At 41.3% G+C, this 72,089-nt stretch overlaps 1 protein-coding gene across 1 annotated transcript; it reads left to right on the forward strand.

Annotated features, from left to right (window-relative positions):
* The first annotated feature begins 987 nt into the window (after nt 1-987).
* CATSPERB (catsper channel auxiliary subunit beta) lies at nt 988-60,435 on the forward strand. The gene is made up of 27 exons (XM_074997481.1): nt 988-1,072; nt 4,247-4,344; nt 5,686-5,838; nt 7,130-7,190; nt 8,513-8,608; nt 10,176-10,325; nt 14,777-14,869; nt 15,806-15,924; nt 18,616-18,648; nt 19,258-19,324; nt 23,423-23,469; nt 24,054-24,206; nt 25,076-25,228; nt 25,855-25,999; nt 27,069-27,220; nt 30,012-30,166; nt 32,796-32,989; nt 35,411-35,770; nt 39,777-39,916; nt 40,619-40,816; nt 44,252-44,362; nt 48,811-48,921; nt 51,742-51,880; nt 54,019-54,119; nt 54,878-54,952; nt 59,827-60,068; nt 60,400-60,435. Exons 1-26 carry the CDS (start codon nt 988-990, stop codon nt 60,040-60,042), a joined length of 3,405 nt encoding a protein of 1,134 aa, XP_074853582.1. The 3' UTR covers nt 60,043-60,068; nt 60,400-60,435.
* The last annotated feature ends 11,654 nt before the right edge of the window (nt 60,436-72,089 follow it).

Below are 72,089 nucleotides of genomic sequence, written 5' to 3' on the forward strand. Positions count from 1 at the left end.
TAATTAAGACATTAATTAAGACAAGCCCATTGACAAGTGTGTGAAAGGGGTGAAATGCAGAGCCCCAGGGCAGCAGGGTTTCTGCACTATAGCTCCTACTGACAAGGATTTCTGAGAGCGCTATGCCTGGTGCTCACAGAAGCATGGAGCAGTAGAGCTGCCACTCAAAGTCTGAAGGGACAGTTGAAAAGGCCAACTGCCATCTCTCAGAACTCTGAAGCTTGTCCCGGATTAAAGAACTGCTGATTGGCTGCTGCAGGAGATAGGCGTGATAGCACAGCCAATCCAATGGGGAAGCAATGGTGAAGAGAGCAGTGTGTCACTGGGGGAGGAAAGGAGTGGGTGTATTTTGCTCCCTGTATTAGAGCTGCACTCCAAGGAAGTGCAGTGTCTAGAATACACAAAAAACAAGAATCACACAAGCCAAAGCCAAATGGTGACAGCATAAAGAAGAAAGATAAGACAAGAAGAGAATTATCAAGAGTTGAGAATCACGATCATTAAGTGTTGTGTATTTACATAACACCTTCTATTCCAGGGTCAAAGTGGTTTATAAATATTAGTTCTCACAATGCCCCTGTGAGTTCCCAGTCTACAGATGGGAAAACTGCGGCACAGAGAAGTTAAGTGATTTGGCCACTTTCACACAGTCAGTCAGTGGCAAAAGTTAAAAACAGACTCTTAACTACCAGCTACCACTGCCTATTCTGCAGCAGTCTCTACGAGGGAGAACTGCACTGTGAAACATTGCAGGATTGGCAGTGTGAACCAAATTCTAAGGAAAAGTATGGCACAGAGAAGCGAGTTGCTCAAGGTCAAACAAAAAGCCAGTGGTAGAGCAGGGAGTAAAAGCCAAAAGTCCTGCAAGCCTCTAACATAATTTTTGGTAAAATGGCCTCAATTTATATAGAACTGATAGAATGAAATTGTTTCATAACTTCTTAGATTGTGAAATGAGGAGAGTTTTTTATTGTTTTGTTCAAACAGATGGAGTCACTGGTTTTATATATAGCAGTTGGAGCAATTTTGAAGATGCCTAATCTGTCCTCAGGAATCACTTACAACCTGGAAGGCAAGTTGTAAAATAGTTCTATCAGATATGTTACTGAATGGTAGGCAGCGTACATCGTATGTCATTATGGACTTGCATTTAGAGATGCAAAATGATAATACTGAAACACTCAGCATCATAGGCAATGTGGGGGTGTGCACAGGGGCCACACGCAGCTTCCCATGTGTTGCCCCAACCCCACCATTCACTGTCAGTGCTTCACCACTTCTTGTGTATGTGGGGACCTTCCCCAGAATGGCACAGCCTGGCAGCAGCACCAGCTAGAAAGCACACACTGCTTTCTGGCTGTGCCACTCTGGGAGAGGGAGGGGACAGAGTATGGGTAGGACCACAGACTGTGGAGCTTGCCTCCCCAAGCAGCACCTTCACCTACTGCCCATGAGTTTGTAAAAACTTTGTAGTAAGGGCAAGGGCAACATTAAATATTACAGAAGGCATGATGTAGCCCATCTCCGTTTTACATTTCTTCATCAAAAATAGCAAGAAATCCTTTGGCTCCTTATATACTAACAGATTTTTTTTTTGAGCATAAGCTTTCGTGGGCAAAGACCCACTTCGTCAGATGCCTCTGACAAAGCTGGTCTTTGTCCACAACAGTTTATGCTCCAAAAAAATCTGTTAGTCTATAAGGTGCCACAGGACTTCTCATTGTTTTTGCAGATACAGACTAACACAGCTACCCCCTGACACGTTTTCTTCATCAACATCTCTAAGCTGATTTTATGTTTTAAATATACTCTGAAGCCTTCATAAAGTAATCATTACAAATTCCTACATATTTAAACTCACTAGAACAAAGACATTATTTTAAATTAGCTAGTCAGAGCAGTTTAGTGTGTTCACAACCAACTTAATTGTTTTTTGAAACAGGGAACGCTAATTTATTTTGTCTGGTTTTCATACTAAAACATCTTTATGAAATGGAACTATATATGTTTATGTTTCCAACTATTTTAGGCACATCAAAGGGTTTTGTATCTTAGAAAAATACTGATTTTGGTAGAGGGTTGTCTTAAAGCTAATTCATCAAATAGTATGAAGTAAAAAAAGAAACTCGTTTGTCCAGCTATTTGGAAGAAATGGAATGTTGTCCTTTTAAGGGGATGAAAGGAGAGTAGATGTGGATAGAAAGGACAGGAAAACTTTGGGAGCAATTGTTTGTACCATAGTAATTAAAATGGAAATGTGTATTTTAGGTAAGAGTGGCCTTCTGAAAAATGTATTTAAAAAAAAGCTGTATGTCTGATGATCCAAGCTTCTAAGACTAAGGCTGAATACTCAGATTGTGTATCTAAATATCTATGCAAGAATATTTTAGAGAAGTGATTTTTATAATCTTCAGCAACAAACTAATGAAATATTTAAAGCAAATTTTAAACTTTGGTTCTGTAGACCATAGTAATGCACAACTGTTTTTGTCAGTAAACAGGGTTTGTACATGCCTGCTAAATGGTTTCATGACTATTAAAATGACTCTTTTCCAGGGTCAGTATTATATAATAGGTCTGGCAAGCTGGAAGGTTTTTCACTTTAACTTAACAGATCCACTTTGGGGCAAAAGTCATCAGTCCGCAAGCTGCAACATCCTGCTGTGGGAGCCTTCAGAATAGGGATAGGAAGAGAGAGAAGGTTGAATGCTAAGTCTAGTCTTTAGCACTGTTCTATAAAGTCATCAATGGATGATAACCCAGCCTCATTACAAAATATGTAACTATGCACAACACTAGTTAGAGAGAGATTCTAAATTACAGCTGCTTGGTTGGGTTTTGAGTATTTCCTTGATCATTATGACAGAAAAGTCTTTGAAGAAAGATGCTTCTGGCAGTGTCATTTGAAAGTAGTCAGACGTAGGTTCAGTCCAGTTGCATCTGGGTATTGCATTCAAAATCAATAACCTACCTTGCATGCTCACACACTCACCATGTAACCAAGGGTGACAGAATAGAGCCCAATGTGAAGGTCTGTTACAGGTAAAAATTTGCAGATTTAATTTACTGTGTTCATCATTCAGATAACCTTGGAGTGGGGAAGTGTAGGAATACCAGACAAAAAGAATGCTGTAGAACTTTTTCTCTAATTCATACAAGAAAATCATTCAGCACTGTGGAATCAGTCAGGAGCTAGAGCCTTAGATTGCATTTAATAAAAGTTACCATATTTCCCTGTGCAGCATACAGGACATTTGATAAAATTTGCTCATATTCAAACAAGTTCAGTGGCAGTCAGTCAGAACTATGCAATACAAATGTTCAGATTATTAACAGCTAGTTGACTGAGCCCCCGTTAAAAAGAAATACTGTGTAGCTGGAGTTGTCTTATTTATCTTCTTATCTTTAAGGTTTGCCAAGGGAGAGGTGACACACATGCATGCCTGTATACCCTCATAGGGGTGGGGCTGATTAGGCTGACTCAACCCTCCCTGCCCAATGCTCTGCATCTTCAATGCCTGGTGTTATGGTGGATCACCGTCTAAATACAAGCCAACAATGTAATATTGTAAAAAAGTTAATATAAGTCATGGATGTACTAACAAGACTCTTGTATGCAGATGAGAGAAGTAATTACACTTAGCACTGATGAATTCTCAACTGGAGTATTGTGTCCAATTCTGGGCATCACTCTTTGGAAAATATATGGATATATTGGAGAAAGTCCATAGGAGAGCAACAAAAATGGTTAAAGGTCTAGGAAACATTGAAAAAAATGAGTTTGTTTAATCTGGGGAAGAGAAGACTGAGGGGGAACTCAATAACCGTCTTCAAGTAAGAAGTTGTTATAAAGAGGAGGGTGAGAATTTTTTCTCCTTAATCACTGAGGACAGGACAAATAATGGGCCAAAGAAGATTTACATTAAACATTGGGGAACATACACTTTACAGGGAGCTCGTGGAATTTCCATCATTAGAGGTTTTTCAACACAGGATGGACAGATACCTGTGGATTAGATCACTTATAGAGGTCCCTTCCAGTTATACATCTTTAGAATTCCATGATCCGGTTCTCCTGACAGATGGCTGTAATGCTTTTTTAAAATAATGCACTTGCTAATTTTCTTTATTCCTAGTACAAGTTAATACACTACTTTTTTTCTTTGCAAAATTGATAGATAGATAATAATAGACATTTCTACAAAGCATAATTCAAACATTATGGTATATTTTTTGACTCTCTCAGTGAAGGAGAATTCAAGTTTCTCTTGCTATACTGAACCATTAGATGAAGTGAGTACAAAGCCCAAAGTCATTAAATTGTACCTTGGTTTGCAAAATTTGGTAAGTTGCCAATTAAACTTTATATTCATGATTGTTGAATGTGTAAAGACAAAAGTACTATACAGCACTGTGGTTTACTGTTTAATTATAATTAGAGACTGTGAATTAATTCCTCTTTAGAGTTGAAACTGTTACCGTATGTGTAGACTTGTCATGTATAATAAGCACATCACTAAAAGAGAAATAATTCTTATTAACTTGAACAATGACCTCAAGGTAACAAATTAGATTTGAAAGTTGACCTACAGCGTTGAAGAGTGTGGTGATCTGATCTCATTCAGAAAGGTAATTTTTCCCAAGATTTGCTATTAATTACTCATTTAGCTTAACATCTCAGATAATAATACTAATAATAATAACTAATAATAGATGTATTTAACAATGTACTAGAATTACCGTAGCCTAGGAGAACTATTCCTTTTCTATGGCTGTATATACTATTGGTACAGAAGGAAAGTTTGGTAATGAACATGATACTAAAAATGGCACATTGGTATATTGCATATAAAATGGAATATATTTGAAGTTAGTCTCACATTTCATAGGCAAATATGCATTTTTCTACTGTTGCAGCTGCAAAGGCTGCTTAACTGAAGAACTCCAATCTGTTCTGTCTCATGCATCAACCACACGCTTTCCAGATTTCACTCTTACAGGTGGAACTTGATGTTTAAACTCAAGCCTGTACTTTCTAGATGTATAATTGTGCACTGTAATCATTTGCAACTGTAGGCTTTGCACATAATCACTTGTAAGTTTGATCATTTATTTGCACAACCCAGATGACCTTAATTGTTCCCAGCTTGCACGCACAAATTTGTTTTCTTTTGCAGTTTGTACATAAAATCATAGCTGTGGAAGGTAAAATTTACATATAAAAGTGATGATGCTTTCATGCACATATTTATAAGCCACATTTTTTGAAAATTAAAGTTGCCAGGATATAGGGTTTTGTATTTAATAAATTGCATTGTAATTATGTCTACAGACAGAATCAGATCTCTTTGATTGACCCTGTCCTGCTAAATATTAATAGTGATTGTCCTCCAGTGCAAGTGGTAGGGGCTGTGCCTTTGGCACAAGAGGACATTATTTTTATGCCCACTATCTCCTTGAAATTCAGCCTGGCTGGAATATGCATTATAGTAATAACTGGGAAGCCCTATTTCACCATGGATTTGTTATAGTATGTGTGCAGGGCAAATTGACATGTGCAATCAATTTCAACTAATTAATCCAACATCTATCTTGGACTGTAGAGTGTTTGATCATTTTGATAAAAGCAGCATATAGGGGAATAAAAGTGCTAAACGTCTGTGTGTTTTTTTCCTGTCCTCAAAGAAAATCAGCTGTCACTTGTATAATGTAAATCAGGAGGATACTTTGAAAAACAGAAAAAAACTTCTACTGCTATATACCTCACTAGGGCTTGCTCCCAGTGTTCAGATATTCAACAGTACCTATTCTGGGATCTTCTACTTCAGAATGAAACTGGTAACATTTTTTTCAATGCATGTTTAATAAACAGTAATTTGGCAAGCACAGAACAACATAAAATGACATTTTTTAGCCAGTTCCTCTCATTTAACCCTGTTTCTTTCCCACCAGGCATTTGGAATACCTTTGCATTCCTGTCAGAATTAGAGACAAATACAGAAAAACTGCACTTAAATTAGCATGGTCCAATTTAACCCCATCATGCCTGATTTTTTAAATAAAGTTCAGGAATGAAACAGGGAGAAGTGGTGGTAGCAGCTAAGGGAGAGTGGTAACTTCAGCTATTTCTGAGATATGAGATGTGAATTTGGAGAAGGACTGAAATATGAGAGGCAGGTGGAGAGAGAGGGCACCAGACAGGGAGGCATGGGCAAAGGCAGGGCAGGCAGACTTGCCAAGTCCCTGGGAAAGATATGGGTGGCAGCACTGCAGCCCCCAGAAAGAGTGGCGCTTGGGTAGAAGAGAGGGGGCTGGGCCTAGCATCCCACAGCCAGCCCTTCAGTGCCAGCCAGGGATCGCTGATGATTTAAAGGGCCTGGGGCTCCAGCTGCCACAATAGTGGTGGCAGTGTCTGGAGCCCCCAAGCCCTTCTAAATTGCTGGTAGAAGTTAAAACGTTAAACCCAGTGCAAACAGAAATTCAGGTTCCAAAGTCCCACCTACGTCCCCACACTTTATTCAGCTTTGAAGGTGTTGCTGAACTGGTGGGTTACAACTCAAAATACATATGACAAAATCTTCCCTCTTCCATTTTGGGGAAATCATTTAATGAGAGAGAGTCTGAAATTTCAGCAGTGTTGAATCAGACCTGAATGCTAGTCCTGTTTCTGGTACCTGTTCTAGCTATTCACAGACTGAGGCCTTACCTACACATGCAAGTTCTACCACTATACTGTAACTGTACTAATATATGTGAAGGAGAATGTGAGGCCTTTATGGCCTCCTGCTGGGGGCCTGTGGTTCTACTTCACTCTGCCCCAGGAACGAAGCAGCTAAAGTGAGTCCTCCAGGACTGTCTACAAAAGCCATAGGGAAGCAGACAATCAGAATCCAGCAGGCTAAATTAAAAGGAACTGCTGGGTTTAGCTGGACAGTGTGGATTGTAATGAATATGTACCATAAAAGAGAGAATCTGACATCAGCTTGTCTGATTGTACTGCTTCCATTTCATGACAGATGATTTAACCCAAAGTTTTTATGCCCTTTGAAAATAATGTGGGAAAAGAGAAAAATGTTTGATTTAGAATCAAAGTGAAATAAAATATTCCATTGATATTTTTTAATAAAAGGGAGAGAATCAGTCTACCTGGACTATTGATATTCCCAGAAGAAATATTACATATAATACAGGTAATAATATATTTTATTTACATATCTATCATTATCAACATGATAGTATTCCCTCATCTTTAACTGAAGTTTTCCTCTTCTTAATTTCATCTCATTACTTGGTTTACCGCTTTGTACTACCCTAAATATTTTCATTCTTCCACCTGTACCTCAGAAGATCATGTTCTTATACAGTAATCTCTTACCTGTTCTGTTAACAGTTTGCCTTCTTAATTTTTCCTTGCAAATTAAATTTTATTTTTGTCACCTGAATTTAATTTATTAATATCTTTTTGATGTTGAGGAATGCAGTTCTGGATGAATTTCCATGACAGCTGAAGGTGTTCATCACTTAATAAATCATCCCAGACTTATTTAGATACCTAATTTTAGGCATCTATGTTTGAATAGATATAACCTTTGAATAGAATAACCTTTGCCAGTGAATATCTTCTCCCTTCTTGAGATTTCATGTGTTTGTAGTCAAGATTATAATGATGTATTGCATTGGAAATTCTTGTTTGTTTTCCACTATCACCTGTTTCTTATGGACTTACTGTTTTCCTTGTTCATTCTCTGCCTTGTATATCTGTCATTCATGGTGGTTTTCCTCCCATGTGTTTGTTCTCCCTTTTCCAATCTGAATCTTTTTATGCTCTCTCCTTTCTAACATACCTAGGTATTTCTCTGTTGTCACTGGCATTCACAGTTCCTCCTACAGTAATATAACCTGTTAATTTCATTATTTGGCTAACTCCCACCTCTACCTGTTTAATAAAGATATTAAATACATGTCAGACTAGATATCCCCACAATTCTGGACACTAATATTAGCAGTTTCCTAGGTCCAGCAGCAATTTCTTTGCACTCTGAGCAGCAGTGTTGGTATCCAAGACAATGCAGATGAATATTTTAATTGTGTCAGTCAGACACTGTATATTTTTATGTTTATAAAAATTCAAATTTACTATATCTTATATATTCACTGTATTAGGCCACCTTGTTATGCAAAATTTTGAGAAATGAAGCCGCACAATGAATGGTCTTTGGGACGAATCCTGATGCACTTTACTCAATTTTTATTCAGTGCTTAGCTAAGAGATCTTCCCATTGACTTCAATGAGAGTTTTGGCTGAATGATGGCTTCAGAATTGTTTGGTTCTTTTATACACAGTAACATTAAGGGACATTACTCATTTTGGGTGGATTCAAGTATTTACAAAACCACTGTATAAAGGCGGACTAAGGGATGGAAAAAGAACCTTCTGTGTGAATTATTTTTCTGTTTTGTTCTTATAAGGCTCTAAATACTGTCAATTTGTACTCACTTCATGTTCGATCAGATATTGCTCCAATAGAGGAATGGTTTGTAAGATTCACCATGCACCATGGACTAAACATGTTCAATACTGAAGGAACGTTACTGGATGTTCTGAGAGGTAAGAATAATTTAGAAAAAGAATCATTTATAAGTTTAACACAAAATCCTGTTAAAATGGAGTTAAGGGTCATATTAATCCACATTAATGTTACACTTGAATCAAAATATTTTAATCTATGGTAATATACTTCGAAAACACGTAAATAACCTTAACTCTGCCCAGTGGTAACACAATTGGGGGAAAATTTGAAAAATTTGTTAAAATCTATCTGTACTAGTCTTGGGCTACAAATGTAAAATTCACATCAATATACTTATTGTACAATATCACTAGAGGACAGAGATGATCTAAAAAGGTCTGTCTGTGGAAACATGTAGCAAAATGATCAGTGCACTTTCAGTTAATTTTATAAAAAACTACGTAAGTTACCAATTCCTTGATCAAAGCAGTTGTATAGTAACAGGGTTATTATTGGACGAGCTGCAACACTGCTAAGTTTGTTCATACTTCTCATGAAAAAAACTCATGTTTTGAGTTGCTTATTACTTTGTGAGACTTCAGGTGTTTGGGTGGAAAATTTCCATGCCTGGGGTCTGCCTCATGCTGACTTTTTTTCAGCCAATAGAGTGGACTGGGTCTGAAAAGAGATTAGAACTGGGTATGAAAAAATATTATGTGCCCATACAATTAAAGACTAATTTGTACTACATATAAACTATGGGGCTGAAAAAAGGTTGTATAGGCAATCTTAATTATGGAATTTCCCAACTCTTGAGTGATTGACTTTGCAACCTCAAAAATCTTTTAAAAGAAGTCTTTTGTGAGCATAATTTTATTTTTAGCAGCAGGATGTGCAGTCTCCATTACACTGCATGCAAATGCTTTTGGCTTGTTATGCAGTTACTTCCTTAATCTGAGGGTTGGTCTACACCTAAAAGTTAGGATGAGCATGCGCTTAGAGGTATGAATATGAATTCCTCCATCAACTTGGCTGCTGCCTCTCAAGGGACTGGATTTACTATAGTGAGGCGAAAAATACCTTCTGTCACTCTAAATGCTTGTACTACAGCTGAAGTGCCAGAACCATGCCATTGTTAGGGCTTGTTTACACTTAATGGGAGATCAATGCTCTGGAAATCAATCTCCTGAGGGTTGATTTAGTGGGTCTAATAGATGTGCTAAACTGACCGCTCGTCACTCTCCTATTGACCCTGATATTCCACAGGATCATGAGGAGTAAGGGAAGTCAATGGGAGAGTTTCTTCTCTTGACCTCCCACTGTGACGACACTGAAGAAATTTGGCTTAAAGTATGATATTCACATAGGTGGAGTTTTGTATCTTAAGTCAACTTTCTCCTAAAGAGTAGACATGCCCTTAGTGTCTGTAATGTAGACAAGCCCTTACATACACACTTGTCCATGTACACATTCTTTCCTTATTGCACTCCAAATGTGAAGCCACTTCAGATTCATTTTTTTACTTGATGTACTTGGCCTCATATAACTTCTTATATATGTGTGTTCTTTTTATCAGTGCAATATAATGGTGATAAGGATGATTAAATAAACATGCTATGTATTCATGCTTTATAATTTAAACATCTAGACTTTTTTGTTCTGCAGAGCCTCTTCTTCAATGGCATCTTGGCAAACCAATGCATTCTTCTCAAATTAATGCTCTAATACCTAATGTAATAAATATCACAGTATCAAAATGCCCCTGTGCTAATGATGTGGCAGTAATTGCTCTCATATGTAATGATACAGTGCATGGTAAGTTGTTTGAATATATTCACCATAAATCATAGACCACTGCAAGGCAATGTACATTGACTCAGACAGTTTGTATTATTCACACATTCTCCTGGGTTCTGAAATAAATGGACCCTCTTGTATTACCTTATGTAAATATCTGCATCCTCACTTCCAAAATTAGAGAGGTTAGTGACAGTGTCTGTCTCAGCACATAATCAGAGCCAAAACGTGGAAAAAGAAACATTCAGAAAAATACTATATTTCCATTATGCAAATGAATTGTACATTCTCATTCTAGCTGAGTTTAGAGTGCATCCCTTCACAAAGGTATGGCAGAAAAAGAAGAGGTCCAGAAAAAAAGGCAACTGAAATTTTCTGAGATATTCTAAGATTTAAAGGCCAGCATTGTTTAGAGGAGAATGAAGGAAAGAGGAAATAAGACTGTCAACTGACAATGAATGGTATAGAAAAGTCTCAATTGGACACTTCTGTTTTGCTCACTCACAGAATGAGGGCTCACCAATGGGCTTTTTTATGCAGCATATAAATAACTCGAGGATCTCAATGCCTCAGATTCCCAGCTGTTGAAATAATTTGAGGCGCTGAGGAATTGTGTAACTTGATCACAATTGCATAGCAAGTTGATGTTAGATTTGGAAATAAAACTCAAGTTGTTCCCTGTCCAATGCCTTGTGTAATGCATCATGCATGCAGACACATGTTAATTATCATTTGGGTTCAGGGAAATAATTCCCAGTTGGATAGTATTACGCTCTTTGTTGAATTATGAAGGTTTACAAGCTTCCTTTGAAGAAGCCAGCAATGAAACCCTGATGCAGATAAGGAACTTGGCAGGATGGGCCACTGGTTGGTGATATTATGGACTTCTATTACTTGATGTCTTATTGGTCCTGTGCAATTTGTTCATATTTAGACAACCAGTATGGTGAAACTGGATTTAATATCTCAGATTGACTAGGACTGAGCTGTGAATAAAAGTAAACACTGCCATCTAACGGCAGACATAGGAAATGCTGACCAGTGAGAACCAGCACAAACTTGCTTAACCTAAACTTAAGAAACAAAAACCAAAAAAAAAACCCATAGAATTATTCAATAACTTACTAATGTTTAGCTATAGATGCTGGAAAAAGCAGCAAATCTTATAGGTAATCTTGTGTGTCACCCCATCTTGGGAAGAACTGCCAAACCAAATGGCAGAGATCAGCAAAATGATTTTGTTGGTTTATTATTTCCTTAGCAACATTGATATCAAAGGTGCTTTATGGACATGTAAAATGATAAATTACTAGGCCCAAAGATTATAGAATCCAAATGAACAATATACAGGCAGGACAGGAGGGAAGGGAAATGACATAAAAGCAAAATAATTGAGCAATTTTTAAAATGCATCTTAGCAGGCTTCTTGCAATGAGTGTTCTGAGCCTGGTGAGTCATTTCTGAGCCTGCATGGTCTGAGCCTTTCTACTCACCTGTGACTCCTAAATGTCCAGCCAATCCACAAGCAAAGGTCTGACTAGGATGGTGATAGCAAGGCAGGTACTGCAATGTTCCTAGGAGAGATTCAAACACTATCCAGCTGATTAGCAAAGTATCCATAGCCAGAAACATACATTCCTACTGGTGGTGCCCATCCATGCATCTCTTGGTGCACATAACATTTATTCTGCACGTGAATGGAAAAACATTAGAGGTAACATCGAAGTATAGAGGCTGCTAATGAAAGTAGTCACTCCATTCCGCTCAACATCACTACCTTGTTGGGGGTACTACCAGTTGCCTGATAGTTCTGACAGAGTGCTCCTGCTTGGGCATCCTGATGCTTCTTAACAAGCCCAGGGTATGTTTCTTTGTATTACATATGGGCTTGAATCCTGAAGTTTACTCACTTTCTACTCAAATCAAACTTTTGGCATGCATAAGAGTTTGACCGAGTAGGGACTTCAAGACTGAGTCCATTGTGCTCAAACCATAAATCAGAGTAGACAAAAGGATTATGAAGAGAGGTATGAGAACGGGAGGAGTGAAAGCCTTGCTGAAAGAAGTGCATTTTGATTAGGGATTTGGAGAACAATGATTCTGCAAGGCATACTATATCAGGAAATCTGTTTCAGACATTGAGGAAAACATGGAAACAGATAGCACCCACAAGTATTAGCAGATGAGAGATGGTTCTTTGATGGCTTATCTACATATATATTCCACTGTTGATTCTTTTGGTCGGCAGTGTCCGTTAGGGCTGCACTTGCTCCCTATGACTACGTATACACTAGCACAAATCTTCTAAATGGCCATACAAATGGTCCTTTTGAATATTACTAATGAGGCACTGAAATGTATATTCAGTGACTCTTCAGCATGCTGCCAGCTGCAGCTCTTCGAAATTGCCACATTTCGCTCCTGCACGGCCCGTCCAGACCGGGGCTCCTTTTCGAAAGGACCCTGCCAACTTCAAAATCATGATAATGGCCAAATCAAAAAATACTAATGAGGTGCTGGAATGAATATTCAGCACCTCATCAGCATGCTTCCGGCCGCGGTGCTTTGAAAACACCGCTTTCGAATGCTTGCAGCTCAGCACAGCTACAAGGGGGTCCTTTTCTATACGACCCTGCACATTTCAAAATCCCCTTATTCCTCTCCACTGAGAGGAATAAGGGGATTTCAAAATGTGTGGGGTCCTTTAGAAAAGGACCCCCTTGTAGCCGAGCCTCGTGTGTTTGAAAGCAGCACTTTCAAAGTGCCATGGCCAGCAGCATGCTAATGATGTGCTGAATATTCATTTCAGCACCTCATTAGTATTCTTCGATTTGGCCATGAGCATCTGTGCACAACTTGCTCTGTCGACAGAGAACTGCCAGACTGCACTGCCCTCTGGTGATGGAAAGTGTAATGGCAGCTCTGCAAATGGCTGCCCAGCAACCAGAAGCCCTGTCTCTCGACAGAAGTGTCTACACTGCACCTCTGTTGACAGAAGCATTATGCCTCAAATTTTCGAGGGATAACACTGTCTAGAGAAGTGCAGAATTCTGTCGAGCCTCTGTCACCAGAACACTTTAGGCGTGTACGCGCTCCCTGCATTATGTTGACAGAAGGCGCCTTCTGTCCACAAAACTCTCTAGTGTAGATACAACCGTGGAGAGCAGGAAAACACCATCAACAAAAATGCCATGTTCTGTTGATTTAGTGTCAACAGCATGCTTTGGTAATGTGGACGCTGCAGGGGTTTTGTCAACAAAACAGGAGCTTTAAACAAAACTCTCTAGTGTAGGCATAGACTCAGAGACAATCAAATCTCATAGCCATGATCAAAAATACCACAACATTTCAGAGCAAGATTATCTACTGTAATGCCATTAAAGCCAGTGTTTTGAAGTTTTGCACATTAATTTTCAAAGTTTTAGGTAGCAAAAATACTGAATCTTTTTGCCATTTGTTCATCATTAATTTCAGTGAAATCCTAATATCAGAGCTTGGAATAACAGGCTGAAACACCTGATACGAATTCCCATTGAAATGTCTATTGTAACTCTTCTGAGCTATCATTTCAAACACTGCCAGTGGTCAAAGTCAGCTGAGGAAAAACCTGATCTCATAAAAGTGAACAGTAAAATTGGCTTCTAAGGGACCTGGCATTTCAATTATTCGTGACAAACTCAATATGTACATCTTTCACTCTTGTTAGATACATGCTTCCTTCTTCCCTCTTTATCTCTGTGCTGAATGACTACTCTCATTCCATTCAAATCTCTCCCGAACCTTTCAATAATAACCCTCCAAAGAAAGATGTGCTTAGTTAAAATCGGGGAAGAAATCTGTACCACTGTAAGGCCCGGACCTTCAGGTGCATTGAGCAGACAACATTCAATCACACTTCAGTCTATGTTTCTAAAAAAAAAAATCTGTAAATCCTTAAGTGAGTTTCAGTCTCCATTTCAAATAAAATGTGGGTCTCCTTTATGATTTCTTATAAAAACTATGGCATACAGACTGATTTCAAAAGTCAATGTCTGACAGTTTCAACTTAGCTTCATTTTTGATTTCGGAGTTTAAGACCCTAAAGTCAAATAAAAATCTAAAAAAAATGGATCAAAACTAAAGATAATATTGTGATGAGTCTCTGCAAGCCAGAACAGAGTTTCTCTCATGCAGTAATGGTGGAACCAGATCCTAGCATCCTTACTCAGATCTCCTTCACCTAAAAGTTACATTGAAGCTTCTGTGTTAAAGTTATCAAAAGAAGACAGCATTTCCAGCCCTGCAGTCAAGTCTTTGCAGTCAGTGGGTGTTTTTTTCCAGAGTGAAGGGTATAGGATTTGGCCTCATTTGATCATATCAGAAGATATTTTTACAAAACAAGTCTGACATTCACTGCGAGAAATCTGCTTTGCAATTGTTCTTTTTTCCCTTCATCGCTACATCAATCCTGATTTTTTTTTTATTTGTAGGAATTTATTTAGGAGTTACGAATTCTGGATTTATATCTCGAGATACAGCGTGGTTCAATACAACGGAAAGCCTGTGTAGTCTCCTAGATGATGGTAACTCCTTCTAGTCAATAATTTAACAAGCACGATTTTCTTCGTAGCCTGAGTGCTACATTTGTTGCATTGTCACCTGACAGATTCAACTCTGCATGTGGAGTTGTGTTGCCAGAGCTGCACTGGGGAATGTCCTATCCATATTTGCTTCCCTTGAGATCATGAGAGATCATCCTGAATTATGTCAAAATATAGCTTGTGTGTGGAATTTTCAATAATAAACCCCCATACTTAAATAATAATAAAACAAAAAAATATATATCCATTGGGAGCATGCATAGAGAAGGAAGGGTTGCTTAGATCAGTGGCAAGTAGTAGGACCTGATTTGAAACAGTCTTGGTTCCTTGGTTGACAACACTTTCAAGCCATAGATGAGAACATGTAAATATCTTAAGTAGTACTTTGGACCTTCTCAGACAGAAGGCCATTAGAATTGCTACAGAGGTCCTTAGTAGCTAACTGGAGTGGGCCATCTCTCTGTTCTTTGTTAAATGAGTGTTGGGAGAGTGCCAAGTTGAACTAGAGGAAGCTGCTAAAGGGTCCATGCTATCACTGGAAGGCAAAAGGAATAATTAGTTTGTATGCAAAAGAAAGATACATGGGTATTTTGAAGCTATTCTGAAGCAGCGAAATCACAGCCCTAATGCCACACTCCCTATCTCTTTGGCCTTATTTTCAGGTTTGAGCTGGCAAACTACATGTTGTTAATGTTAAACTCTAACCCCTACATAACACTAAATGTGCCTTATTATTTATGTGCTGAATCCAGAAAGAAACAAAATACTTGTAATGATGCCCACAAATGTTCTGGTTAGCTAAGTGATTCTTTGGTTTGTGCATAGACTACAGTCATGGCAGATGTATGAACAAAATAAATAAATAAACAAATGAAGCAGTGATTATTCATGATGGTTTTTTTTCTCCTTTTGCATAAGACTGTGCTGGCCTTTCACTTGTGAATATGATCTTAACAAATAATCGTTTAGTTATCCTCACTACGTTGGGCCTTTTTATCAGTCAAGATCTACGTTATCCAACTAGAAGAATTTTAAAAGTGAGTTTGCTTATAAATTAAGTAACTTCTTAAACTATATTTGCAAAACTTAAATAAAAATTTGAACAATTGTGAACAGCTATTTATGGAGAAGTTCTCAAGAAATGTAATAAGGGAGCTTTCACTTGTGTGATGAGGGGTATTATCTTTTTCTCAGCCTTTTAACATGAGATTAGGAATAAAAAAATATGCAGGATTGTTAACATTCAGAATAAGGAAATAAAACTGTCCCAAACCATTAGTCTATATATTAAATGTTGTTTTATTGTAAAAACACAGCATGCTTACTCTTGCTCCTTTTAAATATTAGATCAATAAAATTGTATACTAGAAGAGATCTTTTGGGTCATCTAATTTAAACTAGTCATACAGGGAGTTCCCTTACTCTACTAGTCTGAAGCCAGTGGTCCCTACTGGCTAACTGGAGTGGGCCACCTCCTTATCCTTTGTTAGATGAGTGCTGGGTGAGTGCTGAGCTGAGCTAGAAAACTGCTAAAGAGCCTTAATTCCACACGCCCTATCCCTTTGACCTTATTTTCAGACTTGCCAGCTTGTATGTTCTGAAATCACATATGGATGGGTTGCCCCAACTTGCTTTGCCACCATAGCAAAATAATTGGATTCTCTTTTCCAAATCACAGGCTGCACCACACACATTGTGGCAAGGGCAATTCATTTGACTAGCTCTAGTGATACATGGAGGGTTGATTGATCACTTACAATATACTTCTGCAAGATATTGAGCCTTCTGGCCTTCATCTGGCAAAATATTTAAGCATGTGAATACTTCCCCTGAAATCATTTAATCATCTTTTTAGGCCTCTACACATCCCACAAGCAACTTGTTTCATTATATATACAAGGACCAAATTCTGAAATCCTCTGTTTTTAACTCCACATTGTAATGCTTTCTCAGAGTGCCCAGGTCTGAGACTCACCTTGTTTTCCCTCCATCCCCACCTCAGTGGGACACATGTTTGTGCTAAATTGGTTGTCTGTTCCTGGACATCATGAGTCTGTTAACTACTCATAAAATGTCCTTAGAGCTCCACCAACCCTTTCTTTGCCTGAAGGTACAAAAAGTAGATCCTTGCTTCCAAAGCCTTCTAAAAACTGTCCCCGAGGGAACCATGTACACATCAGCTTATTTTATTCAACTGAGACTTTGCTTGAAACCGCGCTGAGATATATTCATATTGAAAATGAGAGTAATTCACAAATAACAAAGTCAAAGAGTCAAAAAGAGCAAGAATATTGGAAACAGAACTAAAAGATGCTTTTTGGAGCCTCAACTTAATTTTAACAGGCTAAAATCATTGTCTGAAGTAGGTTCGTACCAAAAACAACTTCCCCGTATTGCCATCTCATATGGTAGGAATTTACATTACATGAATGTAAATTACACTGCCCTTTTTGCTCCCTCCGTGACAGATAACAAGTTGTTGTCTCTTTTCAACAGATAAAGTCCAGTAAACCATTGAATTGTATTCCTTCATGTACATCCCCAGATAAAACACTTCTCCCCACGTTGTTCATTTTCCTATATGCTTCTTAATGTTCATTTCACAGGTCTCTGACCTGGAAAGAACATATAGGCTATGTCTACACGTGCAGCCAACATCGAAATAGTCTATTTCGATGAATAACGTCTACACGTCCTCCAGGGCCAGCAACGTCGATGTTCAACTTCGACGTTGTTCAGCCCAACATCGAAATAGGCGCAGCAAGGGAACGTCTACACGTCAAAGTAGCACACATCGAAATAGGGATGCCAGGCACAGCTGCAGACAGGGTCACAGGGCGGACTCAACAGCAAGCCGCTCCCTTAAAGGGCCCCTCCCAGACACAGTTGCACTAAACAACACAAGATACACAGAGCTGACAACTGGTTGCAGACCCTGTGCCTGCAGCATAGATCCCCAGCTGCCGCAGAAGCAGCCAGAAGCCCTGGGCTAAGGGCTGCTGCCCACGGTGACCATAGAGCCCCGCAGGGGCTGGAGAGAGAGCATCTCTCAACCCCCCAGCTGATGGCCGCCATGGAGGACCCAGCAATTTCGACGTTGCGGGACGCGGATCGTCTACACGGTCCCTACTTCGAGGTTGAACGTCGAAGTAGGGCGCTATTCCTATCTCCTCATGAGGTTAGCGACTTCGACGTCTCGCCGCCTAACGTCGAAGTTAACTTCGAAATAGCGCCCGACGTGTGTAGACGCGACGGGCGCTATTTCGAAGTTGGTGCCGCTACTTCGAAGTAGCGTGCACGTGTAGACGCAGCTATAGTTGACAATGTGTTTGCCTCACCAAGCTTAATTTACATCAGAGATAAAGATAGGTGAGTAGGCATGCTTTGTTTTGCTGAAAAGACATTTGTCAAAGTTTTCTTATTAAAGACTTAAAATATATTTTCGGTATGTATATTAATCCTTTTACAGTGTCGGTACTGCATCACTGGCTAGTACCATAAGCAGCGATATTTAGGGGTATACTTGCTTAATGTTATAGTTTGTATATAGCCATCCCCTATTGATTATTTTATTAAAAACTATGCTAAAAGAATAATATTAAGATTGCAAAGTCAAGCATTCAAATTCAATAAATGCCAAAATGAAGACTGTGTATGTGACATTAATTTCATCCCTCATGCGCATACTAAAATTACTAAGTTTTTTCTTTCTTTCTTTTTTTCCCTAGTTCACCAAACCAAGCTTCTGTGGCTTTGAAAGGGTGAGAGCCTTTGGAAAATCAATTTTCTTAACATTGTTTCTTTTTCCAGGTTCATAATATAAGATCACTTCATACCAGTGAATGAATATTTTAAAAAAACACAAAATACTTGAAATACTTTAAAACATCATAATTATTTAACAGTTCACAAAAATATTTTAAGTCAGGCGAGGCTATAAAGAATAATATTGCAACTGATTGAAACAGCAAAGGGAATTGTAGGCACTCAGGCATGCAAAACTTACTTTCTCAGATTTGAACTTGTGTGTAGATGCTGAGTAGAATTTGCATGGGATTTTTTTACTGATTACACCTTATCAAGGTTTTGGTTTGCCATATTTGAAAAATTACATCTGCAATAGTTTTGTGTTGAGTTCTGCTGAGTCCTGACTTGGAGATTCATGAAGTGGCTGTATTCTCAAACTCCTCTTTATCCGTTAAAATGTGATTACTCCTATTTATATTATTGATCAATCCCAACCATCCTTCACACTCCAATGTATTGGCAGGAGTCTTTAATACAAACTAACACATTAGTCAGGTACTAAAAAATTGCTTCACAAAGGGATTCAATTATTTTAATTGTGCATTTCCCTCTGTTTCTCATAGGATGATTATTTTAGCGCCAATATATGGTATAATGTTCAATGTCTAGCTAACAAAGAGAGCTATGAAGGTGAGCAATTCAGATGTGAAAATGTTTCAATCTATGAAACATGGAGAAAGAAAAGGAAGAAACAGTAAAGCACAATTATGAACTGAGTTGTGTTCAGGGTAAGCAGTTAACCAGGGGTTTTTCACGGTGACCTAAGGGAGGTAGGCACTGATATACCTCTGAATTTCCGGAATTTGGGCACAAAACCCCCTTAGGATCTTCTGAAAAATTCCAGCCTTAACTATAAAGTATCTTTAATTTTGGGGTTGATCCTCCTATCATTCTCCCACAACATATGCACCCATGAAAAATGGGGGGCGTGGGGTGGGGGGAACAGCAGAAGAGCTGCAGTTCTTCTTTGAGTGATGTACTTTTGGGTGCTCCACTTTAGAGGTGCATGCACATTTGCACTGACAGCAATTTTTAATAGCTGTAGCAGTATGTATTGTACCCACATATCCTTGTGCCCTTTATCAAGGCTCCGTAAGGCTGTACGGGCAAACTGTCCTCAGGCCTGGTCTATGCTTACCTTTGCCATCCATCTACTTTAGTTACACAAATTGCATAGTTGATGTTTACATAGCTACTGGGGTGTCTTCACATGGTATGGTCCGTGGGGGCTGCTCTCCCAGCAATGCTGACTGTGCTTCGCATCACTGTGGAGCACCAGCATCAACGGGAGAACATTCCAAGATCAATTTATTACATCTCCAATTACATGATAAATCAACGCCCCATCAGACCAAGTTGTGGCATGGGGAAGACAAATTCCCTTAATTCCTTTTCCACTGTAGCAAGAGATGGAGATTAGAGTGTGCCTGCTTCTTGTTTACCTGTCATCCCCTTTATCTTTGTTTTAGCTTATAGTTAGTTGTGGTCGGTTTAGTACCTAATAGTTGGAATGCTTATTCCCCTTTTTCTCTTTTCAGAATATTTAAGTGTACAAACACAAGGCAAATAAAAGCAGGGTAGGAGAGGAAAACAAGGCAGCTGCCCTGGCGGTGGGGGCAGTGATTTGGCTACTGCAGCTCCTACCCCAGTGGAAGGCCAAGTCCTGGGCTCTTCAAACCATTGCAGGAGCCTGCCCCTTCTGCCCAAGACCCTGCCTTTTCTGGGGGCCAAAGAGGTACTCCCCCTTGGAGCAGGCCTGGCCCGTTCCCCTCTCTATCCCTACCCTGTCTCCTTTCCCCCGCCCAGATCAACCAGGCTGGGGATTACCTGGGGCAGGGTGGTGATGGTGGCAGCAGAAAGGAATCACGTCCCCCTTGGCCTGCCTCCATGGGGATGGGTGAAGCTTTCACTTAGGGAAGCAGTAGCTCACTTGCAGAAGCCCCATCTTCTGCTCTTCCCAGGCCTTGTCCCCTTCCCACAGCCTCTCTCATCTCTTCCCTCCCCTTTTCCGAGCACCCTTTTCTCTGCTCACTGCATACTTGTCCCCTTCCAGCCAAATCCCTCTACCCAAGCAAATTATTTTTACAGTTTCTCAACAAAATGCAGCACATTTTTTGCCATTTACCAGATATGTAGAAAGTACCTTATTGAGGGAATAAGAAAGGTCAGTCACAGGTTTTTATATATGCTAGCAGGGCCCACCCCTTTGCATCAAAGGGGCAGGGGCAACCTTTGCCTGCAACAGGAGTGGGGCCAGGGGGGACTGGTGTCTGGGGCAGGGGTGACTGCCTGTGTGAGGCAGTGCCAGGAGGCCCTGCATCAGTGACCAGCAAGATCCTGGCTTGATAAGGCTGCCAGTCAGGTCCCCACAGCGTGCTGGCAGCAGGGGGATCTCTCTGGAAGCGGGGGTAGCTGGCACTGAGCGTAGGGGCAGGTGAGACATACCTGCAGCTGCTCCATGGGCACAGGCTGAGAATGGTGGAAGATGAGATTGTGCACAGCCAAGTTTTATGCCAGCTCTGAGTGTCTGCATGCTTGCTGGACCCCGCCCTGGCTGTGAACCGGCCACCTCCAGCCTCCTGCTCTGCTAGTGGCCCACTGCAGCCAGAACTTGAGGTCCCTATTCCCAGCTGGTGGGAGGGGTGAGTCTGGATGAAACATGGTGCCTGGGCAGCTAATCTGCTCTGGAAGGAGCCTGTGGTGAAGCAGGGAACAGCGCTTCTCTGGCTGCTGAACACCGGACACCTTACAGGAGACTGGTGGGAGTTCTAGGGGGTATGCACTCCCCTCCCACCGTGTTCCCACCAACACTGCTCAATAGGATGCCCCCACCTGCCTCTCTGTCTGGCCTTCCCTGCACCCCCTACTCCCTGCGTGACCCTCCCTGGCCCCACTTCTCCTATTTCAGGCACCAATCACCCCTGCCCCTTCTCCTGCCATAGGCACCAGTCTTCCCTGGCCCCCTCATGCTGCAGGCACTGGGGCTCCGGGGAATGTTCACACGGACTACAGTAGGCTGTGGGAGGATACGGGCTGTCGGCAAGCTGGGGGTGAGGAGAGGTGTAGCGGGAAGAGGAGAAATGGGGAGGGGCTGCAGTCGTGGGAGCCAGGAACTACAGTGGGACATGCAAGAAGACAGACTCTGGGCCAGGTGACAGGGAGGGACTGGGGACAGGCCAAGGTAGCACAGAGGTAGGGGGAATATCCACGCTGGGGAATATCCACACTGACTGCGGTGAGACGTGCGAGGAGACGGGCGGAGGGGGATGACTGGAAGGGGCTGGGGACGAAGCACAGAGATGTAGCAGGAAGAGGGAAAGCGGAGGGGCTGCAGTTGGTGAGGCAGGGAATGTTCACACTGACTATAGTGGGATGGACAGACAGACGGATGGAGGCCTCCCTTTTTGTAATAGTGTAGATTCCGATAGCTGACATGCAGGTGTAACCCACCCACCTAAAGGTGTGGTTCATTGTCCCATGTGGTGGTAGTTAGACCACTTACAGATAGAAAGAATGAGGGTCCTCTAGAGCCTTAGCTGGGAACCAGCTGGCTTTTAGCACAAACTGTAGAAGCTCATACAAGCACTAAAAGCCAGCTGTTATAGCCTCCATCACCCTCACTACACAGCATAAATAGCAGCCTGCTCTGATTCACTCAGCTGTGCCCTCCCAGCCTGCTGAATCCCACTTCTCTGTGAGCAGCGGGGAGTGGAGGCCACTTCCTGCTGCCACAGAGAAGTGGGGCTCAATGGGCCAGGAAAGCACAGTGCAGCAGAGCGAGTGTGGAAGTGAGGGCTGAGGGGAAGTGACCTGTTGCTGCTGTCACTGCTGCAACCTGCCCCAGGTAATCCTCCCCGCTCCCATCAAAAAGATGGCTGCCACAGCCACTGTGGGGCCCTCAGAAGTGAGGGGCCTGGGACAACTTCCCCACCTCATCCTATGGATGGGATGGCTTTTCCTGGTGTAAGGGAAGCTTAGCCGGGGAAGATTCTAGCTTTGCAAAAGAGAACTTTTCACTTTTATATTTATATCCTTTTCTCATTATCATTGACTAAAATTGTTTCATACCTAAAAATATTGATTTCTTGATTTTATTGCTCTATTTTTCATATTCATCAATTTTCAAGAATCTTCCTGAGATGAGCGACTGCCACTTAAAAACTCCCTGTTAATCCATGGGTGGCAAGCCCAACTCCTTACCTTACTTCTAGGAGTTCCCTCAACCAAAGATGTTACTGTATTTCGCTCATACTTTGAAAAGTACTTTCAAATAGTGGAGGGGGACATAATGTAACTTAACTAAACTTTGATGGATGGAGAATCAGGCGGTTATGGTACATCTGCAGATAATCCAGGGAAGGGTTTCTATACTATTGGATGAGGTTTGTCACATATTGGAGGTGATAGTTCTCTTTCTAACCTACTTAAACCCAAATCAGCTGACAAGGATTCTCCCTCTGTATGCGGAACAGTGTGTGTGCAAAAAAGTTGTGTAGATATAGAGATATGCTATATGACCTTATGTAAGGCTTTATTTTTAAAAGTGCTGATTATGTTGGGTACTTAGCAATGCTGAAGAACTGGCCCTAATGCTGGGAAATCTGTCCTAGCAAGATGAAACCATATTTGCTGTTTTATAAAACTGTATTACAGCTATTTCATGCTGACTTCTATGCTTTAGAAACACACATATTGACTTGTAGCTAATACCATTTTTTTCCCCCCTAGTGGATTACATTAGCCTCTCATTCAACAAAGATAAGACATTAAGCCAGGTAAGGTTACGTAATCAACCAGGTTGCTCGATTGTGACTGTGGTACAAATGCAACCTTATTCCCATTTATGTAGTCTAGACTTCCATTGGAACACACTGGCAGCCCCAGCACCACTGTGCATCCCACTGAAGTAGTTAAGCTCCATGTGGACACAAAGGGCTGTCTTTATGGATCTAATTGCAGATTACAGGGCTTAAAGTTGCAATTGTTTACTTGAGCCTCTTCCTTAGAACTCCAGGAAAATTCTCATTAACTTCTGGTTACTGGCTAGTCCCCATTTGTCCCTATCATAAATCCAGCACAGAGGCTGACTTGGTTCCAGGTGGTTGTTGGTTTCTTCACAAAAGAAAAAATCCAAGACCAGAGTAAGACTGAATTTGCTGGAGGGATTGCTGGGAAGACTTATGCCGTGTATTAGTCTTGGATACATCGACATTGATGTCAGTGGAGCACAGCCAGTTTACATTAGCTGAGCACGTGGTCCTCCATTCTGGTCAAAAACCAGGCTTATGATACACTACATACAAACCCATTGAAACTTTAACCATGTGGATTTTCTAACTACATGTTTCCTTCCTTTTAGGTATCTACCTGTTTCTATAGCCATGATCCATATACAGAATGGTACAGTTGCTTGCCCCGTAGATTTCCTGGTGTAACAACACTCTCTAGACGAGTAGTGTCATTTCTTATTGACTATCAGCAGAACACTGGAGTAGGTCTTATAACTGTTCAGGTACAGTATGGAATCACCTCCATAATTTCTGCCACTTGGAACATCTGAACTTTAATTTATGCTTTAAATTGCCCATCCTTCCATGCTATTCTATTGTTCTGTCCATGACATTAGTTTATGGAGAAAAGATGTCAAACAGTATCAGTGAGAATAAGAGGAGGGAAACTGAAACTTAGGAGATCTGAGTTCTATCCTTATCTCATTCACTGGTTTTCTTTTTAGGCAAGTCATTTAGCTTCCTGTGCATTAGTTTCCCATCTGTAAAATCAGGATAATAAAAGAAGTCCAGAGCAAGGCTTGTGTTGGATAGAAATGGTGCATTGGCTTGGTGTTGGACTTCTGCACACGGTTGAACTTCACCTTTGTGTTTGCAGGCACTTTTTGAAATCTTTGAATGGAATGTTCTACAGAAGTGAAAAATAGTATTGATATATTTTGCCTTTACTTCTGAATGTAAAACAGGTGCTTCCTGAACTAAAAAGGTTATCCATGCAAATGGCTTTTCATAAGCAACTGTGTTTGGAGGAGGAAAATCAAACATTTAATTGCAGTTCCTGGGATGTCTAATAGCACAGTTGGAATTCAGACAGTTCTCCTGGCTCCTAGTCCACTATTTTATTCACAACCCTTTTTCTCCCTATTCAGAACTTAAGTTTAATCTTTTCTAAATGCCTCCAAAATTCCTGGTTACACGATAATATGCAGGTTTCTCTTTCTGCATTCCGTGTGTTACTGTCACCTGCCAGACATAAATTCACAACTTAAATGTGCTGTGATTGTTTCTTTAATGATATTTTGTATTCAGGTAATCTAATAACTCTACGAGTGACTCTGTCTATAGTTAATAATGAGTTTTTTATTCTCTTTAGAATAAAGCAATGGTCTCAGTGTACAAGATAACAGACCACAAATTGAGCAAGCAAACAAAATTTCCCATATTCTGGTTTTCAGACCCTAACTTTGTGCCTTTTGGAATGTTTTTTCACCCAGGAAGTCACTTTCTCTATGTTTATGGAAGCCAGGTGTGTATCTAGGGAATACTTACGGAAGTGAACTAAGATGTTAATGATTTTTTTTTTTTGAATGAAAGGTACTGCTCTATTATCATTGGAAAATATTTTATAAAACTCCTCTCAACTCTATGAGAACCAAGATCAAAATGAGAAACCGTTGCGTTTTCAAACTGTGGGAAGAGCTAATTTTCTCTGGGCCTGATTCTGCAGCCATTGCTCCCACTAAACAGAGTCTGTGAATGGTCTCATTTAAATCAAGTGTAACTTTATGGAGTGAGGTACTTCTGAGCTTAAGTATAGATAGGCCTTTACTTTGAGTGTGGTGGTGGTGAATACTCAAGAAGTGAGTTGTAGTTTTTTAAGAACAAATTTTAGTTACAGGGAGAACTTGTATTGCCGGCTAGGGGTTATATTCTGGAAAAAAACATTAAGTTGTAGACTTTGGGATAGTTTGGTGTTTTTGTAACACTTATGTACGTAGGCAATAAAATGTATTACATTTTTAAAACTGTGAGGCCGGGGTGTTTATTTCCAGCAAATATCAGTTTGAAAAAGATTATGTCTATATAATACTCAGTGAGCAAATTGTGAAAGCAGACAAAAGTTCCATGGTCACAATTGTTTCTTTTCCATAGGTCTGGTTTTCTGATGATGGAGGCAACAGTTTTATGTTGTTAATCAGTCTGGAGAATGAAATAATTATAAAAACAAATATGTGTGTTTATAGTCAATCAATTGTGTTTGTGACAAACAAGAAAACCATCCTCTTTACTAAGGCAGGTGAGGAATTCAGAGTTCTGCAATGATCAGGAATTGACCCAGGACAGCTGCTTTGCTAACCACGCTCCATTAAAAACAATTACAGACAGTTCTTTATTACCATTATTTTATAGTACATTTGCTGAAGGGTTATAAGAAGTCTGTTAAACTGATAAAAAAATAATGCATTCAGTATACCTTCTGTTAACTTCTGAATGTACTGTCATTAGGCTGGAAAAACTCTTTGTATTGTGGTAGTAAGCAATAACATACACATCTAAACTGCAAATCAAATAATGTCATTGGGCTGAGCATCTATAATTATGTGACCCACTCATTATAACTTAAGTCAGTGCAAGTTTTGTCATTGACTTCACAGATTGCAGGGCTGAGCCTTGAGCTTTTGAGACTTCAGTGTGCTTGTAAGCATGGACCCCTCAACCCACGTGAAGCCTCTTTTTTGATAAAAAACACAAAGGCCAACTACAGTGCTCGGAGCAGGACTGGGACCTTAAATACAGGTTGAACCTCTCTAGTCTGGCATGCTCAGGATCTGACTGGTGCCAAACCAGAGAATTTACTGAACCGCAGGTCAATATTTTCTACCTACCTACTTCCACTGCTTACTGGGCTCTTAGAAGACATTTAAGGATAAATTGGAGCTAAATAACAGCAGCCAAGACTGACAGTCAGGACTTATGGCTGGAAACTAACTTTATAGGGTCATGGAAGACTTGGCCACACCCATTATAAGTAGATATCTGGCTAACTAAAATCATGCTGGACTATGGATGTCACTGGACCAGACAGTGCCCGATGAGAGAGGTTCAAACTGTAGTATGTCTTAGGAGAGAACCATTCGGTTACATTTGTTTGTGAATTTGTTCTAAACAGGTTTTAATTTTTTAACTTACTATAAGCTTATTTATTCAGAGATTTCTTTTAAAAAGAGGCCTCATCCTGAGTCATCACAGCTCCCTGATAAGCCATCAGTACCCTATTACAGTAAATGTAAACTCACTATGTTACCAAGTTTCATTTGTGCACATGACCTATTTTCAATGTATTGTCCTGTGGTCTTTCTCTGTAGGTTTAGAAAGATATACCAGGCTTACAACATCAGCATACCAAGTTTTCAATTTGTACTATGACCACTTGGGGTCTTTAAACATAATTTCTTTGAATGAATCATTCTCTGATAGTCTGGAAATAAGTCTGCTTGATGTTCTCACCCTAATACAGGTTAGTTGCATAACAAAATTATCAGACTGTTGTGGAATACTTTTAAAACATCATCTCTCTCTCCAGGCCCAAAGTTCAAGGAAACTCGGTTTTGTACCAGGAGGTGGGTGGAATCCAACCTCAGCCTTTGTATTACCTGCAAGGCGGCTATACTGCCCCCCGTTTGCATATTTCTAGTCCATGACCTGTAATAAGTTACAGACCGTTCTTCACTTTTATGCTGAGTGCAGTTAAGTGTGGCTCCAGTAGTCCATCTCTCCGTTTCACCTCAAGCAACATTGTCCTGCCATCCCATTTGGGTTCAGCACAGGTTTGCACAGGCCTTTCCCCACAAGCCAATAGTGCAATGCTGTAGTTGAATGGGGCAGAGAGCTTTGACTGTGCCATTGACACACAAGTGGATTTCTGCTTACATGGAAGACAGCTGAATCACTCAGTGCTATTCACATACATAGTTAGGGCCCTACCAAGTTAATTGGCATGAAAAAGGTGTCACAGGTGATTTGGTCTTGCCTTGTGAAATAGTCTTTTGTGTGCATTTACCTTGTACTGTACAGATTTCATGCAGACCAGCATTTCTGAAACAGTAGTGCTGACAGCTGCCATGGGCACTAGGGCAAGGCACCCCAGAAGGGGAGTGGCTAAGTTCAGTCAGTCCCCAGGTCAGCCCATACTGTAGTGCTGACTGACCCCCCCGCACCCCTACCCCACATCTACACACAGCCAGAGTAGCACTGCTGTGATTTTAAAGGAGCTTGGAGCTCTGGCCGCTACTGCTGCCAAGCAGCAGTTATGGCCAGAGCTCTAAGCCCCTTTGAAATGCTGCGTTTTGAAATGAAACTGCCTCCTTTGCTCCCTCATTGGCTGGCTTGTTCTCAAATTAGGGGTCCTGAGCCAAAAAGGGGTCTGTAGGGGATGCAGGGTTATTTTAGGGGTAGACACAGTATTTCTACCCTTACTTCTGCATGGCCTTCAGAGCTGGGTGGCTGGTTAGTGGCAGCTGATGACTGAAAGCCCAGCTCTGCAAGTAGCAGCACAAAACTGAAGGTCACATGGTATGATGTTGCCACCCTTACTTTTGCACTGCTGCTGGTTGTGGCTCTGCCTTCAGAGCTTCAACCAGCAGTCATTTCCATAGGCACAGAAAGCAGGGGTGTGGGGTTGCTGCAGCACCACCAGGTTTTGGGCATCTCAGGCACATGCCCCTGCTACCCAGGTTTCTGTGCCCCTGCCACCCAAGGTTCTGGCCAACAACTCTGCTGTTGCAGCCTGTTGTCTCTGCTTCTAGCCTTGGGTCCCACTTGGCTGCTGTCCCCACTCACAGGGGCTCAGCCACTGGCCACAGGTCCTGTTTGGCTGCCATCCCCACCAGCCCTGAATGCTGCTCAGCTGCTGACCCAACCACTGGGCCCAGGGTCCCACTCAGCCACCAGGCCTGGGGTCCAGGCTACCAGCCTTACATACTGGCCCCAGTTTCACATGATGGTGATGGGCACACACAGAGGTAAGGGGTACAACATCTGTTCATTGATTCCCGGTGGCCCAGCTGAAACAGCAGCACAAACATAAATGTAGCAATACTGAAACCCTCCCCCTGCCACCACCACAAACACACAATATCCTTGAAACCAGTGTTCCCTGTAAGCCGTGCTCTTGTGCAGCAACTCAGGAGAGATTCAAAGGCTGCCCAGCTGATTAGCAGAGAGCCCACAGCTAGGTTTTATGTTTCTACTGGTGGTGCACTTTCCCACTTGCCTCATGCATATAAACATTTATTCTGACCATGGATGAAAAAGATTAGAGGGAACTGTTGCTTGAGACACACCCTACGCCCCAACCCTTTGTGGGTCAAGATCCTTACAATTACAACAGTGAAAGGTGAAATCATGAAAGTTATCATTTTAAGAATCCTGTTGCTGTGAAACTGACCAAAATGGAACAGGAATTTGGTAGGGCCGTATGTATACTGAGTGCTGGTAAATTTTAATTTATTTCTATATGATATCATATTTCTCAATGCTGTGCAGACTTTGCATTCACAAGGTAACATTTTAATTAAGTGAGCAGAGCAATTCCCATACCTATGGCAAGACAGAATAATGTATGGAATAATGCCAGAAGAAGAGACAGGTTAAGAACTAAGAGGAAAACAAATGTCCTTTCACAGTAATAAAGAGAGAGGCAAGATGCAGAAATAAGCAGAGGAAGATGGAATGGAGTTCACACACTCATAGGTGAAATCTGATCAATCAGTCTATGGGTCTGAGTGGCACTGCAACCTAAACATTTTCAATTACAAATACTTCAGAAAATTTGACCCTGTCTCATAGAGGATGATAATGATGAACTAAGAAGTTGTCCTAATGCCTGTTAACACAAATGGCAATGAGTAATGTTGCATTAATAAAGGCCTTCTGGTTTTTTTCCTTACTAGTAAAAAAAAAAATCAGTGAACTCAAAAGAAATACCTTTGTTGCCACTTAAAACATTTGCCAACAGTTACAAATCTCAGATGCTGCAGTTGCCCTTTTACTTAGCAAAGGAAATAACTGCTGTACTAGAAATACCACTCTGTTAAGCTTAATTATTGTTAATGGTGGTCTCCATATTTAAAGAGTCCTGTAGGTGTTAGAAAACATTTGTAACATTGTATGCGGAGCAGATTATTTGCAATACTGTTGTTTCACCTATTTGTCTTTGATCCGTTTTCATTTTTCATTCAGTTTTATATTGTTTAAGCTAAGAAGAATAACAAGAAAAATTAACCACCTCCATTTTTCCTTCATTTTAGAAGGATGACATAGGTTTTGATGGCCCATTGTCTCCACAATATATCACTGAAGAGCAAATGGTGTTTTATGAACACGTCCCATTGACTGGAAAATCAAGAAATAATCATAAAACAAAATTTTATGATCTGCACAAAGGCAAAGTATTAAAATATTGGTAAATAGATGTGCTCATGATATATTATTACTAGAAAAGAGTATTCAGTGTTTGTATGCTTTAATCATTTAAAAGGGAACTGCCAAATGACTTTTTTCATAGTCTGTATGTTGTTAAAATATTTAGCAACTTGGAAACATTGCTGTCAATCATACTTTGCAAAGCCATTTGGGTTCAATAGAGTTGTCTGGGTATAACCAAGGGTAGTTTTTAGCTGAATATAGATTTTTCTGTCAATAATTATTTTTCCATTCTGCAAAGGATGAGTCCAGTCTTTTTGTGCTGCAAGCAAAGCTTGCACTGAAGTCCAATAGATGCACATTGGCCTTCAGAAAGCCTTTCTTTGCCAGATGGCTATTGGTAAACATTGGAAATTTGACCCACTTACCCTCAAATTGTCCGTTTGAGCAAACAGTGTAGGTAAAATGGCAGTGATGGAGAGTCATAAATGGTGTTTACTTGGAGACCATTGAGTCCAGTAAGACTTTAGTGAGAGTTTTATATGATTTATGACTGTAGTATCTAGCCCTTACGTGTGTGTGTGTGTGTGTGTGTGTGTGTGTGTGTGTTAATGGAGCTTGGATTTATTGCAGCTTTTTTATTTACTTCCTTCTTGTGAGCACTAACGTGTTGAATCGGCACTGGACTGGTGAGAAGGGGTTTTTTGGTAAATGTGGTATAGAAAGCCGATTGCATATAAAGCTTCATTTTGATCTAGTTCCTATATTGCTTCTGGTTATCTTCAGTTTTCCATTTTTCTAAATGAATGAAATACTTATGAAAATTTCCTAGTACTGCTCTGCCATTTACATCCATTCTGTTTCTCCAGGTTAGTGCCTCCTTTGCACAGCAGCAGACAGACATAACCTTATTGGGTGTTGACTTTGTGTTGAATATAAATGTCTACTAGAGCATTCAATATAATTGGAGAGGGGTTCTTTGTCTAATGATTTAAATCTTACATTCTGATTGCTGTGTGAAGTATATCATGACAAACCTAGTGAACAGGAAGCTAACATAAATCACCAGCACTACAACTCTGTTCTTGTCTCAGCAGATGGGCAAAGGACTGAATAGGTAAAGAATCTAACTCAGTGGTTCCCCATCTTTTCAGCAATACAGCATACTTCAATGAGACAAAAAATTCCATGGCACACCCACTTTTTTCAGCTGAATCAATTGCTTATAAACATCACATTTACTATGGGTACGGTCTTACTGGAGAGGTTTGCAACATAGTAATGCATACAAGAAGCTAAACAAGGATCAAATGCATTAATGTTTCAAATCCATCACAGAATACACTGTCTTCGACAGGGAGCACAGACACATTTTCAAAATCTGCTTGACGCCATGCTGAGGATGTTGAATAAATGAGTAACCCCTGAAAATTTTAGTGGTTACTCGATTACTCGTGGGTGGGGGAAGTGGCTCCAGAAAGCAAGTTCCTCTCCCCAGCAGCCCACTGGAGCCTGGAAGCAGTAGTTAAACCATGTCCCAGCTCCAACAGGCTCCCACCCTCCCTGCTTCCCCCTTGAAAAAGCATGGAGTGGGAGCAGGCTCCCTGCCAGCCTGTTCAGGCTGGAAAGCAGCATATCAGCTGCTTCCCAGTGTGAACAGGGTCCTGCAGGGTTGGCATTTCCCCTCTCAGTGGCTCTGCAAAGAGCCACTGGATGGGTGGTGAATTGACAAACCACATACCAGCTGGGACTCAGGCACCCTTGCTGCTTGGGCCCCAGTTACTGCAGGGTCATCAATGCCCCAACACCTCCCACTCTGCAAAGAGCCACAGTGAAGGAAAATTGATGAAAATTCACAGCGCAAGTGGACAGTTCTCATGACACACCATTGTGCCGTGGCACACTGGTTGAAAACCAGTGATCTAACCAACTGTGTCAATCAGCGGTTGTTTTAAATACACTTTGAGCTCTGCAGCAAATCACGTTTCCCACTCTACACTTGCCAGGTCACCTGTCTTCAGAAATAACGTTGAAATTATCAGCATAGCCTCTTTCACTCTTCTTTCCCTTTGCACCTGGATTAATTTTTTTGTTGCAGCTCTCTGACGCACCTAGAATTTAATTAAAGCTTTGTCCACGTTACAGAATTTTAACAAAAAAACTCCTACCCTTTCTAAGACCTGGTCAGCTGACCTGGTGCAGGCACCACTTGAAAATCCAGTATGGATGTTTCTCTGTCTCTGTCAGTATTTTTAACACCATGTGTGTTTAAAAAAACACAGTGACTGAAAACAGCTGCCACTGTAAGAAAGCCTCTGTGCTAAATCCAGGCTGCAGTGAAGTTTTGCAGCCTGCCTGCAGGTTAGGAAGCAAATTCTATCTCCACAACAGTTACCCAACATTATACACAGTCCGATTGTTCTGGCTTTGTGTTGGTGACATAAGTAATTTCTACTCGAATAGAAATTTCTACTCTAATATTCCAGTTCATGAAAGTATGTCCATTCAGGTGGATAAACTTATGCTCAACTTTATGCTAAAATCCAGTTGAATTCCAATGTATTTACATATATGCATAAGTACTGTTGTGAATAGATATGAACTTCAGTGTGTATAAATTCTTTGATTAATGAATTGTCTAATGTAATATGTGCTTCCTACCCATGCAGGCCAAGTGGATCAGGTACAATAGTTGATATTTTCCATCATGAATATCCTCCACAATATTTATCTTCTGTCACCGTAGACATTCTGGAGAAGTTTCCTTATGAATATGAAAATGAAGCCACTGTTGTTGATAGTTCATTACGTATTTTGAAGATGCCAAACACCACCTCAGTTAAACTTGAACTTCTTGCTCAAGGTAAGTTACAGATACTGTTGATTAGTACAGTAATGAGGACCTTTTTCGAAAAATAATCTTTTGTATGACCTTTTACAAAAGTATAAATCCCCATTTAATTGTCTGAGTATACACCATTTTAAAAGTGCAAATAAAAGAATTCACGTTTCAGTGGGGCTAGTCTTCTAAAAGCACAAACCTGAATTTCTTTCCTATTTCTTCATAGCTAGATATCTGAAATTCTTTGAGTTTTTCCCTTTGCTTTGCAAGACCTGGGCACCAACAAGGTGGTCAGTTGCACATCTCAGAACTAGAAGGGGCCTGGGGAGGTTATCAAGTCCAATCCCCTGCCCTCTTGGCAGGACCAAGCACCCTCCCTGACATTTTTTTTAAACCTATTTGCCCCAGGGCCCTAACTGGCCTCCTCAAGGATTGAACTCACAACCAAAGGTTCAGCAGGCCAAAGTGAAAACCACCAAGCTTTCCTTTCCCCTTGTGAGAGCTATTCAGTATTGGCTAAATTCCAGTCAGGTTTTCTCTTTCACAGCACAAAAGAAAAAGCTCTCAGGGACACACAAGGCTTTCACAGTGCTGAGCTCTGTAATGATCCTGCTGATTCTCCTCTGTCCACAAGCACCAATCACAATTAGGTCTTATACTGCTGGCAGTATTGGCTTCAACAGGGTCAGGAAACCGTTGCAACCAAAGATGCCTCTGATGTGGCAGGTACTGAGGTACTGTCAATAAGATGTGGTGGCACAGTTGTGGAAGGCATTCCTTCTGGCACCAGACTGCGGGGGCACCTACCTGCAAGAAACAATGTCATCTTCTGCGGTCCCAAAGCAGGACTGAGCCTGCCCTCTACTCTTATCCCCATGCCTGGCAGACTTCAGTGCCAATGACCTCCCCTGCTTCTTATGCCTCCTCCTAGGCACTGAGGCTGATGAATGCTCTTGGGACTCTCACCTGGTTCAAGGTGCACTCCTTTTATTAAATACCTAAAAGCGGAATGCATACGTGCAATCATTCAAGAACAACCAAAGTATATATACACCCATTAATTAACAGTGAACTCAGAATTGGAGTTGAACAAAATAGGAGTCAACTTTCTCCTCTTTTACTGTTATTACTAAGAAATATTCATATTTAATACTTATGTTACATAGTGCCCAGATGCCCCATAGTGCTGCATAGTATATAGATACATATGAAAACATAGAAGCCCTGAAGATCTAAGGCGATAAGTGACATATGAAGAGTGGAGAGAGAGACTGTTGGAAGCACAAATGTGCTGAGAATGTTGTTTGCATATTTCCTGATTTTTCTTTGGGTATCCAAAGGAGCAATATTATAACCACTGTTAACATAGTTTGAAAAATCATTGAATTCTAAACCCCAGTTTTCACTCCCTATAAAAACCTCCTTTTATTCTGTAACTCCCAGGGCTTTTTTTCTGATGGAATGCACTGGAAGAGAATTCTGGCACCTTTTTGCTGTTAGAACACCAGAAAAAATGCTGGTCCCACAGCAGCACAGGGATCAGGGCATTAAAACTGAATACCCTAACCCCTATAAGGAATTATCAGACTTAAGTTCAGGCACCCTTTTTTCTAGGGAAAAAAGAAGCACTGGTAACTCCACATGTTTTTTATCTCAGCATTAGGCTGACACTGGAAATTTTCAACCAGTTCAGATGTGCTACTCTGGAGTTACATAAGCTTGAAAAAGCGTCCCTCATTTTTATATAGATATGTAACCTTTTAGTGGAATCTGGCTTTGGTTCTATTGTTTTAAGACATTCAATGGACTTAGTTTTCCAGGAAGAAAAATGACTATGATATATTTAAAGAAATGTATATACAAATAAGTAATAAGTGATTGAAACTGAGAGAGGGTGCATTGCCATTCTTCACTTTATTCCAGAAATGGTCATTTGTATCAAAACTGAAAGCTGTATATTCACCCACCCAAACATGCCCTTCTTCAAACCTGAGGCCAGATGCTGCTTCCTGCTGCTGCGCACAAAGCATCTTCAAAGCTGGTTCAAGCAACCACCCAAGGGTTTTGTTGTTATAAAAATCTCATGTTGGAGTAGAGCTGGTGGTGTAGCCCTTATATCATGGTCAGAAGAAGCACTTGGCATTTCATGGGATCAGAGCCTATTTTTAAGAAATGTATTGCAATAGTAACTAACACAAATGTTTGAAATGCAATATGTGGTTTTATTCCAAAATTGTTGTTTAGGAGCATTATCCATTGAAATTATGAGCTGGATTCTGGCATCATGATTCATACTTGGTAATATTTTAATTTACATGTTGTCATACCAGTGGAGTAATAAGGTAATGCTCTGTTTGCATCAGGGTGCCATAATCTGGCTCTAGATTTGCATACTAAAAATTATTGAACAGAAAGTTTAATTATTCTCTATTCTTTACTTAGATTATAGTGGTTGGAGCCACTTTACTATTTTAGGTCCTAAGGCATTTACATCTTCTGATATTGAGAAGACTGTCGTGATTCCTGGCTTGAGCAGCTTCCTGATTGTTGAAATTCTGGATAATAGGAGTGCTTTGGCAGACGCTACCATGCCTGAGAGAGTGCCTTTCAACAAAACTTTGACCTCAGGCATGTGGTTTTTGTATGACTTTGGCACTAAGAATGGAAGAAAATGGAAGATTATAGTAGACACCTGTAGATACTGGATTCGAGAGCTTGATAATCAACCACTGAATGCCATTAAATATCTGGATCTTACACAAACATACAATTTTAGATTCAGAGTAACTCCTGTTAATCCAGGTGAGATTTTGAATATTGTTTCTGTTTCTTGAGCTTTGTCACCTGAATAGAAATTATAAAATGGCTATGAGGCTGGTTTAGGTGAATTTTACATGATAATGCCCACCATACAACGATACTGATTTCTGTTAGATGTAAATTGGGAATAGCTCCAGTGAAGGCAATGTCTGATTTTTCAAGCCTCTGCCATTTGCTGGAATTACCAGCTGAAATTGTGAATGCTTCTTTTTGGACAAAAAGGACATTTTTGAATCATATTCCACTTACCTCCACAATCTCCTCCCACCCAAAATCAAGCATCTTAGTATGGTCATTGTAAGGATATTGTAATCTTTACCACATGTTGATGGATGCTTTTTCTTTCCACTCATAATTCAAAACTGTATTAATTTTAAAACTTCAAGTCATGATCCAAATTTCATCAAGTCAATGGCAGTATTTCCATTCACTTTAGTGAATTTTGGATCCTGCCCTCAGTTCTCAGCAAAGGTAAGTAGTTTTTGAGCTGCTTGGAGAAATACGATTGATGAAATGGAATGCAAAGGTGAAGCTGAATTTTTTTCCTTTTAAACTGTGGTGTCATTTTTTTTTCATTTACATATAAGAACCAGATGATAACTGACTTCTGGACACTAGAAGTATGACAAAATCAAGCCACTGGGATAAAATAATACAAGAGAGAAAGCAAGAAGTGGCAGGGCCACAATGATTATGGATACTTTTACCACATATGTATTAAACCCACCATCAAGCCAGATTTCTCCACACCTCCAAAATATATTCTGCTATGCCCCTTTTCTTGCAAAGAGGTTTATTTAACAGAAGACAGCAAATAAACAGAAAAACAATTTAAACTTGGTCCTTCTTTTCATGCTGCTACTGCAGTGCTCTCAGGGCCCCCTCGCAGGTTCTCATTTCTAAGCAACCTCAGGACTGTCTCCCTGAGTACCAACGCCACTTTGTTTCAGGGGCCCCACACTGTGTGTTTTCCAGGGTGGCTCGCCCTCCCCAGGCACAGCCTGTGTCAATCAATCCCTCCTCTTCTTGCCCCCTACTCACCCTTTATAGCAGGTGTGGGGAACTTTTTTAGATCAGAGGCCACTGGCCTACAGAAAAACCAGTCGGGGGCCACATAAAAGTGAATAGTGAAAAAAACCAAACCCCACCCTCATTGCTGTGGCTCCTGACTGAGACACCTCACTCCCCTCACACTCCAGCCCCATGGGTGGGGGGTGATAAAGGGAGGACCGAGGTTCAGGGCTTCCCCCAGGACCAATTAACTGTTCTGGGGGCTCAGAGGGGCTTGGGAATTAGCGTGAAGGAGGGGACTGGGAGGGAGCAAAGTTGTGGCGTGTGAATGGGAGGGAGGGTGCAGGAGCAGGCTGAGGTGGGGAAGTCTGAGTGGGAGGCAAGATACAGGGTGGCAGAAATGGATAGGAGGGGTCACAGGAGCAGGATGGGGGCTCTTGGTCAGAGAGGGTACAAGAGCAGTTATAGAGATGTGGGGTCTGGGTAATGTGTGGGATGCTTACCTGGTGCAGCCCACCCTGCTGCCCCCAGGCACTGACCTCTGCTGTTCTTATTGGCCACAATTCCAGGCAATCAGAGCAGGTGAGGGGAAGCCTCTTCAGGCAGCACTGCATTACTGTTCCCCTAGCCTAGTGGGAGGAGAGCAGTAGCACTGCGTGGAGCTTGGAGCCGCTTCCTCCTACCAACAGGCAGAGCCTGTGGGCTGGATTCATGCCCGGCTTGTGTGAATCTGGCCCATGAGCCTCAGGGCTCACCCCTCCCACCCTGCTGTGAGCTGGATGCTGGGGAGGGGAGTCCCCAGCCTCAGGAACCAAATCCAGACAAGCCCTGGGCTGGACCTAGACCACAGGCTGGTGGTTCTCCACCCCTACTTTATAGGTGCAGGAGTCACTCAGCCTCCTTTAACTGGCTGCATTGCACTCACCTGCTTGACCCAAGAGAGCTGGGTATAGTCTATCCACAGTGACTGATAACCTTGTGATTCCCAGAAGGAACCAAATAAATTAACCATTGGTGTCAGTACTTTAGAACACGTATGCTCTTGAAGTAGCTTGAGACATGTGAAGTCTCCTTGACATCAGTGGGCATCCTCACATAAACACAGTTATTCACATGTGTAAATGTTTGCAGGATCAAGCCAGTACAAATGTAATGATCAGAATCCCTGGAATAGATCTCTCCTATAACTGCTAATGTAAATGAATGGAGTTGTGTGGATGTATTTGATAGCAGAAGTTGACTCCATAGCTGCAGTTTTATCCCAAACTGAAAATTTTAAACCTGTGGCTGGTAGTATGGTTGATGATGTGCAAAACAAAGATGAGCATGGTACCTAGGTGAGGATTTTACATAAATCAGAGAATTTTAGGATTGGAAGAGCCCATAGAATTTCATCATTTCTAAACCTCTGCCCAAAGCAGGTGTAACTAAATCCCAACTAAATCTTCCCAGCCAGGACTTTGTCAAACTCGGATATAAACATCTCTAGGATTTGAGATTCCACCATCTCCCAAGGTAACCCATTCTAGTGCTTCACCACCCTACTAGTGAAAAAGCTTTTCCTAATAGCCGCACTAGACCTCTTCCACTGCAACTTGAGACCTTGCTCCTCGTTCTGTCGTCTGTTACCATTGATAACAGCTTCTCTCCATCCTTTTTGGAAACCCCCTTCAGGTAGTTGAAGGCTTCTATGAAATCCCCCCCCATATGCCCCCACTCTTCTCTTCTGCATACTAAATAAGGCCAAACCCTCAGCCTCTCCTTGTAGGTCGTGTGCTCCAACCCCCTAATCATTTTCATTGCCCTCCACATCTTTTCTGTAAGGAGAGGAGCAGAGCTGGACACAATACTCCAGATGTACCCTCACCAGTACATACTAAATTGCAGATACAGAACAGCTTAAATGCATCCAGTGGGATCTTCTGAAGCACCCAGAGATAAATACAGGACCTAATGGAAACTTAATGAGACTTATGCTCCTAAATTCCTTAGACAATTTTGAAAGTAATATTATAATACAAAATATTACCAGTCAAATTTTCAGAATGATGGAGCCTGCTTCCTTTTAATACACACACACACACACACTCTCTCTCTCTCTCTCTCTCTCTCTCTTATACTTACTTTGATGGATTTATAGCAGAATTCTTTTTTAACAAAGAAATGGAATGAAGAATGATCGTTTGGAAAATAACAAGCAGCATGATATTCCAAGCATAAATGGTGGTAGAGGAAAAGGTGTAAAGGCCAGGGGGGGAAGCATACCAAAAGCTGCATTGCTGAGGGTAACAGTAGTGAGAGATGAAAGCTGAGATACAGGTCAGCATAGAATTGTGCAGAGCACTGAGCATGAGAGTGAGAAGCTAGATTATGAGGGGAAGTCTGAGGGACATGATCAAGTGCTGAGGGATGGATGTGATTTTAACAGCAGCACAGACTGAAGTGAAATGCAGGCAGGCCAGACAGGAAACAAGGGACCATTTTGTCAGAAGCTGGAGATGGATGGCAGAAGAGGGTCTGTTACTTGATCATTACCTGTTCAGTCCACTCCCTCTGGGGCACATGGCAGTGGCCACTGTCAGCAGACTGGATACTGGTCTGGGTGGACCTTTGGTCAGACCCAGTGTGGCCATTCTTATGTTCCTATGTTCTTATGAAATTCTCAGATATAACTCCCTTCAAAAATCTGCACTCATCTGCATGAGGATATATTACAGGAGCAGGTCAACTAAACTTTTCAGCTAAACTAAGTTACTACTAATGTGGAAGAGGAGACCATAAAGAGATGGAAGTAGGAGAAAACTCTTCTCTGTTCCCTCAATACACAGACACAAATCTGTTCCCTTTGAATAGCGAATTAGGCTGCAACTCTTAGTTCAAACTTGGGCTTAATTGTTCCTTGCTTGAGTTTTTCCTATACCAAGTAGCACATTGCTCCAAGTAATTATGATCTTTGTTTCTATTCTTGATTTCACAGCCTATGCAATCTTCCACATGCCACTAATTAAGCTAGTAGTTGGAAATCCATCCCTATTTAAACTGAAGACGAAAGATTACTGGGATGACACTGACAGTTACACGATGGAATTCTCTGTTACTAAGCATATTTACAAACAAGTAAGAACAGACAAGTAATGAGTGACATACTAGCTCCCATCTCTCTTTTTTTATTTAGCAGAGCTTTGATAAAGGGGGCATAGAGCAGATGATTATGCATTGTGAGTATTTATACTTACGTACAAACTGAACCTCGCTGATCTGGCACCCTTAGGATCTGACCCACTACTGCCAGCCCCAGATCCTGCCCCCCCACACCCCATCAGGCTGCCAGACACCAGCCCCAACCTCGCAGACACTGGCTCCTGCCCTGGTCAGGCTGTTGGATGCCAGCCTTGGCCGTGTGGACACCAGCTCTGTCCGAGCTGCTGGATGCCAGCCCCAGCCCCTTGAACACTGGCTCTGACCTCAGACTGGCTGCTAGATGCTGACCTCAGCCCCACAGACACCAGCCCTCCTGTCACCAGGCTCCTAGATAGCAGGGCTCCTAGACCGGAGCTCTCTGGTCCTGGACCATCCCTGGTCCGGCATGGGGACATGGTCCCTGTATACTCCATCTAACTTAATACAGAAATCTCCAGATAAATGTCAAGTCATATAGGTTAAAGTCATCCCCTTGCTGTGGATGATGTTAACAGACCATTCCTAAGAAGGCTGCATGGCCATAGGTCATTACTTGCTTTATTTGCAATGTTCATTGTAATGTTATTCTGTGTATGTTTTGGATATACTCATTTATTTTTACCATACGAACTTTGACAGGGTAAATCTTCAATAGCTGTCATTGTCCCAAAAGCATCACTTGTTTGTGATGTGTCAACAATTGTTTTAACGCTGAAGAGTGGTTGTTCGTACAGTAAGTCAATGCACTACATTTCTCCAGTTTCAATATCTGCCCAAAGCTGGCTGAATGGAGACCCAGAAGATTCATATGGTTTCAAACTCTTAAAACAGTTGCCGGTAAGAGAGCTAAATAATCATCACGTTTATATGCAAAGGAAGTATTGTTCAGCCTCCCCCTCATTTATGCATCCCCTTTTGTTGGAGACATTGAAGTCACAATTAACAGTGGATTATGCATATTTGCACACACAAGTTGAGAAAGTGAACACAGACTGATGTCCATATTTTTGTAGGTGCATTTAGTTGTGCACAAAAATATGTATTTAAAATCAGAGGCCAGGGCTTGAAAGTTGGATCAAAAATTATTATACTTTGTTAAAAATATGCCATATTTATGTTATAAATAAATATGCTTATGTTAAGTAAATCAAAATGTTCATAGAGTCTAAGGCCAGAAGGGACCACTGTGATCATCAAGTCTGACATCCTGCATAACATGCCAAAGAACACCTCCAAAACAAATGTTGTTGAATATCTTTTCATCAAGCATCCAAATGTTATATAAAAATGGCCAGTGATGGAGAATTCGCCATGACCCTTGGTTAGATTGCCAAGGACTAATTATCATCACTTTAAAAATGTGTACTTTGAGTCTGAATTTGTCTAACTTCAATGTCCAGCCATTGAATCATGTTATACCTATGTCTACTAGGCTGAAGAACCCATTTCCAAATATTTATTCCCTATGTAAATATTTACAGATTGTGATCAAGTCCTCCCTTAACTTTCTCTGTATTAAGCTAAACAGACTGAATTCCTTGAATCTACCACTGTTTATGCATACTAGGTTTGTGTTATCCCTTTTGTCTCCATCATGCCATTTGGAACTCATGCTTGGCTGATTATTCTAGGAAGCAGTGGCTCTAAAAATATAGATGGAGGTCATGCTGGATGGAGTCCCATCTTATAAGTATATCCAAGATTCATTGGTTCTAGATGTATACATTCACATTTAGCCATTTTAAAACGCATATTGTTTGCTCGCACCCAGTTTACTATGTGATCCAGGTTCCTCTATAGCATTGACATGTCCTGACTTCTAGGTCATTTGCAAATTTTATCAGTGATGAGTTTGTTTTCTTCCTAGTCATTGATAAAATTGTTAAATAACATAAGGTCAAGAATGGACTCCTGCAGGGACTCCTGCATTGGATGGTTCCCCATTTACCATTACATTCTGAGATCTATCAATTAGCTAATTTTTAAACTTCTACTATGTGTATTTTTTAATATTTTATCATTCTGGTATTTTTAAACAGAATCATATGGCACCATCTCAAATGTTTGGTGGAATCTAAATGTATTTCATCTGCACAATTATCTTTATCAGTCAAATTTGTAATCTCATTTTTAAAAAGATATCAATTTAGTCTGATAAGATCTATATTCCATGAACCAATGTTGCTCAGCATTAATTATACTGTTCTCCTTTGTCAGCGGTTTCAATGTTTTTTCTAATTAAATTATTTCTTTTCTCCCAGGTGACTAGATTTGCAATTACTTTTGACTTTGTGAAACTGCTCTTTTTCAAGCACCACATAAAACTAATTTGGACTTTTTTCTGTTACATATTACAAATACAATCAAGTTAGACTCACTTGTTACCTAAGTTTCCATTCAATCTACATCTCATAGAGCTGGAAGGGACCTTGGGAGGTCATCAAGTCCAGTCCCCTGCCCTCTTGGCAGAAGCAAGCACCATCTCTGACAGATTTTTTTTTAAATCTATTTGCCCCAGACCCCTGAAATGGCGTCCTCAAGGACTGAGCTCACAACCCTGGGTTTAGTGGGTCAATGATCAAACCAGTGAGCTATCCCCCACACTTTAGCTGCCAAGATGACAGTTAATATAGAATTCTCCCATGTTGTTTAAGTCAGGCAGTTGTCATCTATCATATTTGGAGATTCCTAGGATATTTCAGTACTTGCTATATGAGACCTGTGATCTCACAGCTTTTTTCCCCATACCATATAGATAGGCAGTACAGGAATGATTCTCTAATGTAATTTGGTGGTCTGAAGTTAATATCCTATCTTTGTGCGTTATCATCTGTTAAGTAGGACATTAATTTCCTAAGCATTCAGGGACATTTTTTCCAAGTTGTCAATGACTTGGAAACAGCCCCAAACCCACCCCCCCCACACTTTGAAGATTAACCCGACTCAGCACCAAACCAGCCCCCAGGACTAACTCATACACCCAAAGAGGCTCTCAGCCTAACCCCGCCTGAACAAACTCTGCCCGAGTTAGTGCCTCCCATTACCTGACCCAACACAGCAGATGAATGTGCTCCTCTAACTCTAGTCCCGAAGCACCGATTTCATTGGCCCTCTATGGCAATGCAAGAGGCCAGTAGCAGCCAACGAAAGGCGAGGATGACGCAGGACCTGTCTGGCTCCCCTTCCAGATAGCCATTGGCTCCCTTGCCCCACCCCCATTGTGCATGTGCTGGCTACTTTATAAGTGAGGGGCTCTCTGCAGCTCCCTGCCCTGCCACTGCTGAGATAATGGAACTAAATTCAGTTGGTTTAATGGCTGGATCCCTCCCTCTGGCCTGCCAGCTGTTAAACCAATTAAATTTAGTTCTACTGTTTCAGCAGCAGCCAGGCAGTGAGCCACAGAGGAGTCAGCAACAGTAGCGTCTGGAGCCACAAATGACTCCTTAGAGCCACATGCAGACCTCCAGAGTTGCAGGTTGCTGACCCCTGATCATTTTCTTGTGCACCCTTATTTTCACTTCACGGAACCCCCAGGTTCCGTGGAACGCCATTTGGGAAACACTGATCTAGAGTATTTTCTCTCAAGATTCCTACGCACCACAGATACAGAAGCTCTGAAATGGGATTGGAATCAGGGAGCGGAGCAAACCTGAGAACCAAGTTACTGAGTTATGATATTAACTTGACCTTTGAATACCTCTTGCATAATATGGGTTATCTTAAACACACCAATATAAGATAGCTGCATGGTTCATGTTCCAACTTGGGTTTTCAATCATTTGAAATTTCCAGAGCAGACTTAAGATATTACAAATCTGTCCAATATAAATTGTATTTAAGATACAAGGTATACAAAACTTTGCATAGTATCTTAAATGTCTGAGACAACCAAATCCCTTACTAGGGTCAATATGTAAGCATGTCAAATGTTAATGAATATGTGTCAATTTAAACATTCAAATATAGGATCTGAATGTTCCATTTAGAAGTCCATATTTTAAACTTGAGGTGATTTTGTTTATAATGCATTTTATTAAACTTGTAATCATATATTTTAAAAAGATAGATAGCTATTTTTCTATTTGGAACAACAGTTGACATAGAAATGAGATTAAAAATTAACAGCCCTGTTTTGTGTTTTCTGTGATTAATACCATTTACATTTCTTCTGCCGAGTTGTTCAGATAGTAAGGGACTCTAGCATCGTTCTTCTGACTACATCTGCATGTGTATTTATTCATATTCATCTCCCTTCTGTGATATTCTATACAGGTAAACTACAGGCCTCCCTCTAAACTGGGAATAGCTGTTCCACTCACTGATAACTTTTATAATGCTGACCCCAGCAAACCTAGAATGAGAGATTATTTTGCAGGATCAAAAGTAAGTCTTCTATAATCATTGCATTGTTCCTGAATGTTCTGGGGTCAGGAGTGCTTTCAATATTGTTCAATATTCAGTTTTCTGTCTTTCACTTTAAATAACCAGTGCTGCAAAAGAGCAAAGAGAAGCAAGTTTACAAATAGGACAGTTAGTGATATGCCAGCTTCATCTTTTTCATATTGTGCAGGGTAAAATCATCTTTTCTATATATTGGATCTACAGCAGGGTATATGGAGCATTATAGCACCATTAGCATGTTTTGACAGAAACTGCAGTATATAACTGTAGCTTCTGCAACAATAGAGAGGAAGGACAGTGGAAACTGAATGGCAGCAGAACTGCTGGGGATTTTTTCAATAGGAAAGACTGATTACTCAGAAATATCTTAGTTTTGATTCAACTTTTGCTGGGAAGGCCTTTCAATCCAAGATGGAAGTTCTGGTGAAAAAATGAGGTGAGTGAGTGATGGAGCAGGCAGGTGGTAGAGGTACTTGTATAGCTGTGGGAGTCTCTGGATCAAGTCCCTGCTCTGCAAACTTTGGTTCCTTTTCCTGTCCCTGTCAGGGAGCGAAATGAAAACATACAGCTTGCTAATCAGGAGACACTATTTTTCAGCTATGACTTCCTAAGTTGGAATGCCATGTCTACATGTATAAATAAATGGCCAGAAAACTCCAGAGTTCAGAGCTGATTGCCTTTACAGGAACCAGCCTTTCATGAAAACCCTCCTGCTCCACAAGATGTTTCCTCCGTGCTTGGATCCAGAATTCCTCTCCCTGCTCTGGAATAGTCTTTTGTTTCTTCTCACAGGCAGTGTGATTCCCTATCAGACATAATGTTCTTTTTTACACCTAGGTGATTTTAAATATTTACCATTGTCTCTGATGGTTTTTCATCCAAAGCCTTCCTCCATCCCACAGTTACACAATTGAGTTTTGCCTTATATCATTGGCTGACCAGAGTGACAACTCCCTCCTGGTTGCATGTGCCTTCACCAGGACATTTTATCCCTGGGTAACAGTTTACTTCAAGACCACAAAGAATACTTTCTATATCATTATATTATGTCTTCAATATTGACCACACATTTATTTCAGTGATTGTATGTCTTGTTTCAAGCTGTGTGTAGAAGCTTGGCAGGTTACCCCTTGCATAAATACTCTTCAAGATGTGTTTGGTGTAGGGAGTTCATCAGGCCTGAGATAAACATTGTTTGCAAAGAATACAGGATCATTTGTCAACGGGCCTTTGTGGCTCACTGGGCCACATCTTCACAATAGCTTTTGGCTCATTGGACAAGAAACCTAAGTGGCTTTGTCCGTACTTTGTCAGTGATGTTTCCATGTTGGTTATTGCTGGGTTACTACCTGGTCTGCATACCTTTACCGAACACTGTACCAGTGGTTCTCAAACTTTTGTATTGGCGATCTCTTTCAAGCAGAAAGCCTCTGAGTGTACCCCCTCCCCTCATAAATTATAAACGCTTTTTCACACATAACATTATTATAAATGCTGGAGAAGTGGTGTTTGCTGGTACCTCACAAACCCGCCCCCCCCCCAATATAATAATCTCCCAACCCCCTGAAGGGTCAAAGCACCCAGTTTTAGAACCTACACACTACATGATTACAACTGAAACTAGGCTGGAGACAAATTTTGGAAAGTCAGTTCTGCACTTACTGTTCAAATAACATTTGATTCCCACCCTCTTCTGTTACTGCTTGTGATTCATGTGGGCAGATTACAAGTCTGCAGCCACTTGAAGGAAAAAAATAGTTATTTACTTACTGTAAGTGTTGTTCTTTGAGATGGGGATGCAACCATGCATTCCATGGCACAGCCTCATCCCTTCCAGTGCAAAAGAACTGAGGAAGATCAGGGTAGTTCCACCCTTAAATAGTCTTGGGAGGGGCCAGAAAGAGAAATGAGGGCTCACGCACCATGTTCTCTGTCTTCAGCACACTGTGTGGCTGTGTCTGCACTTGCATTCCTCTTTTGAAAAAGGAATGCAAATGAGAGAAATCGAAATGTCCATGAGGCAATGATTTACATATCTCGTGATTCATTTGTGTAATCTCTTTCAGAAAAGTTTCTTTCAAAAGAAAAAAAGCGGCGTAGATGGGGCTCTTTCAAAAATAAACCCCATCTTCGAAAGAACCCTTTTTCCTATTTTGTTTCAGGAAGAAGACTTCTTTTGAAGATGGGATTTATTTTTGAAAGAGACCCATCTAGGCTGCTTTTTTCCTTTCAAAAGAATCTCTTCCGAAAAGAGATTATGCAAATGAATCATAAGATATGACTGGAAGAAGGCAAACGTAGTCCCCATTTTTAAAAAAGGAAAGAAGGACAATCAAGGGAACTATAGACCCGTCAGCCTTACCTCAATCCCTGGGAAAATAATGGAGGGAATCCTCAAGGAATCTGTTTTGGAGCACTTGGAAGAGGGGAAAGTGATCAAAAGTAGCCAACGTGGATTCACCAGGGGCAAGTCCTGCCTGACTAATCTGATTAGCTTCTATGATGAGCTAACAAGCTCTGTGGACATGAGGAAGTCAGTGGATGTGATATACCTTGACTTCAGCAAGGCTTTTGATACCGTCTCCCACAACATTCTTGTCCATAAGTTAAGCAAATATGGATTGGATCCTTGGACTATAAGATGGATAGAAAGCTGGCTTGATGGTCAGGCCCAAAGGGTAGTGGTCAATGGCTCAAGATCTGGATGGCGGTCTGTTTCAAGTGGAGTGCCGCAAGGCTCGGTTCTGGGGCCTGTGTTGTTCAACATCTTTATTAATGACCTGGATGAAGGACTGGATTGCACCATCAGCAAATTTGCGGAGGACACAAAACTAGGGGGAGAGGTAGATTCATTGGATTGTAGAGAGAGAATCCAGAGGGCTCTGGATAAATTTGAGGACTGGGCCAAAAGAAATCTGATGCGGTTCAATAAGGAGAAGTGTAGAGTCCTGCACCTGGGGTGGAAGAATCCCAAGCATTGTTAAAGGCTGGGGACCAACTGGCTCAGCAGCAGTACGATGGAAAGGGACCTAGGGATTATGGTGGATGAAAGGCTGGATATGAGTAAACAGTGTGCCCTTGTAGCCAAGAAGGCTAATGGCATACTAGGGTGCATTAGGAGGAGCATTTCGAGCAGATCTAGAGAAGTAATTATTCCTCTTTATTTGGCACTGTTGAGGCCACATCTGGAATATTGTGTCCAGTTTTGGGCCCCCCAGCATAAAGAGGATGTGGATTTGCTAGAGCAGGTTCAGCGAAGGGCAACAAAAATGATTAAGGGTCTGGAGAACAAGACCTATGAGGATAGGCTGAGGGATTTGGGCTTGTTTAGTTTACAGAAGAGAAGACTTAGAGGTGATTTAATAGCAGCCTTCAACTTCCTGAAGGAGAGCTCTAAAAAGGAGAGTAAGAAACTGTTCTCGGTGGTGTCAGACGGCAGAACAAGGAGTAATGATCTGAAGTTGAAGAGGGAGAGGTGTAGGTTAGATATTAGGAAAAACTACTTCACCAGGCGGGTGGTGAAGCATTGGAATACGTTGCCTAGAGAGCTGGTGGATTCGCCATCCCTTGAGGTTTTTAAGTCCCAACTGGACAAGGTCCTGGCTGGGATGACTTAGTGGGGGTTGATCCTGCTTGAAGCAGGGGGCTGGACTAGATGATCTCCTGAGGTCCCTTCCAGCCCTGTGATTCTGTGATATGCAAATCAGTGGCTCATTTGCATTTTTTATTTCCCTCATTTGCATTTCTCTTTCGAAAGAGGCATGAAAGTTTAGACACAGCCTGTATATGCACATCTGAGTGGAATACACATCCACTGCTACAGCCTGAAGAACAATAGTTGTGGTCTTTCAAATTTGTTAGTCTTTAAGGCACTGCAGGACGGCATGTTAGCTATGACACATAAGTTACTCATTTTTTAAGTGTTTCAAAAGAAAATATCACAACATTTCAGTCTGGTGAAAAAGATTGACTTTATGTCCTGGTGTGGAAGAAAAGACTACTTTCCCCAAACTCAGAAATGTTCACAAAATTCAAATTCAGCTCCCTGGCCAGCTCTTGTTTATATAATGTGGCATGAAAGTCAAATGATAAGATCAACATGAAAATAAATTTCTTCGTAAGGTCCAATTAAATATTTTTGAATGTTGCATATGAGGGAAAATTCTAATTTTGAATTTTTCACCCTGATTAGGAATTGAATCACATTTTGCAACCTCAGAAGTTCCCACAGAATGGAAATTCTGAATTTTGACCTTCTCTAGCGCTCAAATTGGCCACTCGCAAATCACACATTTATCTCTCTCAAATAAACAGAGATAAGTAATTGCATTTATTTAATCATGTTTTTTCCTCTCTTTTTAAAAAACCTCTTGTTTTCAGATTTTAACTAAGAAAGTGAGGTAAACTCAGGTTTTGTGTCCTTCCTACAGAATTCTGGAGCCTATAAGCAGTGTGTTAACAAGTCAAGTCGGGTAGAATGTAACTGCAATGACAATGAAAAACTATCCTTTTTTGTTGCTTTCTCAGACTGCAAGGAAAAGGTGAGAACTGTAAGACAAGTCTGAAAATAATGTATTAAGATTGAATTCTCGCCTTAGCTATGTTTAGGCAACCCTCCTGACTTCAGTAAGAATTGCATGCATAAAATGGGCAGAATATGACTCTCAGGATGTGTCTACACTAGCCCCCTAAATGACATGGACCAGGAAATATCAATAAAGCACTGCCATGCACATGCAGCACCTCATTAGCATAATGGTGGCTGCGCAAATTTCAAAGCTGCTAACTTCAAAGTGCTGACAAGCAGTCTAGCTGTGAGGGCTTCAAAATACGTGCCCAGCTTTGAATTTCCCTTATTGCCAATTCGTTTTGGGAGTAAGAGAATTTCAAAGTTGGGCGCATATTTTGAAGCGCCCACAGCTAGACTGTCTGTCAGAACTTCAAAGTTAGGAGCTTTGACATTCGTGTGGCTGTCATTATGCTAATGAGGCACTGAATATGCATGGTAGCGCCTCATTGATATTCCCCGGTCCATGTCATTTCCACGCGCCCTTCAAAGAAGGAGGCTAGTGCAGACACGGTCTTCAGGAGACATCTGAGCTCATCAGCGTAAGTATGTGAGTATTGACTCACTGTTAATACTCCCTCTCCTACCTGGTCATGGCGTAACAGCTCTCTCTGCTCTAGTGCTCCCCTATCAAAAATTATTCCAGTCTTGTGGTGGTCTCATCTAGCAATTCATCCTCTGGACAAGTCAGATTGTAAGTGTACACCTTCTGATATAACAGAAGTGCAAGTGAAAGTCCAAAACTGTTGTAGTGCAAGTTATCCTTTTGCCCCCTTGTCACGGAGTGGTGTGAGGGGAGGGTCACTGACTCCTGCACGCCCATCCACAGCCAGATGTGACTCTCAGCCAGCAGGTAGAACAGAAGGTGTATTAGTTTATATTAGCACAGAAACCAGAAGCAGACAGTACAATCCATGTTGAGGGGAGGGAGGCCAGAGCCAGGGACCTGACCATTTCCCTGTACAGCCAAAAACTGCCTGCTTCCAGCTGCCTAGTTCAAATTCAAACCACCAAGCCCATCGTCCCACCTTTGTTCCGCTTCCCAGCAAAAGGTGCTATCTGGCTGCATGTCTCCTACTCCTGCCCCTCCAAGGCTGAGTTTATGAAGGCATGGCCATTGTGTATGTGCAAAAATTATCACACCCAAAACTCCCATCACCATTTAGGTATTGATGCAGTGCCTAGAGAAACTGAGGCATACACCCAGGGTTGCTACAGGACACTAGAGATATGTCTACATGTGACTGCTACATCAAAATACCTTATTTCGATGAATAACGTCTACACGTCCTTCAGGGCTGGTGCCGTCGACTTTCAACGTCGACGTTGGGCAGCACTACATCAAAGTAGGCGCTGCAGGGGAGCATCTACACACCAAAGCGGCCCACATCGAAATCAGGGTGCCAGGAACAGCTGCAGGCAGGGTCAAAGGGTGGACTCAACAGCAAGCTGCTCCCTTAAAGGGCCCCTCCCAGACACACTTGCACTAAACAGCACAAGATCCACAGAGCTGACAACTGGTTGCAGACCCTGTGCATGCAGCATGGATCCCCAGCTGCAGCAGCAGCAGCCAGAAGCCCTGGGCTAAGGGCTGCTGTACATGGTGACCATAGAGCCCCGCAGGGGCTGGAGAGAGCATCTCCCAACCCCTCAGCTGATGGCCGCCATGGCCAACCCCTCAGTCCTGATGGCCGCTATTTCAATGTTGCGGGATGCGGATTGGCTACACGTGCCCTACTTTGACGTTCAACGTCGAAGTAGGGTGCTATTCCCATCTCCTCATGAGGATAGCGACTTCGACATCTCGCCGCCTTATGTCGATTTCAACTTCGAAATAGCGCTTGCCACGTGTAGACGTGGCGGGCGCTATTTCGAAGTTGGCGCGGCTACTTCGAAGTAGCCGGCACTTGCAGACACGGCTTAGGAAACACATTCAACATAAAATCCCAACAACCCCCACTTTGTCACACCCCTCTTGGGCTACTATTTCTCTCTCTCAAGGCTCCATCTTCTTCCCACCCTGAGCTAAACATTCTTGTATTAGGTTTGTGCTCCCCTCTCTTAGGGCTGGTTGAGGAAATCAAGCGCACCCTTGACTCTTGGTTCCAGTCCAGAGGACCCTGTCTTACTTAGATAGGTCTGCTGCTGCTGTTGCTGCTGCTTTTTTCTTGGGCCATATCCTATCTCTGATTCCCCCAGTGCTACTTCCCAGTGCTTAACACTGCCTTTTTCCTGTTTACCAGGCTTCCTGCTGTTCTTTTGAATCTCTCAGTTCTCTTCATTTGTCTGCTTGAATATCACTCCTTCAGGACTGCCTTTCCTGTGGGATTAATTCCATCCCCTTAGCTTTCTTCCATCTCCCTCCCCCAGAAAGAAGGAACTCCCTTCCTTTTCCTTTCTGGTCGGTCAGTCATTCATTCATTCATTCAATCAGTCGGTCAGTCGGTTGGTCACTTGCTCGCTCGCTTTCTGTCTCTCTCTTCTCTCGCTCTCTTTGTCTCACTCTCGCTCGCTCTGTGAGATCTCCCCTGTAGCTTTTAGTTTCTACTTTTATCAAGAAGACTCCACTTATCCCCAGCTTGCTCTTATAAAAAAATCCACTCTGACATGTCCTCCAGGTGCATCAGGATGGGCTTACTGAGCTCTCAGACTCCTGGTAAACTTGGCTCCTTTTGGGGATAAATACTCCCACCATAGTGAGGCTTGAATTTTTAAAGTGTGAACTAAAGAAGCAATGCAATCACAATCTTTCATTTTAAATGCAACTAAAAAGTGATATCAACTTGCATTTTAGGCTTTAAGGATGAAGTATCCAGTTACAAGGCTTCCAGTCAATTTCAGAGTTAGCAGTGAGAATGGATATACACCACTGGTATCTCCTTTTTTTGTCACAGTCACAGAAGTTAATAATAGGACAAACTGGGAAGTTGCAGGTATGGATGGAGGATTTGTAGAAAAAAAAATTTTGATAGCAGACTGGGCTAGGAAAAAGTGTTAAGGTTTGTAAGGCTTTTCTGTAGATGGACATTTCTGCTGGAAGTTTGCCTTTCCTTTCTCACCAATTTTCTTAACAAATCTGGGCCAGGACTCCCATTTAGATCCTGATATATGTAGCAGATCTGTCTCAGTGGTGAAGTAGGACAGCAGAGGATGACAATACCAAGAATTGTCTGGTTTGTCTCAGCCAACACATTCCACTGTTAAAAAGACCCAGTAAAAGATGCAAGAGGAAAATGTAAAACTTCAGCCAGACTGGTTTGTTGGCTCTCTCCATGCACTTCCCGTTGACTTAAATGGGAACAGGATTCAAACCCCCCCCTCCCCGCCAACACAACATTTAAAAAGTCCCTTTGAAGCAAATAGGGCCGTCTCCTTCCACAGACAAATTGAAGACAACAGGAGTTTTCTGATATAGGAATTGCCAGGATGGAGCCACTCAAGTTTTGACCTAATAGAATTTGATAGCAAAATTCACATTGATGTCAGTGCAACCAGGATTTCACACGTGAATCTTCAAATTTAAAAATTATTCAAACTGTTCAAGGCTGGGATCCTGGCTTTATCTGTAATTTGTAAAGGGTCTAGTGCAATGGGTCCTGTTCCTGATTTGGTTCTCTGGGTGCTATTGCAATCAAATAAAAATTAGCACAGTAATATTAGAACTGAAGGATTTAAATTTGTCCAAATTAGGACCCAGAATGTAATCAACATATGCACTACTTAGGCTATTCCACTGCCATTTCTAAGAGAATTAAACTACTGACCAAAATCACCATGACATCATTTCTGTTTGGATCATACATGGTAGCAAAGTACCTGGAAACCAGCCTCCTGTCTGAGCATTGCTTAAGCAATGTTGTATATAATAAGATAATTCCAACATTTCAGGGAATGCTCTAGCTATCAGAATCCTATTGATTTTGGTGAAAACCTGAAAGTCTGATTTCCGCTGTGTAAATGAGAGGAAAAGGAGAGTCAGAGTACCCTTGGTGCTGCAGGCAGAAGAATCTTTCTGGTAGCACATATATCCCAGTACACAACTTAATATGCTGCTCATATTGGGAGTACAGCTTAGCTTATATAACCAATGAAGTGTTTAGCCCTCTAGTTTGAAGTTGTCCTCCGCAGCAACAGGTTTTCAGACATCAGGTGTCCTAGGTGGAGACTGATGCCTCTTTTTGATTACGATATGCAGTTTTAAGCTTCCAAGGAAAGGGAGGAAAAATCTGTTTTTAACACATAGGGAGACATTTAGCCTGTTTGTCCAGTCTGTATAATGCTCAGAAACTCAAAGAAGGTGAGTAATCAAAACTATGCAAAGACTGGATCCAACAAGATGCAGAGCTCCTCTCACAGTACTAGTGGCCCAGCTCCCATTTTTTCAAATAGGAGCTACGGTACTTAGCACCTTACAGGAGGCTGTCATCATCAAACACAGGGTAGACCAGGGTGTCCAACAGGCGGCCCGCAGGCCAGAATCTGCTCTGTGGAGCCTTTTTATCCAGCCCGTGGGGCCGGCTGCCACTGCAGGACCAGTTGCCATGGGGCTAGTTGCCACAGAGCCCCAGCGACTGGGGCGCAGAGCCACTGCTGGCCCCAGGGGCAGACCCTGGCTGGGCACAGGGCCAGCAGCAGAGCAGTTTGGGGCTGTGAAGGGGGTTAAGCCTGGGGGTCTGCAGGGACAGTTTGGGGCTGTGGGAGGTTTAAGGCTGGGGCTGGTTTGGAGCTGCAGGGGGTTTAAGGCTGGGGGCTGGGAGTGGAAGGTGGTTTGGGTCTGCGGAGGGGGGGCCTAGGTCGGGGGGGAGCAGGGGAGCAGTTTGGCACTGTGAGGACTTAGAGCTGGGGGGGCTAGTTTGAGTTTGCCCCCCCCAGAAACACACAAAAAATTGCCAGGTGTCCCCTGATGAAAAAAGGTTGGACACCTCTGAGGTAGACTTTTAGACTAAGGGGAAAAAAATTCTCCCTTTCCTCTATTGGCAAGTCATAGAACCTTTATTACCAACTACCCATAGAAACTGGAATTACTTGAAAAATTTGGGGGAAAATGTGGAATTACTCTGCTGTTTTACAGGTACCAACAAAACACCAAGCATGATAAAAATGAGGGAGTATTTAGCAGATAAACTCAACAATACACTGTTTAATCCAGAAGCCTTGGCCTTAAACATATATGTAAGTTTTATTATTTCAGACAAAAATAAATATTTTGGACAGCATTGGGCATGAACTGAAACTACATATCCAAATACCATATGATTTTGAGGAAGCTCTGATCTGAATCCAAATTTCCTTTCCCTGTGAAACCCAGATGTAATCCTCCAGGGAACCCAACCTAGAATTCCCAGAAGGTCACATACTAGGGAAATGAAGTTTAATGGTTTTATGTGAAGTGAAATGTTTTGAGTCAATTCAATAAAAGAAAATATTCTAACCTTGGTTAAACTGACTACAAAAAAACGTAGTTTCAATTTTTTCTGTGGAAAATCAAAATCAGAACATTGCCCCATGCTGTCCTGCTACCAAGTCTTCTCTGCAAAGGCGGGAAATAGACAACCACTTGGATTTTAGGAACAACCTATGAAGAAAATATGCAGTTTGGAGAGACTCATCTCATGGTCTGCTCCCCTGCCTTTGTCAGTTTAAGGTTGATACATACCAGAATCAAGAAATCACATGCTGTAGAGGCAGATTGTCAGCCCCCTGCTGGCCCCAGTTTAAGTCCCTTCCATACTGCAAGTCCAAGCAAGGTAGGTTTGTCTCTCACTAACTGCTCCTTGGCCAGTTTTGCATGCAAAACAGTGAAAGAGTTTCAAATAACCAGTTGAAATTTTCTTTGTCCATTTCTGCTGAACAAGGCTTCACTATGTATTTTCTTTAATTAAACCAAATTTTTTCTGTCCATCATTGCTGCTATTGTTTTGTTTTCACAGGGGTCTGAGCTTTTTCATTTCAGGGTCACAACTATTCCTGGAGTCTCCTTTTGTAATCTATTTGATGAATTTCAGGTACAGTAGATAGCCCATAAGATCAACAAATGTCATTTAAAAATAATGATCACAGGATTCCAAATGAAAGATAGCACTATCACAAAAGCTGTGCTTCTTAATTTGGATTTACACATTTTGTAGAATTGGTGTGCTACATTCTGCTGTTCATACAACTGGTCCTCCTGAGATGTGTCCCAAAGTCCAAAATTTCCATAGTATTTAGTGGAAGTTGCTGGGGCTAGCAAAGGAGATGTATAGGAATTGCCACAATAGCAGGTAAAGATGACCAAATTCCAAGTAACTGAGCAAATTATCAGAAATTGGGTACAGGCAATAAAAAGTGACTTTCAGCTCTCTTGATATGGCTGGCCATTCCACTTTTGGTGGTCCTAAGCCAGAGGAAGAAAGCAAGAAGCAAATGGGAACACAGTTCCATCCATACGAAGCCATTACTTCTCTACAGCAGCTTTGGGACTCTTGCAGCTCTGTCCCAGCTCCCTATGGTGTCTGGTCTATCTTTTCTCAGAATTCACCTTTCAAAAGAGATTATAAAAGGTGTGGGAAGTTAATGAATGCAAATTAATGCAATCTCCAGTTCTCCTCCCTCTTGCAGATGCCCACATCGGCAGAGAGCCCTCCAGGTGGAATGCCATTGCTAAGGCATCTGACCCTTTATCCACATGGTGTGGAAGAGTTGCACATGTAAAGGGTCCCATTTACATGCATACCATTATTTATTGTTTTATGTAACTAATACTTGAGTTCTTCTATAGTGCTTATTCATAGATCTCAAAGGCTGGGTCCACCCTTGCCCCAACTTTGAAGGGCGCATGGTAATCAGGGTGATGGGAGATTACTAATGAAGTGCTGTGGTGAATATGCAACACTTCATTAGGCTAATTCTCTCACACGGCAACTTCCAAGTGTCAAACGTTGAAGTGACAGCATGAGTGTAGCCCCCTAATAGCCACTACATGGCCATACGTGTACCCATTCCCCAACCTAATGAAGTTACCACGATTACCGTGCCCCCTTCAAAGTTGGGGGCAAGTGTAGACTAGCCCAAAGTATTTTAAGGTCAATATCATTATCCCATTTTACAGATGGGCAACATTAGCACCTAAAGGCCCAAATTAGGATCCATTATGCTGAGTGATATATAAATCTGTACAATAGATATATAGGCTACGTCTACACTACCAGATAAATTTAATTTTATTAAATTTGATTTATAATGCTGGGTTTTATAAATTTGATTTTGAGTATCCACACTTCCCCACAAAGTCCATACAGTCGAGTTAGTGCTGCCACACTGAATAGCCAAACATCAACTGTTGCAGGAGTGCATTGTGGGAACCCTTCCCACAGTTCCCTCAGCCCTGCATTGTGCACCATCCCCCTGGGCCCTGATCACCCCCACCGCCAGCAGTGCTCACACTACTGCCGGGTTCCCAGGTTCCCACAGCTTTGGGGAGCTGGGAAACTGACCAGTGCTGCTGCCCCTGGCTCACCGTAGCCAGGACCCAGGCACAGCAGGGAGCCAGGAGCAGCAGCACCACTCAGCCTATGGAGGCTAATGAATTCTATTCAAAGACATGGTGCTTCCACACCAGTCTTCATTCAAACTTTTCAATTTGAACTTGACACTACACCCAGCCAGTTTCAACGATGTCATGATTCCGATATGAGTGCTCTGTAAACCGAGCTAATGGTATTTACAGTGAAGGAAGTCATTTGGCACAATTGAGCTAACTGCCTTAAATTCAAGTTTATCTGGTAGTGTAGATGTAGCCATGGTCCCTGCTCCCTGGGGCTAGTAGTCAAAGAAGGTGAGTGATATATTAAGGGCAGGGAGAGAGAGAGAGAAAAACACCAAAATGTATATGAGAGACTTGGTGGGATAACCAACATTACTTGAATATTGGTATAAAAGGATACAGTTTAGGCAGCATAGGCAGATCAAAAAGGAAGAATGTGTTGCCTTTTATATCAAAGATATATACACTCAGACTGAGGTTGAGACGGAAATAGGAGACGGAATTGTTTGAAAATCTCTGAGTGAGTATAAAAATGATAAAGAATGATGCCATCGTGGAAGGGGGTCTACTATAGACTAACTAGTCAGGAAAAATAAGTGGGTGAGCCTTTTTTTTTAAACAACTGACAAAATCTTCAATAGCACAGGCCTTGGTGGTGATAGGAGATTTCACCCACACTGAAATATGTAGGGCAAGTAATATAGCCAGGCACAGATTATCCAACAAGATTTCAGAATACACTAGAGAAGAAGTTTCATTTCAGAAGATGGAGAAAGGAACAAAGGGAAAGGCGGTTCTAGACCTGGTTTTGACAAGTGGGGGTAACAAGCTGAGAATCTGAAAGCAGAAGGCTGCTTGGGTGAAAGTGATCATGAAATGATAGGGTTCATGATTCTAAGGAATGGTAGGAAAGAAAACACCACAGTAAAGATAATGGATTTAAAGGAGGCAGCCTTTAGCACACTGGGGCTGCAGCTACACTACATTCCCCTTTCAGAAGGGGAATGCAAATATGGCGCTGATTTACATATTGTATGCATCATTTGCATAATGGCAGCACTGTTCCAGAAGTGTTGTTTTCAGAAAAAAACAAAACAAAACGGTGTAGATGAGGTTCCTTCAGAACCAAACCCCGTTTTCAAAAGAGTCTTTCTTCCTCATATTTTTCAAGAAGGGTTCTTTCAAAAACAGAGTTTGTTTTAAAAGGAACCCAGTCTATACTGCTTGTATTTTTTTTCCAGAAACAGCACTTCTGGAACAGTGAGTGGCTGCCATTATGGAAATGAGGCACATGATATGTAAATCAGCACCTGATTTGCATTTCCAATCAGCCATACTTGTGTTCCCCTTCTGAAAGAGGAATGTAGCATTTCCACAGCCTGGAAGAATTGATAGGTAAGATCCTATGGGAAGCAATTGTACAGGGAGAAAACTGTTTGAAACAGCTGGCTGGTACATGATCAAACTATCCTGGTGCCTAGCAGAGATAGGAAGTATGATATGAGACCATCCTGGCTCTTCTTGAAGATCCTCAGTTATCTGAAACTTTAAGAAGAATCCTACAAAAAGTGGAAATGAGGTTAAAGTATGAATATAAACACAAAAAAATCGAAATTAAAATACCACATGCACAAAATGAGATTAAACTAGCTAGTTTATCTTAACATTAGTGAAGCTTTTGATATTGTTTCGTATGTATGTCTCATAACCAAAGTAGGGAAATACAACCTAGATGGTACCACCACTGTAAGGGGAGTGCAAAACAGTAGGATAACCATTTCCAGAAATTAGTTATCAGTGGTTCACAGTGAAGCGGAGAGGTTTTCAGATCATGAGTACAATTTGTTACCATGTTCCTAATGGAGTTCAGTTCCTGGCACCACTTGATCAAGAACTAGGTTTTTAGGGAAGTGTTGCAAGTCTTCCAATGAAGATGGTTAGAGACCCAAAACAACGTGGGTAATGGAATACTCAGAAAGATGGTTTATTTACTAACTGTACATTTTTGGTCGGACCTTATTGTCAGGAGGGTGTTAGAAATATTTACGTGGACTAGGTAGATAGCAACAGCTTTTATGTCTTTAAGAATTATAGTTAGGATTTTACAGGCATCAATGACATATTGGAAAAATAGGTATTTTTAAATGCAGGATAAGTAACACATTGTAAAGTCCTAGTATAGTCACAGGAAGATGTAATTTTACCTCTATCTGGTGAAGATGAACCATAGGCTAAACAGTACTCCTAAGAGGAAACTGATGATGAAGAAAAAGATAATATAATTAACCAAGGAACCCATTTTGATGAGAAGTGAGTGTAAAGAATTACTATGCTTGTTTGAGAGAGAATGTTTCACATCTTTGAGGATCTTACCATTAACCAACTGATAAAATATTAAAAGCATAGAATTTTTTGTAAGAGGATGGGTTTTTTTCTTTTGGCCTCTTATTTACAGCGATGGCAAACTGAATTCATTAGCTGACATAATGATTCTGATAGTAATGTATAAAATCAGTGTTCTTTGTGAGAGAAAAGTATTTACTTTTATACTGTACAAAAGAGCGTTGTGAGTGTAACAAATGCAAAATAATGCTTTACAAAAAATGACAATCCAAATTCATTACTGGTATAACTTCTTTTGTGGAGTTCTGCCAGGAATGGATCAGATCCAGTAAACCGTCTATGAAACTCTCAGGGTTTGCTAATATATCAGAGTAAAAAGGCATGTGCATAATCTGAAGCTAAACCATTTTTATATAGTCCAATGTATGATGTCTGAACTGTTTAATCTGTCTGATACATTGCTCAACATTGGTCACACTGAAGCAATAGCAAAACTTCTGCTGATTTCAGTGGAACAGAACTGGGTCCTATGATTGTCATCTCCCAGGGGAAAGTGCCTGCACTTTTTCTCTTTCAGAACCCTAACAGTATTAATAAATTAGAAGTGTTAAAACTTTAATACAGTAAACTCTTTCATATCCGGCATTCTATCATCTGGAACTGTCAGGTAACCAACATTTTAACCATAAGTTTAAATTTTAGTTTTGTTTTCCATAAGTACAGCATAGTGAAAGTAAATACAAGTAAATACAGCAAATGCAGTATAAGTTTACAGTGTACAATACTACTGTTGGTAAATAAAATACTCTGCATACATTTTTGTTTGTTTTTTAATATCTAATCTTGTTTTTCTTTGCAAGATATACCTCTCTATTATCCAGAATATTTGAATATCTGGCAACCTCCCAGTTCCAGGTCTGCCAGCTATGAAAGAGTTTACTGTATAATATTTTAGTTACTAATTATTGGACTAAGACTATGTAAGGATATATTAAGCCTTTTCTGTTGCAGATTTATGTTGATGATGCTCCTTTGGCCTTCCCAGGACAATATCTTGTTAGCACAGTAACAGCAGTATTTGTAGGAGGCATCATCTTTATCGCATTTATGATGCAAATGTATGAAACAAACATATGGAACAAAATTAAAAGTAAAATGAGGAAGAAGAACAAAGTATCAACATCTGAAACCTCAGCAACCTCTACTTCTACTTCTTCCTTCTTCTAAAATCATGCCTCTAAGTGAAATACAAGGTGACACCCAATAGCAAATCACTCCATTCCCTCTTTATTAAACCTATGACTTTCTTACATTTCCCAATACCTTGAAACTAATTTCCTATTTAGTATGGTTATGTTATCAGTCTTCCTTTATTGCTATTGTTACATATACAATTTTTTGAAAAGAATTTGCTTTTTTTGTAATTTTATGTATTGAAATCTCCAGACAAATATATTCCTTTACAAATCATTTTATTAGGATACTGTTTTCAGATATTGTAAAGAATATAGTTTTTGTTTGTAAAAATGTGCTGCTTAACACACGTAAGTGTCACATTTGGCCATACTGATCTTCTCCTTACAGATCACCTTGTGATTGTCCCTAACACCCTGAAGCAACAACGGACACTGTTAACACCTTGCTACAAATAAAGACTGAATGTGAATTGCTTGCTGAAAGTATTTTAGAAAAATATTTGAGAGAATGTTTACCTGTTAAGCAATTTATGTAGAGTAGTACTTTGACTATATAATGAAATCGTACGGCTGTGTGATTCTTGGCACAGTATAAATCACTCAATCTTGTTGTATCTGACTATTTAAACAAGGCAGACACAAGGGCAGACATGGCTACTTCTGATGTTCTTCCACCCAGTGGTTACATGTGTTTGCTGTATGAATGCCTGACATGTAGCAGCAGCAATTTACAGCACAATCCTGCTGCTTGAGATTTTTGTTAGTCCTTATTGTCATGAGCACTAAACCCACTCTGAACTCCTGAAGCAGAAAAAATAAACCCACACATGGGTAGTGGGTGAATAAAATTCCTTCAAGATGTTTAACTAAAGTTCATTGTTCTTGAGAAGTCTCACTAGTTTCTGGCATTTCATTACATGTACCTACTCAATAAAATCCATTATGTGGTCTATCTATTGCTCTGCAGGGTCTTGAGCACTTTCATTTTAAATCTGAAGCCTTGGAGGTTGCATATACTCTACAGTGCCATACAAAATTCAGTGTGTTTGAGTTTTCAAGTGGATTGCTGGGAGCAGAAAAAAGCTGAATCTAACAATATAACTTAAAAAATTGGGAGAATGAAAGAAGGCTGGGATTAGAAATGGTTGGGATTTTTTGAGAACATTTTTCCATAGGAAAATCCAACATGCCAAAACTAAAATTGTTCGTGGAAATGTGTAGGTTTTAACAAAATACTAGTCAAGGACAGAATTTTGATAGAGCTGGTATGCATCCTTCCTCCCATAATATCCAGTTATTCCGCAATTAGGACACTCCGTTGGTTTGTGGAAGATCAACATTCAAGTCCCTCCTCTGCCTGCTTCAGAGCAGGGCCTTGATCAGGATCTCCCACACACTAGGTGAGTAGCCTGATCACTGGGTTATACAAAAAATGTTTTCCCTTGCATGAATGCTCTCTCACCTTCCTGTCTTGCTCCCATTAATTAATACACAGTGGAACAACTCCAGTTTCAGAGAAACTGATGCAATAGCCCAGTGATTAGGGCACTGTTTTAGGATGGTTATTGGATATACTGGGGTGGGTCTATCAAGATTTTGTGTTGAAAAAATTTGAGAGTTCTCACTTTCATTCTGATGGGGAATGAAACCAAATGTTAAAATTTTGAAATCATTTACAAACTGGAATTCTTGTTTTCCAGGCAGCCATCCCTGGGATATGTGCCCCAAGGAAGAGGGAATTAGAAGGAACTGTATGACAATATATGAACGAGTTTAGAAGAGGGAAAAGGCTAGTATATTTGGAGGTGATGAGGGAGGTCAGGGCATGTAAGCTTACAGTAGAGCTCTGGTTGAGGAATGGTCTCCTTCACCTAAAAAGAAGACCATCAATATTTAATATTTCAGCCTAATGAGTTAGGTGGAGAATGACACAGTGATCTTCCTTGCTCAGAGCTGAGTATAATGCTTAATATAATGGAAGTTCCACCTCTAGCATTCCTGTATGCTTTCCTCAAAGAAAAAACAATTGGATAAAAGACAATAGATAAAAATGTGAACATTAAATTCATACATATCACAACTTTTCTTTCTTGTTTGTTAGATATAAAAACCTACATGCTCTGTATTTAGGATTGTTTCAGTAACTTATTGAAGACTGTTCTTGGATTTCTTGGAGAGAGTGGAGCAGTTTAATTTACTAGTACAGAATCTAGAAATACCCAAGCTCTAATATAGTTTGCACCTCCCCCATCTGGCATCCTCAGGACCTGATCCGCCCCAAATGAAGAAATTTGCTGAAGGAAGGGAGGTCCCCAGCCTTACCCCTCTCCCCACCTCCAGTCTTACCAGCTCCCTTACCTGCGGCCAATATCTGGCCTCGTTGGCCCTTCAGAGGCTGGCTCCAGCCCCCACCAGGCCACTAGCATAAGTCTTGGCCAGGGAGCCGACAGCACCTCCTGCCAGGAAGCTGGCACCAGAGCTGGGGAGCCACCTCCAGCCCCTACCAGGCTGCCACCACAAGCCTCGGCAGGGAGCTGGCGGCAGCCCCTGCCAGGGAGCCAGTACCAGCCCTTTCTGGGGAACCAGCAACAGCCCCTGCCGGGCTGCCAGCTTCATCTCCTGCCAAGCTGGTGGCTCCAGCCCTGGCCAGGGAACTGGGCTGTGAGCACAAGTCCCAGCAGGGGAGCTGGCACCAGGGACACAAGCCCCTGGCCTCTCCTGCACAGGGCAGCCAGCTGGGAGTCTCTGACCCAGTAACATCTGTGGCCCTGCTGGACAGCAGATGTTGCCAGAGCAGAGAGTTCCTGTTTTGAGAGGTGTAACCTGTGCCTGTTTTGCCTCTGATTTGTTGTATGGCCTTCAGCAAGTCAGATAGCCTCTCTCTTCTCCAGTTTCCCCAATAACTTTCACTATCTGTAAAATTGTGATAATTATCTACCAACCTCACAGGCAGCTTTTAAGGCATAAATAATTTGTATTTTGCAGCATTTTAATTGAATAACTTGTAACATGAGCAAAGCTAGACCAACACTGAGTGATTCTAAATCTTCTATGGAAAGTTCAAAGATGAGATGTTGTAGATGCCTACTTGCATAAAGGCATGAAATAACCTATAACATAAGCAACTAGAGAAAATTAATCATTCATAAAAAGTTAGGTATTTTTCAAATGTAGCTGCAAAATTCCAAGAGGATATAGATAAGTTATTCAAAGTTCTATAAACATAAATCACATGTGTAGTAACATTTTGGAAAAGTTGTATTTCTAAGGATGATTTAACATCCTAAAAAGCAATTATTTTCATGATCCATGTAACCTCATTTGCTAGCAGATTTCTAATATTTATATATGAACTTAAGTAAATAGTGCAATAATATTGGAGTCCTGTTAAAATCCAGAGGGAATATCCAGGTCAATCCATGAACTTGCCAAAGGGCCATTAATCCTCAGTGTTCAAATGTTATGCTGTCCCACAGTTTGAAGATACAATGAATGTTTCTTGGAACAGCTAGTTCTGAAGCACACAAGTTATCTGTACTCTTGCTGATCAGGTAGCTGATTAGCAAATAAACACCTGGACCTAATTTATTACCCAAGCTCAACCAGGGAAACTCTAGAGGAATACAGAAGGCTGCCATAGAGGGGAGCTCTCAAGAGGTGCATGAGCCAGAGAGCTGAACAAGGTGCATAGAAGGTGAGCTCTCTTGGGGGCCTTGCAGGGCTTAGGAACATAGAAGAGTAGCTCCTAGAAAGGGGAGTCTCTGAGACAGGTACTTTACCACTGATATCTCCAGATGCTGGCTGCAAGCCCAGACTTGTATGATTACCTGCTGTCCCTGAAGAAGAGTCATAGGGAAGATACCTTTTTGGAACCTAGATTCCAGAGAGCATATTATACTAGTACGGGTAAAAGGCCTAACACTCAGGGCAGGGGCTGGAAACAAAAGTCATAGGGAGGAAGATTCTGGGCCAGGGTGAATATGACTTGGGCCAGGAACAGGGAAATAAGAATAACCTGGTCACCCCACTGGGATGTTGGGGTGAAAGTTTTGTTTATATTCTTTGTTCACTTTTTCACTCATAACATAGACCATCCACAGGGAGGGCCTCTTTAGCGCTTAACTGGACTTGTTGATACCCTGACTATTTGGAAGATCAAGTAAGGCCTTATCTACAATACTATGCCCACCTGCAAGTGGCTGAGCAGGGTCAGAATCGAATAGTCACAGGTGAGTTTACAAATACCAATGCTGGACACACAGGCCAGGTTTATAATGGCAGCATTCTCAGGAGAGTGGAATCCTACTTGAGAAGGAAAGCAAGGTCTTAATTCCCCAGAAACTACATGATTCTCTAAGGTGTTTCTGTGCTACCAGTTATTTTGGAGAATCTCATAATACCCACCCCTAGCTTGACTAATATAGCAAAATCCTAATACTAGTGATTCAGCAAAAAGGGAAATTGGTTACAGACTGATTAGCTGCAAAATGGTCATAAAGTGTGCATTTGAGCAGCTAAAAGCTCATTGATGATGCCTGCATATCTGTCCTAAAACTGTTGCAGCCAACACCCTCTGCATAATAGCAGAATGATGTGCCTTTCCTAACAGAGGTGAAGGGAAAGGGAAATACTTCCTTATGGAGTAGGCACAGGGCTGGAGAGCCATAATGGGGGAACCAAGAGGCCATGGTCCCCCACTTTTACCAGTTATAAAGATGAGCAATGAGAGAAGGAGGGGAAAGAGGCAAGCAGGGAGTGAGGACTCCAGGAGATGAGGCTCTGCTAGGGTGAAGTTTTGGGGGTCATGGCCACAGTTGGAAGGGGCTTCAGCCCCTCATAGCGCTTCTGCACAGGACAGAACTAGTTTGCAAAGTTTGTACTAACCACTAGAGTCCACCCATGTGAATGCTACTCTTGGTTCCTGTTGGGCAAATGAAATCTGGGATGCAACATATTTTCGCATCCTGAGACAGCAGGGAGGCAGATAGTGACTTCTGCCTCTGCCGAGGGGCAATACCTCATACTGTAAAACCATTTGAGAAGCACTAGAGAGACACTTGCACAGAGTTGTGAGCCAACATACTTTCTGTAGTCTCATCCCCTGCGGCAGCCAACATTCTGTACCTATTAACCACAGACAATTGTGTGAGGGTATTTCCTCAAAGCTAACATCTTTTTATTGGCTATTATATGCAACTACACCCAGTGTTTCAGCTGGTCAAGGTTCGTCAGAGATTGGGTAGGGAGTGGCCACTTAAGCAGTTTGGTGTCTGATGTCTTTCCATTAATTTCTTTTTTCTGTATACTAAGGGTATGTCTACATAGCTGCAGCAGCACTTTAATTGGCTCTGTAGTTGCAGCTGCAGCACTGGGGGAGCTCTCTTACACCACACTAGCACTATCTACGCTGCCACTATAGAGTGCTGAAACATGCATCAATTGGGAGTTCACACCCCCAGTGAGGAAAGTTTCAGTGCTGCGTCAGTGTAGATGAGCCCAAAGTTAATATTTACCTGTGTTTTAATTCTGGTGCTAGTGGAAGTATCCAGTGCTTTCTGATCACACTTCCCTTTTTTCTATTCTTCCCGTGATCTTTTTTAAAAGTAGGATATTTTGGATCTAGGGCTTGGGCCTGGGAGAATTAAGAGATTCTTTGCAGTGTCATGGCTACAGTGATTTATGGAAATCGGTCATGTGCAGTGTATTGTGTGTGTGTGAATGCTGTGAAAATCTGGAGAAAACACATCATTAATCATACTCAGAAAGGAGTTCCTATGCACACTAAAAGTGGCACCTAAAATTTAAAAAACAAACAAACCCTTATTGGAATTGCAAATGAAAAAACAACAGGTCAGGCTCCCTGAGCAATGTGCACACGTTGGTGAACTTGTCTCCTTGCCCTTTACCTCCTTATCTTCCTGGGAATGGCAGTGGGAAATTGTCTGGGGGACAAACAGGGACATCTCCTATGTGGGGGTTAGGGGCAGACACAAGCTAGGCTAATAACCTGCAGTTTGTTCATGTTAATTTTTCCTTCCCATATTTTTCCACTACTTCCCATTCTCCATACGATCCCACTTCTATACCATCTTTCCTAATATCCAGTCTCAGGAAATGGGGAAAACCTATTTTTTCTCCATCCCTTCTAGGGTCCTAGGTTAGCAATAGTATGGATTCATATCTGTCAGGGCGACAAGCAAGTGGATCCTTCCACAGTATCCAGAGAGTTTTCCCCATTCTGAGATCCACAAAAAAATCATGAGAAAAGGCAATGCAATGACACACAGTCTCAGGAAGGGTGATTTTTTTTCAGCCAAGTATAAACTACAGAAGCCAAAATCTAAGAAAATAAAAGTTTAGACTTAGCACGGAGCCTGCTTGAGCGTACCATTATGTAATTGCCAAAAACTGAAGCAAGAAAACACAATAAATTAAACAGGGACCCACATTTATTCCCATGGCCACAAGGGGGTATACACTGCAAATAGCAATTGCTCTTCCTCAGATTTTCCATTGAAAGAGAGCAAGTTCAAATTTCAGCCAGGACTCCATGCAGAAGCCCTTTTGGCAGAGGTTGTGTGGGACAGGTAATGAAGCAACATACCTGACCCCAGTGCCTCCCAAATCTACTTAAGAGATTGTGCGGGCCAGCTTCAAGCCTTCTGTCAAAGTAGAGGTTATAGAAGGTGGGTAGCCTGGTGTAATTGTGGAAGCCCTGCCCTGCCACAGAGGTTGGTTATTTTAATAGGAATCTAGGCAAGGGAGAAAGAAGTAAAAATTGTGCTGGTTGCAACAGGCGGTGGTTTGTGTCTCCGGCTTCAGGAGACTAGTCTGACCAGACTTACATTCTTGTGTGAGAGCTCTGAACCAGAAGAGCATCTTATGTTCCATTTCATGTGATTTTCCTATCCTGAAACACAATTAATAGAGGATGTACTGTTCTGTTTGTTTTGACTTTTCATTGCTCAGCTCTTATTGATGCCTGATCATGGAAAGTAAGATGGGACTCACTTCCAGTGCCACACCTGGATATATGAGTGCATGCAGGGATGGTCCATGCATTTACAGATATACTTCGCCTGGGCAGGGATCCACAATATGTGGATCTCTAAACACTAGTAACACATTATAATCACTATACACATGATATTCCAGGGAATTATGGAATAGCTGTCTCTCTGGTACAGTCATAGCCAGCTGCTCTTTTAACTGTTTGTTTTAATAGTGTCGATGGAAATATTGTCACAGCCAGCACTAATCCATCATTAGTTGGATCCCTGATGAAAACTAGAGGTGGGCCCCAACCAAATTTCCACTGGAGGAGCTCCATAGAATCATAGGATTTTAGAACAGAAAAAGGACCTCAAGAGGTCAACAAATCCAGTCCCCTGCACTCATAGCAGCACCATCGCATCCTAAGACAGATGTTTGTCTATCCTGCTCATAAAAATCTCCAACGATGGCAATTTTACAACCTCCCTAGGTAATTTATTCCAGTGCTTAACCACCCTGAGAGTTAGGAAGTTTTTCCTAATGTCTGACTTAAATTTCCCTTGTTACAGTTGAAGCCTGTTGCTTCTTGTCCCAACCTCAGAGGTAAAGGAGAATAATTTTTCTCCCTTCTCCATGTAACAACCTTTTAGGTACTTGAAGGCTGGTATCATGTCTCCTTTTCTCCAAACTAAACAAACCCAGTTCTTTCAATCTTCCCTCAAAGGTCATGTTTTCTAGATTTTTAGTCATTTTTGTTGCTCTTCTCTGGACATTTTTCAATTTTTCCACATCTGTTCTAAAATATGGTACAGAACTTGACATGATAGGCCAGTTGAGGCCTTCTCAGTTCGGAGTAGAGCAGAAGAATTACTTCTCTCATGTCGTGCTTGCAACGCTCCTGTTAATGCATCCCAGAATGATGTGGTTTGGGGGTTTTGTTTTGTTTTTACAAAAACACACTGTTGATTCAAATTTAGCTAGTGGTCATATTTTGCAGTATTGTACTCCTTCCTAGACAGTCATTTGCCATTCTGCATGTGTGAAACTGATTATTCCTTTCTAAGTGGAGTACTTTGTATGTGTCCTTATTGAAGTACATAGGATGAAATTCAAACTGTTTCTCCAGTTTTTACAGATCACTTAGAATTAGAATCCTAGCCTACAAGCAGTTGCCACCCTTCCTAGCTTGGTATCATCCACAAACTTTGTGTACTTCCTATCCCATTATCGAAATCACTGATGAAGATATTGAACAGAACTGATCCCAAAACGGATCCTGAAATGCTCCACTATGACAGTTGCCCCCATGCTTTCTGAAAATTGGCTTTTGAATATAAATATGCATAATTTGAAAAAGTGTTAAACAAAATACGTCATATCAATTTTAATGTTATAATCTGCAGCATCTGTATATCCTATTTTTGTGTATGTCCCATTCTTGTATGTGAAGTTAGAAATATGAAGTGTGAATCTATTTATAACTGTAATTTGTGCTAATGCAAGCCATTAGTGTTGCCCTGGAAGCCTAATGGCTTGGTAGTCAACTAAACAACTTGTAAACAGCCTTGTTTGTCCTGTAAGTTTAGAAGGTAGTTAGTGCTAGAAAGACATGTGACCATTCCACCTGATACTGGACTCCATTTTGAATCCAGTGTTTTGTTTTTTTTTTCATGGTAAGTTGGGGGATGCCAAACAAAAGATTCCAGCTCTGGTAGGGAGTCTTTTTAAGCAGTGGGAAGCTACCAGCTCTTTGTCTTCAGCTGGCTTTTGAAACTGCCTGGCACATTCTAAGAGGTAACAAAGGACTTTGAAGGGCTGGTGATTCATTTCAGAGTAAAAGATCATCTTTGACTTGAAGCTTATGCCTGAAGTAACAACAGCTGTTTAGGGTCAGAATTTGCATGTGACAAGTTTCTTGTTAAATTAGACCGAGCTATGCATTTTCTCTTTAATTTAGTAACTTAGTTTGATCTGTTTTCACTTGCAACCACTTAAATCCTACTTTTTTGTACTTCATAAAACTCATTTGTTTATCATCATGCCCAGTTAAAATAATTGTTACCTGGGGGGAACAACCACTGTGCATATCTCTCTTTCATTGATAAAGAGGGCTTACCTTACAAGCTTTCCATGCGTAAAACTTTAACACACAGAAAGATGGATTTATTTGGGGATTTGATCCTTTTGAGGGTTGGTTTCCTGGATGCTGTACCCTAGAATTGTGTCCTTCCAGAGCTGAAGTGGTTCAGTGTCTGCATTGCTCTGCAGGAGCAGTACACCCAATGCCGTGCCTTGTCTGAAGGACCTGGCCCAGCAAAATAGGGTGGTGGGGAGCCTTAGAGAGCAACAAGGCAGATGTCAGTGGCATGATCAACCAAACGGGGAACATTCTAGGAGGCATTTCATCAGGCCCTGGTGACTTGAAGACATCTACGTTTTCAAAGCAATTTTTAACATGTTCTTTTCCTATTTTAATTTCTGAACCTACCTCACTTTCTCCAGAATTCACTAAGCTAGGCATCCAGTCACCACCAACCTTCTTGGTGAAAACTGAGACACAGAAGTCATTCAGCATCTCTGCCATTTCCTCATTTTCTCTCAATGTTTTCCCCTCTTCATTAAGTAATGAATTGAGTACCCTGTCTTCAGTATCTCTCTTTCTTCTAATATATTTGTAGAATGTTTTCTGTTACCTTTTTATTCTCTAGCTAGTCTGAGCTCGCTTTGTGCCTTTGCCTTTTAATTTTGCCCCAATATACTGTGTTGTTTGTTTATATTCATCCTTTGGACTTGGATCTAGTTTCACTGTTTGTAGGACATCTTCTGTCTGTTAGATTATTCATAATCTCCTGGATAAAACAGGATGGTTTCTTGCGTACCTTCTATCTTTTCCTATGCAGTGGAATAGTTTGCTCTTGTGCCCTTAACAGTCTGTCTTTGAAAAACTGCCAACAATCTCAATCATTAGACTTGCTTCCCATGTGCCATTACCTACCAGCTCTCTCAGTTTGCCATGGTCTTCCTTCTTAAAATCCATCGTCTTTATTTTGCTATTCGTCCTCCTATCATTCCTGAGAACAGGGTAGACCAATAATTTTTGGTGGGGATGGGGCACACCAAGATTTTGTTAAGTGGTCAAAGGTTGCAGTTTTCTATGGATGGGGTGCAGGCTCTGGGAAAGAGGTTGGGTTCAGAAGAAACCCTGTGATAGGGGACTGGGGTGCAGGATGGGAGGTAGGATCTGAGAGGAAGTTTGGGTGATGAAAGGAATTGTGACCTGGGACAGGGGATTGGCATGCAGAAGAGGATTCTGTCTTAGGAAAGGAGTGCAGGAGGAGGTGTAAGTTCTGGGAAGGAGACAGGGTGCAGTGCCAGAGGCAAGTTCTGGTTGGTAGGCACTTACCTAAGCAGCTCCTGGCCAGCAGCCCCAACTCACTGGATGTTGCATGTATCTCCCTTTGCTGGGGAAGATTTCACATGTTATCTCCCTCCCCAGCAAAATCTCTCCGCTCCTCTTCACCAGAAACCAGCCAATTGGAGCTGATAAGTTGGGCTGCACTACTGCTACCCCTGGCAAAATCTCTCAGCTCCATTGGTCAGACACCAGCCAATGGGAGCTGATAAATTAGGTTGCGCTGCCCTCACCCTCAGAAGAATCGCTCAGCTCCCTTTGACTGGTTTTGGGACAACAGAAGCTGAAATAGTCTTCTAGGGGCCTGGGCAACATGTGAAGGCCTCCCCACACCATGCACAGAATGGCAAAGAGCAGCAGGGGAAGACCAAGTAAAAAGCTTGGTGGGCTGGATCTTGCCCACAGGCTGGATCATGCCCACCCCTTCTTAGAATCGTGAACATTTTAATTTCATGATCATTTTCACCCAAACTGCCACTGTCTTATTCTCAAGCAGTTCCTCACTATTTGTTAAAATCAAATATAGAACAACCTTCCCAGTAGCTTTTACCACTTCTTGAAATAAGAAATTGTCCCCAGTACATTCCGAGAACTTGTTGGATAATCTGTGACCTTCTGTGTTACTTTCCCAGCAGCTGTCCGGATGGTTAAAGTCCCCTATTAGCACCGAGTCCTGGGCTTTTGGATGATTTTGTTCATTGTTCAAAGAAAGCTTTATCCACCTCTTCATCTTGGTTAGGTGGTCTGTAGTTGACCCCTAGCATTATATCACCTTTGTTTTTACCACTTTTTATCCTATCCAAAGACTCTCAAGTCTGTCTCCTATGTCCATCTCAACCTCAGTTCAAGTTATTTACATTTTTAATATATAAGGCAACACCTCCTCCCTTTTCTCCCTGCCTATTCTTCCTGAACAAGCTCAATCCTTCTGTACAATTATTCCAGTCACACATACTATCTCACCAAGTCTCTGTGATTCCAGCTTTACATGTGGATATAAATTTTGTGGCTAGCTATAATCTCTATAATGGACCAAACAAAAATGTATGAAAGGGATGAGGAAATAGTGGTAATCAGTATCTCTTCCTGAATAACTGTTAATTGGGGGATAATCTGTTAGTTTGTGATTGTGGCACATTAGACCCAGCAAAATGCATTTTATCAATAAATACAAACATCCGTTTAATAAAATATGAGCTCCCATGTATTAAGTGTAGCTTGAATGTGTCTTGCATTTGACTCTCCTGGTACAGTGATGGACTTGTGACGTCCTCATAACACTAGTATTTTTGCATACTTTTTCAATTTTGATGCAATTTATAAAAATAATCTTTCAGACATATGGTCTGATGTTGGCAGCAGTGACTGAAGCAGAGCGTCAACAGCATCTGTTTGTTACTGCAATTATTGGGTTGCATCTTTGTCTGTTGCAATCAAACAGCCATTCCACCAGAAGCTGTTTAACTTTTTTGTACTACTCAGGGAGCCTCCTGAAACAGTGCTTTGTAGCAAGTATCAGAGGGGTAGCCCAGTTAGTCTGTTTCTTCAAAAACAACAGGAGTCCTGTGGCAATTTCCACAGGACTCTTTTTGCTTTGTAGCAGCAATCGCTCTACCTTTGCTGGGCAAAATGTAAGCAAAAAAGATGAGGAGAACGTGGGATTCAGACCTAAC

Source organism: Carettochelys insculpta, chromosome 6 (genome assembly GCF_033958435.1).
Source record: "Carettochelys insculpta isolate YL-2023 chromosome 6, ASM3395843v1, whole genome shotgun sequence".
NCBI lineage: Eukaryota > Metazoa > Chordata > Testudines > Carettochelyidae > Carettochelys > Carettochelys insculpta.

What these genes read in the sequence shown, in the direction of transcription:
- CATSPERB (XM_074997481.1), top strand. Translation starts at nt 988, where the DNA reads ATGGAGTCACTGGTTTTATATATAGCAGTTGGAGCAATTTTGAAGATG. An exon ending in TCTATGTTTATGGAAGCCAG is followed by an intron (nt 25,229 to 25,854) that starts GTGTGTATCTAG and finishes TCTTTTCCATAG; the next exon opens with GTCTGGTTTTCTGATGATGG. An exon ending in ATCTATTTGATGAATTTCAG is followed by an intron (nt 54,953 to 59,826) that starts GTACAGTAGATA and finishes TTTCTGTTGCAG; the next exon opens with ATTTATGTTGATGATGCTCC.